The sequence below is a fragment of the Xenopus laevis genome, chromosome 8S, assembly GCF_017654675.1.
Source record: "Xenopus laevis strain J_2021 chromosome 8S, Xenopus_laevis_v10.1, whole genome shotgun sequence".
Classification (NCBI taxonomy): Eukaryota; Metazoa; Chordata; class Amphibia; order Anura; family Pipidae; genus Xenopus; species Xenopus laevis.
Genome location: NC_054386.1, coordinates 49298411 through 49359358, shown reverse-complemented (window position 1 = coordinate 49359358; position 60948 = coordinate 49298411). Strand labels below are relative to the sequence as shown.

The following is a 60948-nucleotide window of genomic DNA, read 5'->3' as shown; positions in this document are numbered from 1 at the left end:
AGATTTGATTTTTTGTGGTCACAGAATGTATATACACAGCTAATATTTGTCACAAAGCACTGCGTATCTTGACAGCGCTATATAAATAAATGATGATGATGATAAATGATGATGTAGGCAATTTGTCCAAAATGGCTGCAGGTACCAGTGTGTAACGGAAATAATGGACAAGTGTATCTGTGTCTCAGTAGCAGCTTATATAGAGAGGAGGGGAGGGATGTTGATGTCATTGGCAGACATTTTTGTACTCCAGTCAGGAGCTCCCAGGCACTTATTCTGAAGTGAAAAATCTCAGTGGAGATTTGATTTGCCTGTGGTCAGGCAATGTATAGAATGTATAGACTCTGCACATGCTGTGCACATAACGCATATCTGTGTCTCAGTAGCAGCTTATATAGGGAGGAGAGGAGGGATGTTAATGGCATTCACTTATTCTGAAGCATAAAATGGCAGCAGAGATTTGATTTTTCTGTGGTCACAGAATGTATATACTCTGGACATACTGGGCACATAACGTGGGGTAATTTGTACTGTAATTCAGGGAGAGCTGAAAACACCCATCTGCATGGCACATGGAACAGACAAAACTCCCCTGCAGGACAGTCCTGAATGTCATTAGAGAAGTCCAGGCTTTGCAGTTTAAATGTACCTCTTGGCTCCAACTTGCTGCCTGGCACTGCTTTGTAACTTGATAATCACTGCCGGACAAGGTTTTCTTCATTTGAAGGAGAGAGGGAAAATCAGATGGCCATATATTCCACTGTACGAAGAAAAGATTCACTGGCACACAGGCTTGATAAAGGGGTTGTCCCCAAAACCTTGCATGCCAAAATTTATGCATTTAACAAGTATTTAATGCCAATATTATTCATCGGACAACACTTGTATCCTCAACATGTTTCACTCACATGGAAGGAGGAGCTGTCACTTTCTAAATACTCATTTAGAGGGTAGTTAACTCTTTATAGGAGTTATTCACCTTTACCTATAGTGTGGTTTTCAATTGGTCTTTATTTATTTATTTTTTATAGTTTTTTAAATCATATTCCTTCTACTTCTGACTCTTTCCAGCTTTCAAATTGCGGTCACTGACCCCATCTAAAAACAAATACTCTGTAAAGCTACACATTTATTGTTACTACTACTTTTTATTACTATTGTGTCTTTCTATTCAGGCCCTCTCCTATTCATATTCCAGTCTTTTATTCAAATCAATGTAATTTGGACCCTAGCAATCAGATTGCTGAAATTACAAACTGCAGAGCCACTGAGTACAAAGCTAAATAACTCAAACACCACAAATACTAAAAAATGAAAGCCAGTTGCAAATTGTTTCAGAATATCACATTCTGCATCACAATAAAAATTAACTTAAAGGCGAACAACCCTTTTAAACACTATTACAAATTTATTATATTATTCATTATATTTGTTATAAAAAAATCCATTACATTTTAAGAAAATCAGTATTAAGTAAACACAATTGTACTCTGAAAACATTATTTAGAATTATTTTATAAACACTGCAAATTCTAAAGCCTCTTTAGATTAATACCTGTAAATCCAATACTGTTCCCTCTGTAAAATCTATGAAGTCCCATCTCTTTTTTGCACTGTTTCCCACTATCTCTATCCCTTAAATGCTATGGACTTCACATATAGGATCACATAGGATCACATGAATGCATATGCAGAAAATGGCATGGTAAATGGGTCAGAGTTACTGCTCCTGGGCAAACTTAGGGCCTTTAATTATATTTGGGGGATAGTGACATACAGCAAAACGTACATTGGGGGTTCCAAGGGTGTTGCGTTTAATACTGCCATCCATTTGCCTTCAAAACCACACACATACCTGCCCAAAAAAAACAAAAGGCAAAACATATACCTGGAGGGGTTCAAAGGTGTTGAGCTTTAGTCTGGCATCTTTCTCCAAAATCACACATCTGCCTAACTGAACAGTCAGTACTGTAGCACACATGGTGGCACTGGAGAAAAAAATCATTTATAGTTTTTTAATGGTTCTAAGATTTAATCTGTTTCCACCAAAACCACACGACTGACTATATGACCAATGAGATTGCACCATTCGAAAATACTGGAGACTTATGCCACAGGGTATTGTATCAAACCTGTATCAACAAATGTTTTGTAGTGCAGAGTACTTTTTTTTTTTTTTAATAAAAAAAACTAAAATTTTAGAAATGCACCATCAAATTTCCCAGGCAATGCTGAGTGTATACTCCCTGTATGAAGGTAACTACAGTAGCAAAAGCTGACAACTGATGTCTATTTGCAATTTCTTTTTTCCAGAAGGAGGAAACATCCAAAAAAGACCTTGCCTTGAAGAGAAAAGGCCCCTTCAACTAAGAGTCACTAGCTACAGTACCCATGCCGTGCTGGGTCAGGGCGGTTTTGGCACGGTAAGTGATTGCATTCCCAACAAGGTTATTTGTTTTTATCTGGAATTGAAATAACTCAAACACCACAAATACTAAAAAATGAAAGCCAGTTGCAAATTGTTTCAGAATATCACTTTCTGCATCACAATAAAAATTAACTTAAAGGCGAACAACCCTTTTAAACACTATTACAAATTTATTATATTATTCATTATATGTGTTATAAAAAAATCCATTACATTTTTATGAAAATCAGTTTTAAATAAACACAATTGTACTCTGAAAACATTATTTAGAATTATTTTATAAACACTGCAAATTCTAAAGCCTCTTTAGATTGACACCTGTAAATCCAATACTGTTCCCTCTGTAAAATCTATGAAGCACCATCTCTTTTTTGCACAGTGTTTCCCACTATCTCTATCCCTTAAATGCTATGGACTTCACATATAGGATCACATAGGATCACATGAATGCATATACAGAAAATGGCATGGTAAATGGGTCAGATTTACTGCTCCTGGGCAAACTTAGTGCCTTTAATTATATTTGGGGGATAGTGACATACAGCAAAACGTACATTGGGGGTTCCAAGGGTGTTGAGTTTAATACTGCCATCCATTTGCCTTCAAAACCACACACATACGTGCCTAAAAAAAACAAAAGGCAAAACATATACCTAGAGGAGGGGGGGTTCAAAGGTGTTGAGCTTTAGTCTGGCATCTTTCTCCAAAATCACACATCTGCCCAACTGAACAGTCAGTACTGTAGCACACATGGTGGCACTGGAGAAAAAAATAATTTACAGTTTTTTAATGGTTCTAAGATTTAATCTGTTTACACCATAACCACACGCCTGACTATATGACCAATGAGATTGCACCATTCGAAAATACTGGAGACTTATGCCACAGGGCATTGTATCAAACCTGTATCAACAAATGTTTTGTAGTGCAGAGTACTTTTGTTTTTTTAATAAAAAAAACTACAATTTTAGAAATGCACCATCAAATTTCCCAGGCAATGCTGAGTGTATACACCCTGTATACACCCTACAGTAGCAAAAGCTGACAACTGATGTCTATTTGCAATTTCTTTTTTCCAGAAGGAGGAAACATCCAAAAAGACCTTGCCTTGAAGAGAAAAGGCCCCTTCAACTGAGGATCACCCATGCCGTGCTGGGTCAGGGCGGTTTTGGCACGGTAAGTGATTGCATTCCCAACAAGGTAATCTGTTTTTATCTGGAATTGAACTTAGAGGTAAACGTGAGACGCAATGCATGATCCTATATTGATTTGTACAGGCTAAATGTAAAGGCTATAGACTCACATGTAAACCCAAGTGCAAAGTCATGTACTATTTTATGTGTCCTTTAACACTATTAGTAATAATACCTGCGCCTATACACACTCTTTAACATTGGCACATCAGTGCACTGGTTCAAGCTGCTACTCTCAGGCCTCTCTTGCAAAACTGCACTTTGTACTTGAGTCTTCATAACAGGACACTGTCAAAGATTTACTCTTATTTTTTCCTCACTAATTCTCAATTTATTTTTTTAAAGCATATATTTTATTGATTTCCAAAAAGAAAAAAAGGAAGGGGGGGAAGGGGGACAAAAGAAAGGGAAGGGGAGGGACGATCAATTACAACACAGAAAACATATACATTACAGTCTGTTGCACAAATCAGCATCATGTATCATACCGGAAAAATACTGCAGGTAACAAACAATAGCCTTGAAGGGGCATCCCGACACAGCTGCCTGTCCGTTTTAAGGATCATGTTCTGGGTGTGAGTCTAGCCAGGGGGACCATATCTTATCAAATTTGGAAGGACATCCTCTCGCCTCATACGTCAATTTAATGTTTACCAATGACTTTCCTACCAGCGAGAGCCATTGCTGTACAGTGGGAGATTGGGGGGCCATCCATTTCAGTACTAGGGCCTTTTTAGCATAAAATAGTGCAGTTTTGATAAGCATTCTGGTCCTGATGAGGGGGAGAAGGTCTTCAACGACCCCCAGTAGGCAAATTTCAGGCGTACAGGTACCGGGAAAGTCTAAATACCCAGTCAGGTGGTTCATTACATCCGCCCAGTACTTAGAGATGTGCGGGCATTCCCATATAAGGTGGGCAAAGGAGGCATTGGGGGATTTGCATTTGGGGCAGCGTGCTTCATTGGCCCTCCCAAACTTCTGAAGCTTAACAGGGGTGAGATAGAGCTGGTGTATGAGTTTAAATTGAATAAGGCGATCTTTAACAGATATTAAAAAACCATAGAGATTGTCTGTGGCCTCATCCCACATGTCTTGGTCCAGAGAAGGAATCACAGTGTGCCATTGCTGCTGAGCTTTAAGGAAAGGGGGCGGTAGACTAGCAAGTAGGGACTGATAGAGTCTAGACATCAGTTTCCCAGCTTGGGGGTCCCATAATATCCCTTCAAATTTCGGGCCATCATAAGAAATTTGGAGTGTAAGGAATTGAGCTCTGAAGGCCTCCCTGAATTGCAAGTATCGAAACCAGTGTAACGCTGGCTGAGCAGTTAACAGTCTAAGTTGGTCCATGGTGGGGAATGTGAGGTCTATCAGTAGGTCACCCATGGATCGAATATGGTTCTGGGGCCAGAAAGAGAAGTCCTGGAGACCTCGCAAGTGTGGCAAATTTGAGTTCCTCCATAGAGGTAAGTGGGGAGATCGTAGGGGGGTCTGCATCTTGAAAAGTTTGCACGCCATCCCCCACACTTTACAGGGGGTAGAGATGGTAGTAGGGAGTGAATCGTAATCGCTCACCCTTCTATAGGGGGCACTACGAAGTGCCTCCAGCGAGCCAACTAGGGTTCCCAGTAGTGAGCTGCTCGGGTTGTCTTCAGAGGGGTGGAACCATGCATGGATATGATATAACTGCCCCGCTAAGTAGTACAGTTGTAAGTGGGGGAGACCAAGGCCACCCTTAGTAGTGGGGGCTGTCAGAGCTTCCCATGAGATTCTGGGTGTCTTGTTAGCCCATAAGAACGGAAGCAATGCCGACCTAACCCTTTTAAAGAACGACAGTGGGACATACACCGGAGAGTTCAATAGGGCATATAAAAATTTAGGTAAGTATATCATTTTATACACATTAATCCGTCCCCACATAGTGACAGGCACTTTGGCCCATGTGGTGAGAGATTGCTTGAAACGGTTAAGTATGGGGTCAAGATTATTCCCAGCAAAGTCTGCAACGTTCCTAGTAACATGAATGCCCAGGTATTTGAAGCGGGTCACACACCTCAATCCCTTTATGGTGTCTGAATGAACTGGTATAGGGTCAAGAGGTAGTAGCACGGATTTCTCCCTATTTATAGCCAATCCGGAGTACCCCCGAAATTCTTCTAAAATGTGAAGGGCTGACTCTAGCGACTCGTCACTATCGCCCAGAAACAGCAACAGGTCATCGGCATAGAGAGCCAGCTTCTCCTCTCGGAGACCTAAGCGGAAGCCCCGAATGTTGGGAGATTGGCGAATTCTCATAGCTAGGGGTTCTATAGCCAAAGCAAAGAGGAGGGGCGACAGAGGACACCCTTGTCGTGTACCTCTAGATAAGGGAAAGGGTCTCGAGTTAAGGTTGTTGACTCTAACCTGGGCCGAGGGGGTTTTATACAGCATTCGAACCCACTTGATGAAGTTGGGGCCAAAGCCAAATTTAGACATCGTAGCCCACAAATATTGCCACTCCACTGAGTCAAATGCTTTGGCCGAATCGATTGATACCACCACCCTCGACCCTTTGTTGTCATGATCAATTTGAAGGTGTGTATGTAGCCGCCTTAGGTTTATCGCAGTGGATTTTTGGGGCATAAAGCCGGATTGGTCTGGGTGTATTATCGAGGTGATCACCTTAGCTAATCGCTTGGCCAGAATCTTTGCTATCACCTTCATGTCCGTATTAATGAGGGAAATAGGGCGATAGGAGTCCCATTTTCCGGGGTCCTTCCCTTCTTTAAGTATAAGCGTTATTAGGGCTGAGTAAAAGGATTGAGGTAGTGTGCCCGTCTCCATTGCATCAGCAAGTGTACTGCAGAGATTGTTGAGTAGTGTGTCACCTTGTGCCTTGTACCAAGCAGGGGGGAGTCCATCCGGACCTGGGGTCTTCCCAGAGGGGAGGCCCGCTATAGCTTCCTGCACCTCTTGTCTAGTGACTGGACTATCTAAGTAGGCGGCCTCTAGGGGCGATAGGGTGGGGAACTCCAGGGACGCTAGATAACGATGTATCTGCTGGGGGGTGGCATTGTTGCGGGAGGTATAGAGGTCAGAGTAGAAATCACCCATGGCATTGGCAATATCAGAGGGATCGGTTATGGGGTCGCCCCTGGGGCCCTGTAGTCTAGGGATTACCGTGGGTGAGCGGTGGGGATGGGAGAGATACGCCAGGAGCTTGCCGGCTCTATCGGCTTGTTCAAATACTCTCTGGTTAGAATACAGGAGTTTCTTCTGAGTTAGCTTAGTTTGGACTAATTCCAGGGATTGCTGGCTCTGCGTGAGCCCAACATAGTTGACATCAGTTGGGTCAGAGGCATACGCTGCTTCCGCTTGGGAAAATTTGGTAGATGCCTCCGCTACCTCTTGCTTAGCCCTGTTCCTAGCTGATGAAATGGCATTAATCAGGGTACCTCGGGCCACCGCCTTAGAGGCATCCCAGAGAGTATCTGTGGAGGCCGAACCATTGTTACTATCCCAGTAATTGGCATATTCTATCTGACTTTGCTCCAACACTTCTGGGTTCGAGAACCAAAGCGGACTAAGGCGCCAACATCTATGTGTTTTCCCCATGCCCTCACGTAGGGTGAGCGCAAGGGGGGAGTGGTCTGAAAAGGCTCTTTGTAAATACTCCACCTGTTGGACAAATTGAGGGAAATCAGGGGTGCACACCGCCATATCTATTCTGGAAAGTGTTTTGTGGGTGGCTGAGTGGCACGAGTATTGTAAAGTGTTGGGGTGTTTCCATCTCCATAACTCAAGGAGCCCCATGTTGTTTACCCAGTCATTCAGTAAAGGAGAGTGGGCAGAGGAGAGTCCTAGTCTGTCTTTATGGGCATCCAGGGTAGCATTGAAATCACCTAGCAGGCATGTAGGGACAGAGGGAAAATTGGCCAATACAGTAAATACATGCTCCAACAGAGTTAGAGAGAATGGGGGTGGTACATATAGGTTTACCAATATCAATTCTTGATAGAAAAAATTACAGTGCAAAACAACGTATCTACCATAATGATCCGTCCGAATGGACAATAGCTCAAACGGTATGTTCTTCCGTACCAATATAGACACACCTCTGGAGTAGCATGAGTACGTGGCGTGGTAGGCGTGGGCCACCCATCGTTTTTTGAGAGCTAGGATTTTCTGTCCCATTAAGTGTGTCTCCTGGAGAAGTAGAATTGAGGGGTTAAAGCGCTTGATATAGTCGAACAGTGCTGCACGCTTAAATTTAGAATTTAGGCCCCTAGTGTTCCAAGAAATAATTGTAGGGGAACTCATGTCGGAGGTGTGTCTATATAAGCATCAGGAGCAGGAGCAGTAAAAAGGAGCCACAGTAAAGGCTGCATACAGAAATTAGGCAACATAAATGTGACTGCAGTGCATTGCATAGGTTAGGTGTAACAACAGACCTGTAATTAGAACAGAATAACAAGCAGTCACCAGCTGAGGAGCCAGTGTCTGCACACCCTGTCTACCCCCCAAACTTGGGTAGACCTGTACCCGAAACATAGAAAGCAAACCGTTAAACTTTTAGCAGGAGGAGTAAGAAGTTCAGCGAAGTGGTGTAAGTCCTGAGCCGCCCAAAAGAGAGGGCTCCCCGCTGCTGTGTGAAGGCATCCAGATATAAACAAACGGGAGAGTAGGTCAGCCGAGTTCCCAACGGCTTCCTCGATAGAGCCAATCGGCCATTGGAATCTCAGGAGAAAGTACTGAAGTTTCAGAGAAGGAAAGCAGTTATAGGAGAAACCGCACTTCCAAACAGCAAAACAATTGTAATTCCAGCTGGGGCAACATAACTAGAACTGCATCGATTAAGCAGTGAGGCCCGTCCGCCTGAGAGTGGAACAACTGCAATACGCCTACAGACAAATCGCTGGGCTTGGGGGGGGATCACGGCCACCGCCCAGGTGTGGGTTACTGAGCATTCCCTTCGCCCGGATCGTTGGGGGGGGGCGCCCCGTCTGCCCCTGCCATCCAGCCACCTATCCGCGTCAGCAGAGGTGGTAAAGAAATGGGTGGCGTTGCCCGCCACTATGCGCAACTTCGCAGGGAACAGCATGGAGTACACCAGTCCTGCCGAACGGAGACGTCTCTTTACCCCCAGGAATGATGCCCGTTGTTTTTGTACCGCAATGGAATAGTCAGGATAGAGCGATACATTGGCACCGTCGTGTGTGATTTGCCCCTTTTTCCGCGCAGCAAGCAGTGCTGCGTCACGATCTTTATAGTTAAGGAAGCGCATTATTAGCGGTCTGGGTGGGGCCCCTGGGGGTAGCGGTCGAGTGGGCACTCGGTGGGCTCTTTCAATGGTTAGTAGTGGGGAGAAGGGGTCCAGGCCAAAGGTGGTTTTAAGCCAGCCCTCCATGAAGGCTTCTGGGGATCTCCCTTCCACCCCCTCCGGCAGCCCAACTAACCTCACATTGTTGCGTCGCAAACGATTCTCTAAGTCGTCAGTCTTGGACGCCATTTCAGCGAGCTGAGAGTGAATGCGGGCTATATCTGATGGCAGGGGTGCTGTGACGTCTTCCAGCCGGGAAACGCGCTGCTCAACTGCGGTAGTGCGTTCGCGTAGCTTCTGAAGGTCTTGGCGAATAAGGGAGACATCGATGGTAATAGCATCCAGCTGTGTCGTAGTATTCGCGTGTGCCAGCCTTATCGCCTCCAATATCTCTTTGTTGGATGGTTCCACATCCGTATCGTGGTCTGTGGCGGGATCTTGGGACGGGGCGGGTGCGGCCTGCTCAGGCTCCACTCCGGAGGTTTTGCCTTGCTGCGACGGTTGCAGGTAACGATCGAGCTTCGAGCTCGGCTGCCTGTTGCCGGATTTGCCCATAGTCGAGTCTCCCAATTGTCAGCGTGAAAATGCAGGTAGAGAAACCTGATTGCCTGAATCACAACGTGCAGAATAGGTAAAGTATGGGACTCGTAGCAGGGAGCTCCTCAAAACGCGTGCTCTCAGGTCGCCATCTTGGCTCCGCCCCCAATTCTCAATTTATTAATGACCTTTCAAGCCCTTCAGTTCTGACAGAATTATTTGGCTGCTATAAAAGACACCTTAATTCAATAATTTCCAAATTGTGTGGGCTAAAGACAGGAAGGGGAGAATTTTAAAGGGGGTTGGTCAATTTGTGTTTACTTTTAGTATAATGTAGAGAGAGATATATTGCAATAGGTTTCATTTTTTAATTACTTCAGTTTTTGAGTTATTTAGCTTTGAACTCACCATCTCTCCAGTTTGCAATTTTAACAATCTAGTTGCTAGGTTACACATCACCCTAGCAACCATGCACTGAATTGAATAAGTGATATAAATAGGAGAGGGCCTGAATAGAAAGATGAGTAATTAAAAGTAGCTATACCAAAACACTTGTAGCCTTACAGAGAATTTGTTTTTTAGATGGGGTCAGCTTGAAAGAAAAAGGCAAATAATGAAAAAACTATAAAAAATAAATAATGAAGTTGCTTAGAATTGGCCATTCTATAACATACTTAAAAGGTGAAGCACCCCTTTAAGGTTGAATGCTTATTTACTCCTTGGATATGTCTTGAGCAATAGAAAGGTTTTGTTTATCTGTAACAGGCCACTAGCAAATGTTGAACCAAAAAGTCTGTAAATCTTCACTCTAAACATTCAATCCAATATTCTCTCACCCAGCAGTTTCTTTAAATCGGCCCTAATAATATGGCCAATCCTAACAGACTTTATTTGCCATAATAGTAGTCAGGGGCAGGCCAAGTCAACCAGATGCCCTAGGCAACCTTGGCCGGCCACACTGGGGGTGTGGTGACAAGAGAAGAGCGTACCAGTGCCTTCCAGATTGGAATTTATATTGCCACAGAAGCAAACATATTAATCGTCCCAGAATCATTTAGTTGCTGTGTCCCTAGAAGGGACCCTCTAATCATTTATCTTTTCTTCTTCCTTTGCCAGGTAATGTTGGCAACTTGTTCCAACAAGAGCCAACCTGTAGCCATGAAGGTGATTAAATAAAGCAAAGAATAAAACATTGATTGCCAAGGAGGTGCGACTACTGAGGATGGCTTCTGGATGCCCATTCCTCTGTCACACGCATGCAGCTTTCCAAAAATGGTAAAAAATAGCGCCAAGAAAATTGTGCAAAAAAAAAAATAACCCCATGGTTTATACAAATGATCTGTGTTTCACTTTCTTCCTCTTTGTCTCCGTTACCAGCTGACTGTATGCATTGTGATGGAGTATGCCAGTGGAAACAGCTTGTAGAAATTCATTAAGCGCACAGGGAAACTGAAGACGGACGCTATAACGTAACTTACTATGGGGCAAATTCACTAAGTGCCGAAGTGCCGAACGCTAGCGTTACTTCGCTAGCGTTACTTCGCTAGCGTTACTTCGCTAGCGTTACTTCGCTAGCGTTACTTCGCTAGCGTTACTTCGCTAGCGTTTGGCATTTTCGTTACTGCGCAAATTCACTAACGAACGCTGGCGTAGTTTCGCTAGTGTTACTTCGCACCCTTACGCCTGGCGAATTTTTGCTAGGGACGTAACTACGCAAATTCACTAACGCGCGCAGTGTACTGAACGCTACCTTTTACGCTAGACTTCCTTCGCACCTCAGACCAGGCGAAGCGCAATAGAGTAGATAGGGATTGCTTCAAAAAAAGTCAAAAAATTTTCTAAGTCCCAAAAACACTGGCGTGTTTTCTACATTATGGGTGATAGGCTGAAGAAGATCGAAAAAATTTTTGGGGCTCCCCTCCTTCCCCCCTACATTTCCTGACTCATGGCAACTTACCTATACAGTGGGCACATGTGTAGGGCAAAATACAATTTTTATTTGATGTTTTGAAGGTTTTCTAGGCATTTGTAGTGGTGATACGTATTCCTCCATTGAAATTTGAATTTGGCGCCGTATGCAAATTAACCATCGCTAGCGTAACTTCGCTTCGCTTAGCGAATCAACGCTAGCGCAACTTCGCAACCTTACGCTACCCCTGAGCACAACTTCGGATTTCAGTGAATTTGCGAAGCGCTGGCGAAACTACGCCTGGCGAAGTGCGGCGAAGTGTGGCGAAGTTACGCCTGGCGCAACTACGAATCTTAGTGAATTTGCCTCTATATGTACAGGAATGTGGGGACAATGGTACCTGAGAGAGATTCCATAATTATCTATAGTTTCATACAGAAAGATTGAAATGGATCAGGATTCTATTTGCAAAAAAATATGTGCCAACATAGCAAAATACTTTTCCTTTCTCCTGTGGTTCCTTCTTATAAATTGATCTAAGACCATAAATGTAGATTATAGTCATTTATTGCACTTTGCACTGCATAGGGCATTGAAAATGACCCCTAATAAATTGCATTAGGACCCTAACTAGCAAAACACATTTTTGGGGTTTTATGCTTGGAAGGAGCATGTGAGGCCTTGCTGGGTAATCCACAAGCTAGCACACCTGAACCTTTCCCTCAAGTCACACTTTTATGATTATATTTTATAATGAGTCTGACCAATAGAAGCTCACATGGGGCTATTCTTGGTCAGTGCTGCTACTGAGACCCACTGGTCAGTAACTAGTGTACTGGATGTTATAGTACAGTGTAAGCACACTTATGGTGGTGAAGAAAGAATTTTACAAAGAAATCAGGAAATGTATTTATTCAGCATGAGAATGCCAACTGGCTGACTTTTTGTTTGATTTTTTTTTATTTGCAAAGATTCTACGCAGAAGAGATCATATGCGGCCTGCAGTTCCTCCACGCCAACAGGATTGTCCATCGGTAAGTAAAATTTATCCAATACTCTGCTATTATTTTTCTGTAACATTTATTTCTTCTTCTACATGTTCAGCTTTGAGGACTTTATAGACTGGCAGTAAAGACACAATTAGGGAAAAAATCAGTCAGTGTTGTATTCATTTTAGAATGAAAGGGCCAAGAAGATTAAACCTAGATATAATTAATCATGAGTGATACTATTATTATTATTATATATATTCACAGCATAGTCACAACACTGTAGCATAGAAATACAAATATTGACCAATAAAAGAGGTAATGAAGATTCTGCTGTTAGAGTTTACAATCTGTATCTGGGAATATATTAACCTATCCACTGGGCATCAGCAATATTTCTTGTTAACATTCAATATATATATGCATATCCATCTCTTCTATCCACTCCTCTCTACCAATAAAAGGGAATTTGTATCCTGCTTCCTCTGCTCTATAATTTTTGGATTTTTAGCATTCATGGAAGCGGTGTTATAATGAGGGTAACTGATTTTTTATAGTCAGGAGTTAATAGGCTTCAAGGATGGGGATCAATTTCTACCACCTGTGTTTGTTCCCTAAAACCCCATTAGCATTTCCTAAAACTTAATCTCTTCCTTGCAGGGACATCAAAATGGATAACATCCTGTTGACCGGCGAGGGACACATAAAGATCGCTGACTTTGGTTTGGCTGTAGAGGGAATGTTTGGCCAGAGGAAAGTTGGAGGCAAGGCTGGAACAGTGCAATACAGAGGTGAGTTGCTCTGAATAAAATTATATAGCTCAGAGGAATTAGAGACTCTGATCTCTTTGCTATTTTACATTGATTTTATCATCGCTTCAGCTGCTTAGTATTTAGAGTTTGTAGCATGTTCTTTACTTTTAGGGTCAGGCCACACACGGCGTTTTGGGGAGATTTGGTCGCCTGGCGACTAATCGCCTAGTTTTTGCGGCGGGTAAAATGAAAAAACGCCGGCGCTAATCACACGTGGCAGTTTGTTTTCAGAAAACTTCAGCGGCTTTGGAAAACGAATCACTGCGTGTGATTAGCACCAGCGTTTTTTCATTTTGGCCGGCGCAGAGTCAGGGAAGGCGTTTGGGGAGATTGGTCCCAAAAACGAGGCGATTAGTCGCCAGGCGACCAAATCTCCCCAAAACACCCTGTGTGGACTTACCAGTACAAATGGTCATGTAATAAGTGACAGAATAATTGTATAAAGGTTTAGTTAAATACCCATTAAGGTTTTAGCAGTAATAATCCAGAACATTCTTAAGAGTGGTGAAAAATAATCTGCTTTGTCTTCCCAAGGTTTTACAACTGAGAGACTATGATGCCGGAGCAGATTGGTGGTCACTAGGAATTGTCATCTGTAAAATGGCCACCGGCATGACACCTTTCTTTGAAGACGGCAACAATGAAACGTTCACTTCATCAGTTATCCATGATGAGCCCCTTTTCCCGAAATGTCTACGTGCTGAAATAAAAGATCTTCTGCACAAGGTGACATGAGTATGTCCCTAGTGTTGCTATAATAAATCTATTTCCAGGTACATAATGGCGCTCCTATTGTTCTAGTAGCAGTTCTAATCCTGACATTCATGGCTGTGGGATACCCTGCAGTCTGACTGGCTCATTACGATGAGGGGATACTACTGGCAGGGCCATATTGATATTTAAGCATCCGTGGGCCTGTGCCCAAAACAGAAGCTTTAAGGGTGGACCCTTGGGTGCATATATGGTAAAAGAAGACATTTGTAAACAGTTTTCCCGCTGCCATGAGGCTTGCTTACTAAGTCTGGTAGCAAAGGAGGGGGGAACCTAGAGGGCTGCAGAGTCCATGCATTGTGGAAAGTGACATAACGTGCATGCATAAGACATCACTTCCTTCCACGTACACTATGTCAAACTTACTGCGCATGTGCATTGGGGCCAGTGGGTGCGATGAGGTCCTGTGCACTGGACAAAAATATCTCACTGAGTAATAGCAAGTACAGAGCTTCACTTTAGTAGAAATGAGTGAATATTTAAATATTCTTTTTCTTCAGCTCCTAGAGAAGGACCCAGAGGAGCGTCTTGGCTTTATTGGAAACATTCGAGCACACCCAGTTTTTTATTCCATCAACTGGGAGCAGATAGAACGCCAGGAAGTACCACCACCTCTCTGTCCTGCAGAAGTAAGTACCTGGCTGCATATGCAAAGACAATGCATGTACTGTGTAAAAGTAATCTTGGGTAAAGTATCAATATATTTTGCTGTGAATCTTTTTTCAGAAAATAATGAAACATTTTTGGAGATATAAATAAGAATATAATTCCCCTAAGTAATTTGCTCCAAATATTTGTCAAAACTGGGCTCAATAAATTGAAGATTGGTAGCAAGAGATAAACACCAACAACTCCCCAATTTGTATTAAATATATATGTGTGTTTGCCAGGTACAGACTGTGTTCCTCCCGGCATATAAAGTGAAGAATAAACTGGACTACAATATTACTGGTTCCCCAAAACGTTTCAAAACCAAAAATATATAGTAATGGAATTACAACTAATAAAATAATATCTATATATGATATTTGAGTGTTTAATACTCAGCAATATGAAATCATGTGAATTGAATCTAATGTGATAAAATCTTTAAACTGATCTTTAATATAAAAATGTGCATTCAATAATAACAGATAAATGTATGTTTTCTTTACTACAGTTAACAACACAAGACAAGAAATATTTCAAGCCGCCGAGGATGCTCATGGAAGAGGCGGGCAGTGATTCTTCATATGAGAAAAGCATGGAATTATCATATCTGAATGACAGTTGGAAGAGCTGAGCCACTTTAAGAAAGTCAGGTTTCTTTACCTATATTTACCAACCATTAACATTATTTAACCCTGTCATTTTATTCTATCCAGTCTCCATTGAAGAACAGTGAAGATGAAAACATCTCTGAGCATTTGAAAAATCCGGCACTGAGGACCACCTGTCACGGCTTCGTATGGGTACATTTCCACAGACAGCCATTTTTACCTCTTAGAGCCAGCCACCATCATTGCCTCTACCTCTGGCCCTTGCCCATCATCTTTTGGCCTCCATTTCATGTCCATAACATCAGTCCCTATGATTGCCCCATCTCTGGTTTTCTTCATCTGCACCAATCTTTGGCCCTGTCTATTAGACCTAGATCTGGTCCTTATCACCACGCCTCCATCTTTGGCCCTTGTCCATCTCTGACTCTTACCAACAGTCTCCATTTTTTGACCTATTTTTGAGCCCAGAGTTCAATTGAGATCAGTTTCTTAAGTTCTTAAACCCCCCTTCCCCTGCTCTTTGTGCACTGCATCTGTTTACTCCTCCTGCTGCAACTCTCCACTTGCTGGCAATCCTGAGTGCTCTCAGCAGATAATCAGCTCCTCCACTATATATATAATATATAAGATAGGGCAAGTCATGAGTGCTAAAGATGGATCTTTAGCACTCATGACTTGCCCTATCTTATATATTATATATATATTTTTGGCCTAAAACATTGGCCCTTATCTGTTGCCTCTCAGTGTGCACCACTGCTGCTCACTTTCACCTGCTACAACTCTTACCACTTGTTGGCAGTTCTCTCTGCAAGTAATCTGCTCCCTCTTTAGTCTCACATCCAACTGTTGCACCTGAGGCACTTGCTTCTGCCTACCCCTAGATCCAGTGTGGCCCTCACCTTCAGCCACACATCTCATACATCCCACTGTCACAATTAAGAAGAACCAAACCATTGCTAATAAAAACCCTACCCCCTACCCTACATAGACCCCTCTCTCTGCTCCCCCAGCCTAGATGTTACCTTCTGTAAATGCCCCTCACTCTTTACTTACCCCTAGGTGCAGATTTAGGGCATGAGCGTTCACAGGTACCATATTCTTCTCTTCAGTAATATTTGGATCTTATTCTGGCGCTACGGTAAATTCCATGACTTTTGGCGTTTGCGCAGTTGTCGCGAAACAGCAGATTGCGCCAACTGCGCATGCGCCGTTATGACGCTCTATTCCCATAGATTACCGAAGAGAAAAAATGACGCCTGTGAACTCTGATGCCCTGAATCTGCACCGAGGGGTAAGTAAAGAGTTAGGGGCATTTACCAAAGGTGCCACCTAGGCATGTAGGGTAAGGGGATAGGGGTTTTTATTAGCTTGGATTTGGTTCTCCTTCAATATGAATATTTTAGGACACAACTTTGAACAACCCCTGCTTTCTTTTAGTCCATAACAGGTTCTACATCTCTCTCTACCTCTCCTTGGATCCAACTCAATTTCCTTCGGGTACATCTAATATGTTTGGCCAAGGAATATAACTAAAGGGCTCTCACTTAATAACATGAATACAATCAGATTATAATTGTAAAGGATGGTTGCAGGCAATATCAACAGACACTGACACATAAAACAGATGACAAGGGGATATGGTGCCAGACTGAAAATAGGTTTTCTACATTTTTTTATCTATGGGCAATACCAGTTGCCATATTGGAGCCAGGAAGGATTTTTCCCCATCTGAGCCATAATGGAGGTAGATGGCTTTTGCCTTCCTCTGTTTATAATACTTGTATGAGGGAAGGGTTGAACTTAATCAACCTTAACATCTGTGGTAATAAATCAAAATGGGAGGAAAGATTTATAAACTGAAAAAGATGGCAGGATGTAGGAGGCATAAAAGCACAAGTCACGTCAATATAATAACAACAGAGGTACTAAAGTGATAAAATGTAAGGGAAGTATAGGAGAAACAGCATAAAACAAGTATAGACAGACAGACGGAAGGATGGACAGAGAGACAGACTGACAGACGGGTGGACAGACACATAGACAGATAAATAGGATAGATAGAGAGTATTAAACCTGGGACTATCCTGTGAGGATTAGTCCCTGAGTGAGGAAGGATTTTTTTTCCCAGTCTGATCCATGTTGGACATGCCTTCCTCTAATATTTAATTAAGTTAAATAGAATATTATCTAATAATTAGGATAGAGTAGGTTAGGGTCCTGCTCAGAGAGTCTACCTTGACTTGGTGGCAGGCTTGATATCTTTTGGCCAAACATACTGTATATATATATATATATAGAAATTGCACGTGGTGCCGGCACTCACAGGGTTTGCATGAAAAACTCAAACGTTCGAGATATTGAAATAAGGGAAAAAGGTTTATTAAATCCGACGTTTCGGTTCCCCACAGGAACCTTTCTCAAGGACAAACAGTGTTGAACAGGAAGTGACAGTTTAAATACCCAAAAAGGCGCCAAAACAGTTGCTAGGCAACCCCTGACTCCACCCCACCCCCATTAGTGGTAGAATCCAAGTGTAACAAGTCCATATAAACTAAAGAAAGTGTATAGGTGTATATACATATACAGGAATAAAGAGAACATGAGCAGAACAAATAGAAAACAAAAAACATGCACACTGATCATAACAACGGGCCTCATGGTATGCGACCTTAAAAAGTCAATTTGGTGAGCGCACTCTTACCGGATTTCTTGAGTAGTTGGTGCGTTGGTCAAGTTTTTGCATACACAATTGTAAATGGACCCGCACTCCAATATTTTCGTGAAGAAAAGTAATGTGCTTTATTCACAGATGCATATTCAACGTTTCGGTCCACACTGGGACCTTTTTCAAGGATAAATGGCAAGTGCACAGACAAGTGTTTAAATCCCTTTTGAAATTGGCGCCAAGTATGATGTCATAGATAGGAAAAACCCCATGTTAAACATTCTAAACATTCGTATAGGGGGAAATACAAAAAATGTAATACATATATATATATATATATATATATATATATATATATATATATATATATATATATATATATATATATTTATATATATATATATATATATTTATATATATATATATATATATATTTATATATATATATATATATATATTGTCACTACATTAACAGAATAAATATGCAAAGCCATTCAGATTGTACACGATCTCTGATTTTTTTTTTGTGATTAATACAATAGGCATAAAGTATGTTCAGCACAAGCCTAATTCACTAAAGAAGAAGGTATTCTGTTCCTTTAAATAAATGTTGATTGCTCCTGCTTTGTTATATGGGATACTGACTATTAGTCTGAATGTGAAATTCCTGCCATTAAGCAAGTTCAATTATGGGTCAGAAGAGATATGAAAATATATGAGAACCTTGAAATGGATTTCTTTGTGTGTAATGATTTAGTACACATGCTGTCCAGTCTGCCTCATTTCTGGTGTTTGGCATAATAATAACGCATGCAACTAGTTATTTAGGTGCAAGATCACTGCTGCAATTGACACAGGCCACTGTGGGAACCATGGAGATACCTCCCCTTCATCAATAGCACTCAATTCCGAACTGAAGTCAGGAGGGACTGAGCGTGGCCGAGCAGTATACACAAGTGCTAGGAGTGACTTTTACAGCAAATATCTTTCATGGTACAATGACTGAGGGAAAATTTGCAAAGCCACAACTGGAAACAACAGAAATTTCAACAACCAGACTTCAGCACAATTGCATCTAGTTTGCATGAAATTTCAGGCATTGGCCCCAGTTGTGCCAGTGCATCACTCCTTGCAACGATTACATTGAAATTATGGGTGAAAATTGCATTGTGGGTAAAACAACATACAAGTTGTGTCTGAAAGAGCACTTGCAGGTTGTAAATGACCATTAAGTTAAAGGAACAGCAACATGAATTTTTTTTTATAAAAAAATTAGTTTGCCCTTAACGAAAAAAAACTACTACTACTAATTTAAACCCCAGGTGGTGTTTGAAGCTTCACAGAAAAATATTGTGCTATTTTTGGGCTACTTTTGAAGTGCCTCTTGGCTAGTTTTGGGCTGGTTTTGTAGCTGACTTTGAAAATTAGACCTGGCAACCCTTTCCATGAGGCACTTCCTCTTCCCAGATGCCCCTGTTGTACTTATAATACAGTGTGTGCAGCCAGCACCACAATTGACAGCCACACAGCATACTAATTCTGTAGGCATTCGGTATTCATATAAATATCTGTTCCCCTTTTTCTAAATAGTAAATGACTGCGCCTATTTTGCTCTGCCTTTTGGTGGTTAGGGAGTTAACTGGAACCTGTCCCCTTTCCGTCCCGGCTTCCCCTGTCCCTTAGGGGGAGAGAGAAGGAAAACCTCACACGCACGCTTTACAGGAAACACTATCTGGCTGTGGACTGGCAGTCATGGCGTAGGCGTGGCTATCACAAGTAGGAGGGACGGCTGGGCGACTCCCATTGCCACAAACCTGTAGTACAAGGAGATGGGATGCCGGCGGCTGCTGCCTGAGAAAGAGCGAGAGCAAAGTATCCCCAGAGGCCAGCCGGCCAGGGAATGGGCTGAGCTGTGTGAGCCATGCAGCTGACCAGTCTGAGCAATGTCAATAATACGTAGATAATATACTTGAGAGCAAATAGCTGTGCAGTGACTGGCTCCCATTATCTCCCCGGTGCACATGCATGTGCCCAGCTCTATAGTTAACTCACTGACACATCCCTCAAACAATGTGCTGCCGCTGGCCGGAACTATTTGACCGTGGGACATTTAAAGAGGAAGAGCTGCCTCCACTTGTGTCTCCAAACTTGTGTCCCAGCTGCTGTCACAGGAGGTACTTGTCACAAGAGGTACTGTTCCATTCCCCCCCTCACAGCTCCAGCAACTTCCATTAAAGACAATCCTTGCTCCTGCACAGCAATAGACTGACTCCGGGGGGCTTCATAATATGTTTGGCTGTGTGTCCTGCTCTCCTCTGTGCCATGTAAAGAGGGACATATCCCATAACAACACCAATCAGCATGGAGGCCACCAACCCCTTTGTGACAGTGCAAGCACCCAGTGAATCTGGAGTTGGTAGTAGGGAGCAGGTAGGCTCAGCTGAACTCCCAGATGGGGCTTTCCCCACTTGCCCTGTTTCGGAACCCTCTGAGGGGGCCGTATGTGAAGGCACCCAGTGGTTGAGCAAGCAGAGGTCCCTGCGTGTGGTCTGTGTACTCAACGACAGCCCAAAGTCAGTGATGGGGTGCAGCCCAGAGTCTGGGGCACTGTACTGCCTGCATCGAGCCTGTGAGGGAGAAGGGGCACATCTTAGTATTGTCAACACTGGGGAGCTGGACTTTGGGGAGACTGCTGTTCTGGACACCTTCTATGATGCAGGTGAGTGAAGTACTGCATTACCCTAGTAGTTCAACTGTCAGGGAGTGCTAGGGATTATAATTCCTGATGTGCAGAAAACATGTTTACTGGGAAGATCAGCACAGACATGCCACTACAAGCATTTGAGTTTTGAACCAGTACAAAGCACAGGCACAGAAAGGATCAAGTTGATCCCTGTGGCACATAGCGGCATATTTGAATCATTACAAGTACTGCCACCGCTCCATGTGCTTTGGCTGTGTGGTGCCGTACATGGAGTTTATTGTGTGGTGGACATGATTCACAGCAGAGTTTACAGTGGCAGAGATTTTTAATCAGTCAATGTAGTTACAGAGATTTTATATCCCTGTGTGATTTGATGGCAGTACCTGGTGGGTATTTATTAACCTTAAAGGACCAGTAACATCAAAAAATTAAATTGTTTTAAAGTAATAAAAATATAATGCGGTGTTGCCCTGCACTAGTAAAACTGCTGTGTTTGCTTCAGAAACATTACTATTGTTTATATAAATAAGATGCTGTGTAGCCATGGGGGCCTCCATTCAAAGAAGAAAAGGCTCCAGTTACACAGCAGATAGCAGATATGCTCTGTAGAACATAATGGTGTTATCTGTTATCCATTAGTTATCCTGTGCCATATAGCCGGTTTTTCAATTTCCGCCATTGCTACTCAGCAGCTTGTTTATATGAACTATAGTAGTGTTTCTGAAGCAAACACATCAGTTTTACCAGTGCAGGGCAACACTACATGATATTTTCATTACTTTAAAACACTTTCAGTTTTTGGTGTTACTGTTCCTTTAAAGGAGAAGGAAAGGCTTTGTGCACTTGGGGGTGCCAAATGTTAGGCACCTCCAAGTGATTATATTAATTTACCTGAAACCCCTGGGCCAGTGCTCCTATCAGCAGAAAACTGCACCGGCCCGGGGTTATACCAGTGAGCACCACGGAGTGATCATCTTCCATCTTCCTCTTTCTTTGCGAGGCTGTGCAGTAGAACGAAAAGCCGAACTTTAACTAAAAAGTCGGCTATTTTGTTCAACTGCATATGTGTTTGACCCGGGAAATTTGAAGAAAGAAGAGGATCGCTCCGTGGTGCTCACTGGTATAACCCCAGGCTGGTGTCGTATTCTGCTGATAGGAGCACCGGCCCAGGGTTTCAGGTAAGTCAATACAATCACTTGGGAGTGCCTAAAATTTGTCACCCCCAAGTGCACAAAGCCTCTTCTTCTCCTTTAAGGGCAGAGACACACACTGCTATTTCTGGAAAATGTAAATCTCCAGCTGGATGGCACTCGGAACGCTTCGGCTTTCTGAAGTCGCTCGAAGTTTCCTCGTGTAATAAAGATGAATTATATCTTAGTGTGTGACTCAAGTTCAAGGTACAGGTATGTGACCTGCTATCTGGAACGCTCGAGACCTGGGGTTTTCAGGATAACTGCTCTTTCCGTAATTTGGATCTTCTACCTTAAGTCTACTGGATTGTAGATGTAGATCTAAGTTGCAAATCGATTTTCTGTTAGAAGCAACTGAATTTATACTGTCCCATAATATTATGTCGTTCAATGGCCAAACTTATGGCCAAATTACAGGCAAGGCAATGGGACAAAATTGTCCCCCTCATATTCCGGCCTGTAAAGGAAAGATAGTGAAATTGTTGGGGAGCACCTCCCATCAATAATTGAGAACAATAGATGGTGTGCATGGTCAAGTAAACAATTATATATACAAGGAAAAGAGAAAGAACTGACCCATCTTGCTGCACCCACCCATCTGTTTCATCCAAAGTCTAATATAGAATGGTAATTAAAACATAACCTTTAATCAACAAATTAATACAAATTTTTGTCCAGAAATCAGCAATTAAAAACAAGTTTAACCACGAGGAGACGTTTTGACCAGAGGCAATAGGTTGGTCATAAGCGTGGACGGTTACGACTTACCTGGGGGAATTGTATAACCTGCCTGATGCAGTAAATTAAATAGCAGTCACATGCATATCGCCGTGATGGTTGATTGGTTTACACAATCAAATCCTTAGCCTCTTCAGGTGCAAAACCACCACCAACCCCTTCACCCGCATGAGATCCCCTCCCAGATTGAAAAAAAGTAGATTGACACGTAGTGTCTATTTAATCTCTTGCTCTATTAGGAAGACCTAATAGTTTTCTTGAATTATGTCAATGACAATTTTTATGACATCAAGTTTTTGATGTAACATCACGCGGAATGTATAGATATTTTAGATTTGACTTTTTATGTGCAGAATAATAGGATAATGTCCTGGACAGGAAGGAAATAGCTGGAAATACAATTCTAAGAAAAGATTCCCTCCATCATTTCCATACTGTGCTCAGTTAATGAGACTATTTCATAATTGCACAGATAAGCAAGTTTTTCAAGAACTGGCCCAAGAAGAATGTGGAAGATTAAAATCTAGAGGATATAACAACTGGGACGTTGAAGAAGCATTGAAGAAAGTAGAGAAATTAACCCTTTCACTGCCGGCCAAGTTGGAACTTCTATTGCCAGACCGTTTTTGAACATTTTTTGCTCTTTCACTTTAGGGGACTTTCCTGGGGGGGTCTTTTAGTTTACCCATGAAAACAAGATATTGTTTTTTTCAGGACAACCTAAGCTTTCAAAATATGCTAGAATTTAGTTGTCATTCCAGTCCTATAAAAAGATATGGGCTTCTAAGTGTATAAAAAAAACAAATAAAAACAGTTTCACATGATACAAACGCATATATCAGAAGCATAATTTATTTTATGCATGAGAACATGGCAGATTTGGAAAGTTCTGTGTCTCCCGAATGAACCAATACCAAATATATATAATTTTATGGAGATTTCTCACTTCGATAGTTGAAAACTCCGAAGCAGTAAACTACCAAATTTCCAAAGCACCGCTCCACAAAACAGCATACATCTGATTTCAAGGCCAAACATATCACTAACAGTAGGTTTACCCTAAAAAACTACCCCTTATTGGAAAGAACAGATTCTAACGAGTTCAAAATGGGTAAATATATATTTGTACTCCAAACTACCAAGTTGCAATTCTTTCCTAAAGTTAGCAGTTTTTATAAAAATGTGTTACATTTTTGAAAAATTACCTCAAAGTGTCCAGTCTACAGCATTGTATCTCCCACTTATCATTATATACCAAGATACAACACCCCAAATATGAAAGCCCAGGGTCCGCTGAACAGTTTGATGCCCAATATGTGCGGTTCCCTATCAGCAAACCACTAGTGGTTAAATTAAAAATTGGATAGCAATCAGAATTAATATGATTGAAAATGAGGATTTGGATGTTTTGGATTCGAGCTTGTTGCAAGAAGAGAATGCACGTTTAAAGAGGTTGCAAGATGCGTTTGATGGAAAAGTATGCTCTGATTTACCCAAGCCGGTAGCAGCCTTATCCTCGAGTTTAGAGAAACTTTTATTTAAAGAAATCCGCACATGGTGGGACGTAGCCACATTAGAAAAATATATTCAACTTAAAATGGTCCCACGTGGTTTACGGATTAAAAAGTTTCCTACTTTCGTCACCGAAGATAATGAGTTTACTGTTAGATGGAATGCTGTTCTTTCGGAGTGTTCTCAAAATTTAATACACCTGTTAATTAACTATAAAAGAGAGCATTTGAACAAAGTAAGAAATGAAATTGAACAGGTCCGGAAAGATTTAGATAATGTGGAAAAGAAAGAATACATAAATGCTTTAAATTCTAGTTTATCTATCAAGATTAAGAAAGAAGAAGATCAGATTGTTGTACGTAAAGTTAATAAGTTTAATAGAGATAAGAAAGATTACGAAGAAGGAAATGTATATGTAAGAAATTCGCAACAATATCGTGGATACTAATCGCATGGCTTTGTATCAAGGCGTTTGTCTCGTTCTAAAAATGTAAACTCTTTAAACAATAATGCTCCATGCCCTTTCGATGAAGATACTGCCGGTGTCTCTTCTGTTTCTTTATCCCTACAGAATAAGCGTACAAAAGAGGTTATGGATGCTTTCATGGACATTAGGAAAGAAGACACGGATGTCAGTAATAGAGGAAAAAACGATATGGGCAACGAATACAGGCAACCTCAGCGGAAGAAAGAGCAACAGTTGCATCAGAAGGGATCCAAAAAGAAAAGAGTAGAATCAGACGGAGAGGGCGAGGGGGTAGAGCCGTTTCAAGAACCCCCCATGAAGGGTCAAGGAAACTCCAGGAGGACACAGTTTTAAATTTGTCACAAAGGCATTTAACGTCAGATGAACTGCAACTTCTGTCTAAGGGTCTATCCTTTACCCCAACAGCTGACTTTAATCTTTTTAACACCATTATTGATGTCAATCAGTTTGTTAGAAAGTTGGTTCTAAAAAAGTTTTTCTTAACTAAAGAGCATAATGAAAGAGAAGTTGTTGAAGGAGTTGATCCCCCTAATAGTAATATCCGTCAATCTGAAGCGAGAGTTTCGAATAGTGACGGTGGGGGGTCAACTCCTTCAGCTGTGTTAACTAATTCTCATATTTCTTTGTATCCTTGTAAGTTTGATTTTAAGGATGAGGTTGCCCTTCGAAATTTACATTTACTCTCGGCAGAAACTGATATATCCTTGCAGCGAACACATGGTATTTGACGTTGTGAAATTGATAATTTGCAAGTAAAATCAGATTTTTATCCGGTTCATTTCAGGGGGCTGCATATTGATGCATTTCAGGATCTAGTTGAAAGAGATTTAAAGCAGTTGAAGCTTGATGACTTGGAGAAACGGGATTATAGAGCCAATTTAACTGCAGGTGAGAAGTTAGCTATTGATACATTAAAAAATGATTTTGACATCGTAGTAAGGAAAGCTGATAAAGGGGGTAAAGTTGTAGTTTTGGATAGAACGACTTATATAAGTGAAGTAGAAAGACAATTAAATGACAGAAGTACATATCAAGTTCTAAGTACAAATCCCCAAAGCTCTTTTAAGCGTATGCTGACGGATTTGGTAAATATTGGGTTTTGTAATGGCATTTACAATGAAAAGATAAAAGAATATTTGTTACCCATTAATCCTAAAATCCCCATATTTCATGTTTTGCCGAAGGTACATAAGAAACAGCGTCCCCCTGAGGGTAGACCTATTGTTTCTAGTATAGGTTCGCTTAATGAGCATTTGGCTGAGCTGATTGATATGCTATTGCAACCATTAGTAAAGCGGCTTGATTCATATTTAAGGGACACAAAACATGTGCTGCCGATTTTGAAAGATTTTGTTTGGATTGATGGTCTTTATAGCTGGGCTACAGTTGATGTAGTAAGCTTATATTCCTGCATCCCACATGACAAGGGGATTGAAGCAGTACGGTATCATTTGGATCACTATAGTAATTATGAAGAAAATATTAAATTTTTCATTTTGAATGCACTCGAATTTTTACTTACACATAATTTTTTCAAATTTGATCACGTTTTTTATCTTCAAAGATGTGGCACCTCAATGGGTGCGAAATTCACTCCCACGTATGCCAACCTCTATATGGGGTGGTGGGAGGAGGTGCACATCTTTGATGGATTGGTGCACGGAGTGGAACATATTAAACTTTACAAAAGATATGTGGATGACCTTTTATATATATGGCAGGGCACTGAAATTGATTTTATGGATTTTGTAAAAACACTAAATAATAATAATTGGAATCTGAGATTTACTTGCACTTTTCACAGAGTCTCTATAGATTTCCTAGATTTAAAACTCACTGGAGGGAATCACGAAATTAATAGCACAGTTTTTCGAAAGCCAATAGCAGGAAATTCACTTTTGAGGGCTGATTCCTGCCACCCAGGTCATGTTTTTAAGGCTGTACCTATAGGTCAATTTCAGCGTTTAAGGAGAAATTGCAGCACAGATAAAGAATTTATATTGCAATCTATCAAGCTGCGAAATCGTTTTCTTGAAAGAGGATATCGCTTGGAACATTTAATAGAGGCTTTCGGTAGAGCGTTTAAAACAGAGAGATCTGAGCTCTTATGTGACCATAAGAGTAGTAACAATCAGAAGAGAAAAATGAAGGAGGATATGCCGATGTTTATTACAACTTTTAGCAAGCAATACTATAAAGTTAAACAAATAGTTAAGAAATATCTCCCTGTTTTAAATGGAGATGGAAATTTAAGAAAAGTCTTGGAGAAAGGTTGTAAATTTGTGACGCGGAAGGCCAAGTCAGTGGGTAACATTTTATCCCCAAGTGAAGTTAATAGAAATGCAATGAGAACGTCCTGGTTGAATACCACTGGAACATTTAAATGTGGTGCAATGCGATGCATAACTTGTGCTTTTATGTTTAAATCGAAGGAGTTCATCAGCCGAAGTACTCAAAAGATGTTTAAGATCAAAGATTTCATTAATTGCAATTCGACCCATATTGTCAAGCTTACCAGTATAATCCAGTCGTAGAAGGAGCTCGAGCCGTAGATAGTGAACCCACAAGCGCCTCACACAACCGCTACCCACCTGGAGTGGAACAGGGAGCAGGGTTGTGGAGAGTAGCCAATGAGACGATTAGCAAGGTACAAGAGGATTAGGCAGAGTCGTAGTCAGGAGGTCCGAGGTCAAAGGCAGGCAGCAAGATTCGTAAACGGAGGGACAGGCCGAAGGGTCGAGACAGGCAGCAGAAATCGTAATCCGGGAACAGGCGAAGGTCAACAACAGGAAATCACAAAAGAAGAGATGCTAGGGTTTCAGTTAGATAACCTAATAACCAGGCAATGCATCTCTATCAGAACCAGGTTTAAATAATGTCCATTTGGCGCCAACTGGCGTCATTCCGCCGGCGTCGCCGTGCTGACGTCGCCGTGCTGACGTCACGTCCGTCTCAGGCGCTCGCGTCCGCGTCTTTGCGTCGGCGACCGTCGCCGGCGCCTCCGCGCCCGCGACCGTCGCCAGCGCCCGGCGTCACGCGCGCTAACGCGCCCGCGCCGGCAAGAACGCAGACCCGAATCCTCACATTGCCCCCCATCAAGGAGCGGCCTCAGGACGCGACCACCAGAAGGTTTACCAGGATAGGTTCCATGGAATTTTTCCAACAAATCAGAGGCGTGAATGTTAGACACTGGTTCCCACGAATTCTCTTCTGGACCAAAGCCTTTCCACTTAACTAGATACTGAAGACGTTTACCTCTCAACCTGGAATCCAGGATCTCTTCAACCTCGAACTCTTCCTGACCATCCACCACGACAGGAAGCGGAGGAGGAGCCGTACGTCCAGGAAATCGAAACGTTGAGGCCGGTTTCAAAAGTGCTGTATGAAATACTGGATGAATGTGCCAGGATGCCGGAAGTTTAAGCTGGAATGCCACGGCATTGATTTGACGAATGATGGGAAAAGGGCCCAAGAACCGTTGACCCAACTTCCTACTGGGACAGGAAAGCTTGAGGTTAACAGTTGACAACCACACCAGGTCACCCACCTTGAATTTTGGATCCCCTCTTCGTCCTCGATCAGCATAAACTTTGAAACCTTGTTGAGCCCGCTTCATGTTCTCTTGAAGTTTCTGAAAATTATTGGATAAGAAAGTTAATCGGTCTTTAACTGCTGGAACCAAAATATCAGAAATAATGGCAGAGGGAAAGGTGACTGGATGAAGACCATAGTTTGCGAAGAAAGGGGATTGTCGGATGGAAGAATGATGAGCATTGTTGTAAGCGAACTCCGCAAGGGGAAGCAAATTAACCCAGTCATCTTGGAGGTACGAGGAATAACATCTTAAATACTGCTCCAGGGTCTGGTTGGTTCGCTCGGTCTGGCCATTGGATTGGGGATGAAAAGCGGAAGACAGGGACACCGAAATCTTGAGTGCGCCACACAAGGATTTCCAAAACTGCGATGTGAACTGTGGACCACGATCGGACACCACCTCATCAGGAAGACCATGGAGCCTTACTACTTCCTTAATAAAGGTGTCAGCAGTCTCAGAGGCAGAAGGAAGTCTCGGTAAAGCCTTAAAATGAGCCATCTTGGTTAGACGGTCAACAAAAACAGCAATGGTGGAACAATCACATGATAATGGTAACTCTGAAATAAAGTCCAAAGAAACTGACCCCCACGGACGAGAAGGCACTGGTAAAGGTTGAAGAAGGCCAATAGGTCTAGAATGAGAGTCTTTGGATCTGGTGCAAACCTCACATGACGAGACAAACTTGAAACAGTCTTTAGCCATCCCAGGCCACCAAAACAATCTCTTGGCCAGAATGATAGTCTTTTTGACACCTGGATGACCCGCCAGCTTGGAGTCATGAATGTTCTTAAGGACCTCTAGGCGCATTTGTTCAGGAACAAAAATCTTGCCTTGATGAAGAAGAAACCCATCCTTGGGAACAAGTGACGATTCAGAAACGGTTAAAGATGCATCTTTGATTCCATCTACCAAAGTAGACTGCAACAAGAGGAAATTATCAGAGCTTAAAATCGTCTCAGGAACCAGAGGAACCTCATCTTCAGGAGAGAACATTCGGGATAAGGCATCTGCCTTAACATTCTTTGACCCAGGTCGATAAGTAAGATGAAAATTAAATCGCATGAAGAACAAAGCCCACCTTGCTTGTCTAGGTCTCAACCTTTTAGCAGAGCGTAGATACTCCAGATTTCTATGATCTGTAAAAATAAGAATTGGATGTTTAGATCCTTCAAGAAGATACCTCCACTCTTCCAGCGCTAGCTTAATAGCAAGTAATTCACGGTCAGCTACATCATAGTTACACTCGCTTTTGGCCAATTTACGGGAAAAAAAAGCAACAGGATGAAGATCATCTTGAACCCCAGTTCTCTGAGACAGGACAGCACCTACTGCGAGTTCCGAGGCGTCTACTTCCAAGGTGAAAGGAAGAGAAACATCTGGATGGTGAAGAATAGGACCAGAAGTGAAAAGTTTCTTCAGTTCCTCAAAAGCCCCCTGAGCCTGAGATGACCAACGAAACTTTTGATTACTACGAGTCAGCTCAGTGATTGGAAGAATGACTTGAGAAAAGTTCTTAATAAATTTCCTGTAAAAATTTGCAAAACCGATGAAACGTTGGACAGCTTTTTTAGATGATGGAATCGGCCAATCAAGAATTGCAGAAATCTTCCTGGAGTCCATCTGAATCCCCTGAGGAGAAACGAAAAAACCCAAAAAATCTACAGAGGTTTGTTCAAACACACATTTTTCGATTTTGGCATAAAGCTGATGAGTGCGTAGGCGAGTCAGGACCTTCTTCAAATGTACCCTGTGCTCTTCCAAAGAATTAGAAAAAATGAGAATGTCGTCTAGATAAATAATGACGAAAATATCAAGAAAGTCCCTGAAGACATCATTGACGAAGTGCTGAAAAGTTGCAGGGGCGTTACAAAGACCAAAGGGCATGACCAAATATTCAAAATGTCCGTAACGAGTGCGAAAGGCCGTCTTCCATTCATCCCCTTCCCTTATTCTGACTAGATTATATGCACCCCGAAGATCCAATTTGGAAAAGATTTTAGCCTCAGCCAGGCGTTGGAAAAGTTCTGGAATGAGAGGAAGTGGGTACCGATTCTTGACTGTAATTTTGTTCAGATCCCGGTAGTCAATACACGGCCTTAAGGAATGATCCTTCTTTTCAACAAAGAAAATTCCAGCTCCTGCTGGAGAAGAAGACTGCCTAATGAATCCTTTAGCCAAATTTTCATCCAAATAAGAACGAAGCTCCGAAAGTTCAGACTCAGATAATGGGTACACTCGTCCGAAAGGAATTTGAGCCCCTGGAAGAAGGTTAATAGGACAGTCATAAATACGATGAGGAGGTAACCTGTCGGCCCCTTTTTTATTGAAGACGTCCAGAAATTCCCAATATGCCTGAGGAAGAAGATTTTGGGTCTCGGATACAGGAGATAAAGAGCACACACCATTAGAAGGGAGGAGGCATTGGGAACGACAAAAGTTAGAAAGAAAGGTTACTTCACCGGTAGCCCAGTTGATAGACGGATTGTGTTTCTGCAGCCACGGTAATCCCAGGATGATAGGAAACAAAGGAGAAGAAACCACATCGAAATTCATGAATTCAGCATGCCCTTTATTTAGCAAAACAAAAAGTGAGATAGTCTCTTGCACCACAGGGCCAGAAGTAATCAGAGAACCATCTGCCACACGAAGAGCTATAGGGTTCTTCTTAGACTGGAGCGGAATCTGGAATTGTAACGCCACTCTATTGTCCAAGAAACAACCGCTTGCCCCAGAATCAAGGATTGCTTGGAGTTCGACCCTCTTGTCTCCCCACTGTAAAGACAAAGAGATAGTCAGGAGAGGCACAGGAACATGACCCCCAGAAAAGTCTTTTTCAAAAATCCTCTTACCCGTTGGACGGGTCGGGCAACCACGAAGCAGATGACCAGCTTGTCCGCAATAGAGGCAGAGGTTAAGTCTGCGACGTCTAATGCGCTCCTCAGGTGTTAATGCAGACCTGATAGCACCAATCTGCATGGGCTCTGGAACCACGTTGAAGGTGGACGAAGAAGGAACTGGAGAATTTATAAAGGGCATTCGGACAGGAGGAGGAGCGGATGGTAACAACCAAGTCTGAGGAAGAAGACCTGCTTTCTCGGCTTTTTCTTCTTCCCGGCGTTCCCTGAGCCTTCGATCTAGTTGTATGGAGGTGAGAATGAGATCTTCCAAGCTATCAGGGATGCCCGTACGAGCTAACTCATTCTTTAGCTCAGAAGAAAGTCCAAAACGGAACTGATTTTTTAGAGCAGCTGGGTTCCACTCCGTATCATCCGCCCATTGCCGGAATTCCAGCGTATAATCTTCCGCAGGACGGTCCCCTTGCTTCAGAGCGCGCAGGGCAGCCTCAGCAGTGGTGGCTCTGTGAGGATCGTCGAAGATAACCGCCATTGCATCAAAAAAGGAATCCACCGAGGTTAGCACAGGACTTTGACGATCCATGAGGCGGAATGCCCAGGTCTGTGGTTCACCCGTGAGGAAAGAAATGATGACCCCAACCCGGACTTGCTCAGTGGGATACGTGTGGGGTTTTAGAGAAAATAATAACTTACAGTTGCTCCTGAAGTTCCGGAACACCTTCCGATCCCCAGCGAACTTTTCCGGAAAGGCAACTTTAGGTTCGGAGATTTCCGAGGTGATCACCTGAACCTCTGTAGGAGCTGGAGGAGGAGCGGCCGTGGAAGGAAGGACAGCTGGTGGATGAGCTCTGATATGCTCCTGCAACTGTGAATAGCCACTTTGCAACTCCCGAACTGCTTGCGTAAGGGAGGACAGCTGCTGGGTCAAAACGGCAAATGGAGATGCTCCCTCAGCTGGATCCATCTTGGCCTGGTTATACTGTCAAGCTTACCAGTATAATCCAGTCGTAGAAGGAGCTCGAGCCGTAGATAGTGAACCCACAAGCGCCTCACACAACCGCTACCCCACCTGGAGTGGAACAGGGAGCAGGGTTGTGGAGAGTAGCCAATGAGACGATTAGCAAGGTACAAGAGGATTAGGCAGAGTCGTAGTCAGGAGGTCCGAGGTCAAAGGCAGGCAGCAAGATTCGTAAACGGAGGGACAGGCCGAAGGGTCGAGACAGGCAGCAGAAATCGTAATCCGGGAACAGGCGAAGGTCAACAACAGGAAATCACAAAAGAAGAGATGCTAGGGTTTCAGTTAGATAACCTAATAACCAGGCAATGCATCTCTATCAGAACCAGGTTTAAATAATGTCCATTTGGCGCCAACTGGCGTCATTCCGCCGGCGTCGCCGTGCTGACGTCGCCGTGCTGACGTCACGTCCGTCTCAGGCGCTCGCGTCCGCGTCTTTGCGTCGGCGACCGTCGCCAGCGCCCGGCGTCACGCGCTGACGCGCGCTAACGCGCCCGCGCCTGCGCCGGCAAGAACGCAGACCCGAATCCTCACACATATTGTCTATTTACTCACTTGTACAAAATGTGATATTCAATACGTAGGTTGTACCTCTAGAAAGCTTAAGTGTCGGATGCGAGAACATATCAACCAGATAGTCTCACGTAGTTCTTCTACAGTGGTTTCGAGACACTTCCTTGACTGCAGTAATGGGGATTGTTCTCACTTAAGGATTCAAGGGATAGAGAAAATTACCCCAACCACAAGAGGTGGAGACCTGATGCAGAGACTGTTTTACAGGGAAGCATATTGGATTTTTACATTAGAAACTAGACAGTCATTAGGTCTGAATTTGCGGTTTGACATCTCTTGTCATGTTTAATATCTTGCATAAAATGAAAATGGTTTTTGTTACATAGTTACATAGTTACATAGTTAAATTGGGTTGAAAAAAGACAAAGTCCATCAAGTTCAACCCCTCCAAATGAAAACCCAGCATCCATACACACACCCCTCCCTACTTTTAATTAAAATTCTATATACCCATACCTATATTAACTATAGAGTTTAGTATCACAATAGCCTTTAATATTATGTCTGTCCAAAAAATCATCCAAGCCATTCTTAAAGGCATTAACTGAATCAGCCATCACAACATCACCCGGCAGTGCATTCCACAACCTCACTGTCCTGACTGTGAAGAACCCTCTACGTTGCTTCAAATGAAAGTTCTTTTCTTCTAGTCTAAAGGGGTGGCCTCTGGTACGGTGATCCACTTTATGGGTAATTACCCCAACCACAAGAGGTGGAGACCTGATGCAGAGACTGTTTTACAGGGAAGCATATTGGATTTTTACATTAGAAACTAGACAGTCATTAGGTCTGAATTTGCAGTTTGACATCTCTTGTCATGTTTAATATCTTGCATAAAATGAAAATGGTTTTTGTTCATTGATCGATTGTAGATTGGTTTGAATCTGTGGTTAATATTTTAGATTTCGGATGTAATCGATACGTTAGATAGATATGAAGTACTATGAATTCATGAGATAAGATTTAGCACGACATATGATTTATGTGGTTATAAAGTAGGTTGTTTTGAGCAAGTTTATATAATGAATTAGTAATTTGATATAGGCATATGGGAAATTAATCACTTTGGAGAATTAGAAATTTAATAATTTAAAAATTAGAAAATTAATTAACACATGAAGTTTATTTATAATACACTTTAATGAAATGATATGAAATTCGATAGATTGACACATGAGCACTTATTGTGTTATTATTTTGGACACATGTTATGAGTATAATTGAATTTTAGACTAAATGAATAAAATGGAATACGTTATTTCATTTAAAAAGAACGTAATTGCACTTTATATATATGAAATTCTATTCACTAAGGTTATTGATATCATTATGACTCAATTTATTATTAGCACTTTAGTATTTATGCATATAAGAATAGATTCGTCTATTTATTTATTTATTTATTGAAATTAAATTTTTCGTAAAAATACACTAAGTTTTGGGGAACTTGTTTCATGATTATAGTAATTTAATTTGATATAGTACTTCGATTTAAAGCATAACGAAGTTGGTAATGTATCAGATTTTAATACTTCAATCCAACCGGTAGACATCAGGATATTAATGACGCTTGTGTAATCGCTATTTTCTGAGCCTTATTGTGGTAATTTAACTTGAATTACATCCCCGTTCTTCTTCTTTTCTTAAATTTAATGTTTTATAACGATATGAATACAGTGTCATACGAGTCCATGTCTATTCAATATGAGTTCCACGACGCAAACGAATATTCTTGAATCAGATGCCGAGTTTGAAGCGGTTAAAATTTATGTAATCTATGATTTATTTATTTATTATTTTTAGTATTTTCAGCATTCTGTCTTGTTATATATAATAGAGGGTCTTATAAAGAATATTTCAAGAAAAATTGTCTCAATAATGGTTTTATAAACTAATTTAGAACTATGTGTAATGATTTAACTTGATCTAAAGAAAATGTATAAGAGTCGAAGTTTAATTTCAGCTGAAACAATTAAAATTTTAGGGTTAAAATTTAGGATCACTGATTTGTACGTCATATCCTTTTTATTTGTTTAAATGTCAGTTCACGGCTGTTTTCAATTATGCCTATGACTAAGTATCTTCGGATACGAAACGCGTAAGGTTTATTGTTTTAGCTGTTCCAATAAAGATCTTTTATTATATCCATTGGTCCATGGAGTGCGTGCTTCTTCGCTATCTACAATATGCATAGGTGCACCTAAGTATGTGGCATATAGGGGCCCCAGAACGAAGACACCCCATATGAGTTATCAGTTCTGGAATTCCAAATACTGCAAAATCCGCACATTTACATCATTTTTCAAGGGGCAAAAGTACAAAAATGTATGTTCACCCCAGAAAACCATATACTTTTGGAAAGTACACATTCCAACAAATCTAATATGGGTATGCACATCTTTCTACTCCAAAGTACCAAGCCGTAAAGCTTTCCTACATTTCGCAGTTTTTATGACATTACCGAAAATCAACTCGATATTGCAAATCTGAAGCATCGTATCTCCCACATATCATTACATACCAAGATAAAACACCCTAAATATGAAAGCCCAGGGTCCGCTGAACAGTTTGATGCCCAATATGCATAGGTGCACCTAAGTATGTGGAGTATAGGGGCCCCAGAACGAAGACACCGCATACGAGTTATCAGTTCTGGAATTCCAAATACTGCAAAATCACCACATTTACAGCATTTTTCAAGGGGCAAAAGTACAAAAATGTATGTTCACCCCAGAAAACCATATGTTTTTGAAAAGTACACATTCCGACGAATCTAATATGGGTATGCACATCTTTCTACTCCAAAGTACCAAGCCGTAAAGCTTTCCTAAATTTGGCAATTTTTATGACATTACAGAAAATCACCTCAATATTGCAACTCTGAAGCATCGTATCTCCCACATATCATTATATACCAAGATAAAATACCCTAAATATGAAAGCCCAGGGTCCGCTGAACAGTTTGATGCCCAATATGCATAGGTGCACCTAAGTATGTGGCGTATAGGGGCCCCAGAACGAAGACACCCCATACGAGTTATCAGTTCTGGAATTCCAAATACTGCAAAATCACCACATTTACAGCATTTTTCAAGGGGCAAAAGTACAAAAATGTATGTTCACCCCAGAAAACCATATGTTTTTGGAAAGTACACATTCTGACGAATCTAATATGGGTATGCACGTCTTTCTACTCCAAAGTACCAATCCACAAAGCTTTCCTACATTTGGCAATTTTTATGACATTACAGAAAATCACCTCAATATTGCAACTCTGAAGCATCGTATCTCCCACATATCATTATATACCAAGAAAAAGCACCCTAAATATGAAAGCCAAGGGTCTGCTGAACAATTTGATGCCCAATATGCATAGGTACACATAAGTATATGGCGTATAGGGGCCATAGAACGAAGACAGTTCTGTAATTCCAAATACTGCAAAATCAGCACATTTACAGCATTTTCAAGGGGCAAAAGTACAAAAATTTATGTTCACCCCAGAAAACCATATGTTTTTTGGAAAGTACACATTCTGACGAATCTAAAATGGGTATGCACGATTTTCTACTCCAAAGTACCAAGCCGCAAAGCTTTCCTACATTTCGCAATTTTTATGACATATACAAAAATCTCCTCAATACTCCAACTCTAAAGCATTGTATCTCCTACATATCAATATATAGCAATATAAAACTCCCTAAACATGAAAGTCTGGGGTACGCTGAACAGTTTGATACCCAATATGCATAGGTACCCCTAAGTATGTAGCGTATAGGGGCCCCAGAAAGAAGACACCCCATACGAGTTCTGTAATTCCAGATACTGCATAATCAGCACATATACAGCATTTTGCAACAGGCAAAGGTACAAAAAACTAGGTTCACCCCAGAAAACCATATATTTTTGGAAAGTACACCTTCTGCCGAATAAAAATGTGCTAAAACTGTCTTTCTACTCCAAACGTACATACTGCAAAGCAACACTAAAGGCAGTGGTTTTTATGATATTTCTGAAAATCTCCTAAAAATATTGCAGTTGGTCGCATTTATCTCACCCAATTTCTTACATACAATTGGAAAACACCCTAAATATTGACGCCAAGGGTCTACTGAACAGTTTGATGCCCAATATGCATAAATATACCAAAGCAGGTGGGCATGTGCGGACCCCAAATGAAAACAGTGCATAAGAATTTTCTCAGCTGTCAATTCGCCTTCTGTGAACATAGCGCCCTGACTGCATATAATGTGCCATAAGACCCCCTAACAGTACAAAGACCCCCCAAAACCATATATTTTTGGAAAGTATACATTCTGCTGAATAAAAATTTGCTACAACTGTCTTTCTACTCCAAACGTACATACTGCAAAGCAACGCCAAAGGCAGCGGTTTTTATGATATTTCTGAAAATCGCCTAAAAATATTGCAGTTGGTCGCATTTATCTCACCCTATTTCTTATATACAATTAGAAAACACCATAAATATTGACGCTAAGGGTCTACTGAACAGTTTGATGCCCAATATGCATAGATAAACCAAAGCAGGTGGGCACGTGCGGACCCCAAATGAAAATAGTGCTTAAGAATTTTCTCGGCTGTCAATTCGCCTTCTGTGAAGATAGCACTCTGACTCCATATAATGTGCCGTAAGAGCCCCTAACAGTACGAAGACCCCCCCCCAAAACCATATCTTTTTGGAAAGTACACATTCTGCTGAATAAAAATTTGCTATAACTGTCTTTCTACTCCAAACTTACATACTGCAATACTATGCTAAAGTCAGCGGTTTTTATGACATTTCTGAAAATCGCCTAAAAATATTGCAGTTGGTCGCATTTATCTCACCCAATTTCTTACATACAATTAGAAAACACCATAAATATTGACACTAAGGGTCTACTGAACAGTTTGATGCCCAATATGCATAGGCAAACCAAAGCAGATGGGCACGTGCGGAACCCAAATAAAAACAGTGCATAAAAAGAGTCATTGCTTCATTAGACAATGAGAAAGCTTTCGACTCGGTTGAGTGGACATATCTATGGTCTATCATGTCATATCTCAAATTCCCTGTTAACTTCCTGAAATGGACGAAAGCCATAAGGCTGCGCCTACAGCATGTGTTAAAACTAATCACAATGTCTCCTCAAAATTTGCCCTCACAAGGGGCACGAGGCAGGGATGTCCGTTGTCCCCCTTGCTTTTTGCCATTGCAATGGAACCATTGGCCTGCCTAATTAGAAAGGCCCCTGAAATTGTTGGACTTAAATTGGGCCCGCAAACAGAAAAATTGTCCTTGTTTGCGGATGATGCACTCCTATATCTGGCCAACCCTACCTCAGACTTAGAAGCGGCTCTGTCTATTATCAATAAACACACAACCTATTCCAGCTTAAAAATTAATTGGGCAAAATCTACCTTGTTCTTTATTGACACCCCTAATTCTCCAACATCGTCTGATCTGAAAGGGCTGCAGCTGACCCCATCCTTTAAATACCTTGGGATTACTGTCCATACAGATCTTAAACAGTTTATGGATCTTAATCTCCAACCTTTGATGCTCATTCTGGAAAACAAAATCAAAGCCTGGGATCAACTGCCTTTATCTCTAGTGGGACGTATTAATTTATTTAAAATGGTTATGTTACCAAAATTCTTGTATATCTTCCGGCAAACCCCTATTAGTATCCCGTCACAATTCTTCCAGAAGCTTAAGTCGCTCCTGACGCATCTATTTTGGGGGGCTACCCAACCCAGAGTAAAAGCAACGAAGCTGCAACTCCCCGCAGACAAAGGTGGACTAGCAGCACCCAACATGTTTTTATATTATCTAGCAGCCAGGTTAACGACAGCATGGTGGTGGGCCTCTCCAACAAGGGAAAACCCATCTACTACTTTGGAGGCTCGGGTGATAGGATCATACGACGGACTAAAAAACTTGTTATATAGAGGCATTACCAGTTCACGCAACATTACAGTACCAATGAAAGCGGTGGTGCAGGCCTGGCGTACAGCTCTTCAGCTATTCCCGAGACCTCCCAACCACATGTCACCCTATGCCCCCCTTTGGTGTAACCCAAACCTATCACAGGTACAAACAGTGCCAGACCCCCAACTGTGGGCCAGTTTCAATATTAGGGGGCTGATTCACTAAGCTCGAGTGAAGGATTCGAATGAAAAATACTTCGAATTTCGAAGTATTTTTTGGGTACTTCGACCATCGAATTGGTTAAATTCGTTCGAATTCGAACGAAATCGAACGAATCGAACGAAAAATCGTTCGACTATTCGACCATTCGATAGTCGAAGTACTTCCCCTTTAAAAAAAACTTCGACCCCCTACTTCGGCAGCTAAAAGCTACCGAAGTCAATGTTAGCCTATGGGGAAGGTCCCCATAGGCTTGCCTGTGATTTTTTGATCGAAGGATTTTCCTTCGATCGTTGGATTAAAATCCTTCGAATCGTTCGATTCGAAGGATTTAATCGTTCGATCGAACGGAAAATCCTTCGATCGATCGATCGCAGGATTAGCGCTAAATCCTTCGACTTCGATATTCGAAGTCGAAGGATTTCAATCCGAGGGTCGAATTTCGAAGTATTTTTAACTTCGAAATTCGACCCTTAGTGAATCGGCCCCTAAGTATGTTAAAGATGTTTGTGTAAATGATGCTATATGTGATTTCCAGTATTTGAAAGACAAGTTCCAAGTCCCGAACTATATGTTATTTAGGTTTTTCCAGTTGAGGCATGCCTTATCCGCTCAAGTCAAGGGCCACACCGTAGACACATCCTCGAGACGCATAGAAGATGGGGTGCACAACCCTCAACTCACTAAACCACTGTCTACGTTTTATGCCCAATTAATTTTATCGTACTCAATCTCAGACCTTACTCCTCTTCGTCACTGGTCGCAGGACATTCCTAGTATAACTGAGGAGGTCTGGCTAGATATTCTGGACTCACACCACGAGTATCTGGTTGCAGCTAGAGACAAATGACTACAATTTAAGGTTCTGCATAGGACCTATCTCACTCCCTCCAGATTACATAAAATCGCAATGCAATACTCGGAGGAATGCCCAAAATGCCACCAGACCCCGGCAAATTTTATGCACATGTTTTGGTCATGTGACAAAATCCAACAATTCTGGAACTCTGTTTCTGATTACACATCCGAGGTCATAAGTATCCCAATTAAACCTGACCCATTGATTATGTTACTTAACCAAGTGGAGGAATTGGTCCCAACAAGGGCAACAAGAACTCTCTTAGCAATCTTATATACTACGGCCAAAAAATGTATAGCTATGAAGTGGAAGGCCCAAGACCCTCCATCACTTGGCATGTGGCAGAAGCAAGTTAACTCAGTAATCCCTCTCTACAAGCTGATATATATTAGAAGGGGATGCCCCGAAAAGTTTAAAAGGACATGGGACATGTGGCTAGAGGCTCAACCAACTCTCACAGTATAGGGCAAAATATGCGATTACATGAAGAATATACAGGGATCTAGTTATTCCTAATTTTAGATAACCCCTTTGTAATCTACTAGAAGGTCCACCCCAACTGGTACAGTGAAGCAATGAATCACATAAAGTGCCAAAGATTCTCACATATTCTTTAGTTATCCTAAGCAGGTGTTAAAAATCCCTCCCTGTTAGTTAAGGTATAAGTATGAGTCCTTGTGGCAAGTGGGTGTGTAACTCGGTCGCATATACAAACTCCTATACCACCTAACAACCCATTTACCCAATATACAAGGTAGATACAGCAAGGTGTTAGTTTAGCTGAGGCTTATAACCTGTATGTTATACATGCTATCATCGAGTGTACCGTTGCAATATGACTTTGTGATACCTACCTGTGTCATACTGATGTTATTCTGATATACTTAATAAACTTGAATTGTTAAAAAAAAAAACAGTGCATAAGAATTTTCTCGGCTGTCAATTCGACTCATGTGAACATAGCACTCTGACTGCATATAATGTGCCGTAAGACCCCCTAACCGTACAAAGACCCCCCAAAACCATATATTTTTGGAAAGTACACATTGTGCCGAATAAATATTTGCTAAAACTGTCTTTCTGCTCCAAATGTACATACTGCAAAGCAACGCTAAAGGCAGTGGTTTTTATGATATTTCTGAAAATCGCCTAAAAATATTGCAGTTGGTCGCATTTATCTCACCCAATTTCTTACATACAATTAGAAAACACCCTAAATATTGACGCCAAGGGTCTACTGAACAGTTTGATGCCCAATATGCATAAATATACCAAAGCAGGTGGGCACGTACGGACCCCAAATAAAAACAGTGCATAAGAATTTTCTCAGCTGTCAATTCGCCTTCTGTGAACATAGCACTCTGACTGCATATAATGTGCCGTAAGACCCCCTAACAGTACAAAGACCCCCCAAAACCATATATTTTTGGAAAGTACACATTCTGACGAACACAGAGTTGCTAAAAATATGTTTCTATCCTAAATTATCAAAGTGTAAATGAGGCTAAAAAATTACATAAGGAAAAACAATGCAAGCATAAAACTGCAATAAAAATCACAAAAAAGCAAATACAATTAGGAAAATCAACAAAATAACAAAATAACTGATCCGACAGCGTGGTTAGAGGTCAGAATGCTTGATCCAGTAGTCATGCTGTGAAATCTAAAGTTATTAGGGAAATAACATAAGGGAAACTTAGAAAATGAACTAAAAAAAAAAAAAAAACCCTATAAGTGTGTGTTTGTGTATGCATGGATGTACAGCTCTAAAAAGTGTATAAATATTTGCATATATGTATTTGAGTATGTAAATATGTGCAAAAGTTTGAAAAATCAAAAAAATCAGAAAATCAAAAAAAAAAAAACGACTTTTACTAGTATGTGTACTGTGTATATGTAAATGCCTGTAAATGCCTGTAAATACCTGTAAATACCTGTAAATACCTGTAAATAAGTAAAAAAAGGGGCACTTACCACATCTAGATGAAGAGGAGTCCTTTTCAGTGCTTTTCAGTTGAGACACGCTGAGTCACTGCACCAGGAAGTGCGTGGGCGGAGCAGGAGCATGTGCTGTGCTGGTGCTTGCGACATGGAAGCTGCTGAATCTGTTGCTGCTGTTGCTGCGTCTCTCTGCGACCCTGGAGTGGAGGATTGCCGGTCTTTTTCAGGTAAGCTCGTTGCCTAGGGGGTTCTGCTGCTAGCTGCTCCTCTCTGCACGCTGATTTTGCAGTGTGTGCAGAGAGAGAGCTGTTTTAGTAAAGAACGTAGCTCCTACGTTCTTGGCACTTAAAGCCTTTTTTCAAAAGAACGTAGGAGCTACGTTCTTGGCAGTTAAAGGGTTAAAGGTTCAAAAAAGTGATTAAAGAGATAAAAATGAAAACGAATAAGATAGGCAGAATTAGAGGTGAAGAAGTGAGATGCATTTTAGAATACGGGGCGCAATAAAAAAAAAAGAGTATTTTACAATATTGGAATGTTCCAAATGTAGATCCAGCTATACGTGATTTGGAGTTAACCCCAATGGTCATCAGTAAAAAAGCCAAATCTATTGCAAGTCAAGTGGTACCGAATAGGTTAAATATGGAGTACAAGAAAAAGAATAAAACTTGGCTAGGAGGCTGTAAGGGATTTTTTCCATGTAAATGCTGTATGGTTTGTAAAAGTAACAACAGAAAAAGTGGAATTATATTTTGTAACAAAGAAAACAATCAAGAATATATGATAAAAAAAAGTCATAACCTGCTCCACAAAATTTGTAATATATGCCATACAATGCCAATGCGGTGCCCTGTACATAGGCCGCACTATTAGACAGCTGAAGGTGAGACTAGGAGAACATTTACCGGTAAAAGGAAGAAGGAACCAGATAATCCAGTCTTTAAACACTTTGAGACTGTGCATGAAGGAACGGTCTAAAGTTTCAGGATGTTTGGGATAGACAGTATAGATGAAAAAAGTGGAGGTAATCTGACCACTAGACTATTGAGACTAGAATCAAATTGGATTTTTAAATTGAGAATGATAATACCCGAGGGGATGAATAGTCTTAAATTTAAACCATTTCTTACATAACTATGGAATTAACTAAAATGATTTTATAACTATAATCTATATAATTACTGAAAGTCAGTTGAGAATATGTTTTTTAATATTGCACTTTAGCACTTGGTTAAATTTCATGTTTTTAGGGGGTCTGTTTAAGTATTTTAATATTTGCACTTCAGTACTTTGCTAAACTGTTGAATAAAGGTAATAAATAAAATAAGTAATATTTTGAATAGAGACAGTTAAATGTGCACTGATTCAAAATATTGTAAGCCCATATTCACAAATAATATAAATTTTATAGTTGGGAAAACAAGGTTATATGAATTTTAGTAAATATTTTTTTATACCTATTATATTGTTCTATGCAGGTTCCAGAAAGAAGGGTTAAAAAATGTAGAAAAGACCAGGAGATATGGCATGATTGTTAAACCCAATGTCGTGTTTGGTGTATAACTAAATCCTGAAGGTGTATGGAATAATCAATCAGGTATTTAAGGAATGGGCTGCACAACAGCCACACCTCCTCTGATGAAGCGCCCAATGGCGTGAGTGGCGAACATGAGGAATGCAGATGGGGGGGGAGACACTGCCATGCGGTTTATTATGCATGAATATTTGTATACTGATATAATTGTTTTCTGAGATATTATGGTGAATTTGCACAATTAAAATGTCTGATGTGAGGTTCTGTGCATGTATTTTTCTTTTTTGAGTGCATAAACACGTGGACCCATGCACAGTGCTCACCAATTGATAGCAATAACCCATCAAACAATTGATCAATATTTCAATTCAACCTTCTGTATGGTACTGCATGAAAAGCTTTAGTAAAGTCCAAGTCGATTACAGCCACTGCTATTGCAGAGTCGAGGTTCCTGCTCACCTCCTCATAAAAGGAAATTAAATTAGTCTGGCAAGATTTATGACACATAAAACAATGCTGACAAGTATTATGACTTGCAATGAAGTCAAGTATCTTATCCCTTAATACTTCTTCAAATAGCTTTCCTTCCACTGACAGGCCAATAATATTGAGGCTGAGAAAGGGATCACTATGAGCTATCTTCCATAAACCCTGTATTCCCTCACTTGCTAAAAAGTCATCCAACCCCTTCTTAAAGCCATCTAATGTATCAGCCAGTACAACTGATTCAGGGAGAGAAGTTTATCATCTACAAGGACTCCAAGGTCCTTTTCCATAATGGATTTGCCTAGTACAGTCCTATTAAGGGTATAAGTGGCTTGAGTATTTTTACATCCCAGGTGCATAATTTTACATTTATCAACATTGAACCTCATTTGCCACTTAGCTGCCCAGATTGCCAGTTTGTCAAGATCCTGTTGCAAGGATGCCACATCCTGGATGGAATTTATTGGGCTGGATAGTTTTGTGTCATCTGCAAAAACGTATACATTACTAACAATACCCTCCCCTAAGTCATTAATACATTAAACAAGTTAAATAAAAGTGGACCCAATATCGAACCCTGAGGGACCCCACTAAGAACCTTACTCCAAGTAGATATTATACCTGTCACGGTTGGCACCCTAAATCTAGAATCGATGCCAAGCACCCTGGTCTCAGCTCGTGCTTCTGCCTGTAGCAGCCGCCTTTGGCCTTGGGAGGAGCCCTCAGCTACTCAGATGCCACCAGGTCTTATAACGAGAGGTGCAAGGCGAGGGGTTCTGGACAAACAGAGGGGCACAACTGAAATGCAGAGTCTTCGGGCAGAAGGTCATGGTACAAGGCATTAGGCAAAAAAGTAGTCAGATCAGGCCTGGTCGAGGCTGGCAGAGAATAAACGTAGTCAGGCAGGCAAGGGTCAAACCAGTAAGTCAATCAGAAGGGTTAAGCAGAATCAAAGTCGGTTATCAGGCAAGGGGCAGGTTTCAGAAGGTAGAATCGTCAAAAGCCAGGCAGGGGTCAAAACAGGAATCAGAATAACAGATAGCTCAAAGCTCAAAACACCACCAGGATAAACCTATAACGGGCAATGATCACAAGCCCAATTGCGCCTTAAATAGTGTTTGAATTTCGCGCTAATCTGCGCTGGCATCATTATGGGGACCAGCGCTTGCGGCCTAACAGCGTAGCGGGCAGAACGACGCGGCGGGCGTCCCCCCACTAGACCACCATTTAATGTGGTTACATTACCCCCCTCCAGGGGGGCCACTGGACCCCCAGGTCTCTCAGGAAACTATAAATGGAATTGCTTCCTGAGACGATCAACCCTAATGTCACCAACTGGAACCCAAGAATTCTCCTTAGGACCGTAGCCCTTCCATTTAACCAGATATTGTAACTTACCCCGTACTAGGCGAGAGTCAAGGAGTTCTTGGACTAAGAATTCGGGCTGACCTACTAATACTGGGGGAGGAAATTATTGTGGACGAACCCGTGAGGCTGGTTTCAAAAGGGAAACATGAAAAGAATTAGATATTTTAAAATTATCAGGTAATTGAAGACGAACAGAAGAAGGGTTAATTATTTCAATGATGGGATATGGACCAATAAACCTGGGCCCCAACTTAAAAGAGGGGAACTTAAGTTTGATGTTTTTTGTAGATAACCATACAGAGTCTCCTTTGGGTGCTTCTCTATGAGACCTATCAGCTGCCTTCTTGGCCATAGCTGCAGAAAGAGAGTCGTGCATCCCAGACCAAATTTTAGCAAACTGTTTAACAGAAGAATTGACAGAGGGTACAGGGGACAATGAACCAGAAAAAGCTTTGAGATGTAAACCATTAACAATAATAATTCTACCAGAGGAAGAATGAGTTGCATTATTTTAAGTAAATTCTGCCCAGGGTAATAGTTCAGCCCATGAGGACTGGTTATCAGACACATAACACCTTAGAAATTGTTCAAGGTATTGATTAACCCTTTCAGTTTGACCATTTGTTTGAGGATGATATGCGGTAGAAAATGACAATTCGATTCCAACCAAAGAGCAGAATATTTTAAACAATCTGTACCCCTCTGTCAGAAACAATATTGACCGGAAAACCATGTAACTTAAAAATATTAGAAATTAATAATTCAGCCAAGTTTTTGGCAGAAGGGAGGTGTGGGAGGGAAATTAAATGGCTCATTTTGCTGATCTACCACCACCAAAATCATAGTTTTTTTCCCCTGAGAAGGGGGAAGATCAAAAATGGGACCATGGGACCATGGTTTGTCAGGAATAGGTAGTGGCCTTAACAATCCCAGCGACAAATTCCTAGAGGATTTTGACCTCTGACAGATAGGGCAAGAATTAACAAAATGTTTAGCATCTTGCTTAAAGGAAGGCCACCATACATTGCAAGATAAAAGGGACACAGTCTTAGAGATGCCAGGATGTCCAGCCATTTTAGAATTGTGGGCTTCACCCAGAACCTGTTCCCTAAACTCCTCAAGTACAAATAACCTCCCTGGGGGAGTTTCTACAGGGGCAGAAGATTGAACTGAGGATAATAGCGTGGCAAGGTCTGATTCCAGAGCTGCCACAATTTATTCACTTGGAATGATGGGAATGCTCACTGGATTCAGAAGAGTTGGATTCAAAAACTTCTAGAGGGTGCATCCGCCTTAGTGTTTTTGGAACTAGGACTAAATGTAAGAGAAAAATTAAACCGGGTAAAAAACAAAGCCAATCTGAAGAATGCACAAGGGTGCACCTTGTTGGATATTGGATGCCTTTGGGAAAGGACTGCCCCAAACTCTGAGGCATCTCAACAATGAAAGGAAGAGTGGTGTCAGGGTGACGAAGAATGGGGGCAGACACAAATTCTGTTTGAGGAAATCAATTGCTTGAATAGCCTCTGGGGGCCACATGCTCGGATCTGTAACTTTTTTGTTAGATCAGTGATTGGAGCCACTATCAGGGAGAAGTTCTTAATGAATTGACAATAATAGTTGGCAAACCCTAAGAACCTTTGGGTTGCACGCTAAGAAAGAGGTTGGGCCCAGTCCAGTAAAGCTTTAACTTTCCCAGGATCCATTTCTAGACCCTTACTGGAGATGTTGAACCCCAAAAATTGAACAGAAGAAACCTCAAAGACTTCTCAAGTTTCTCAAAAAGGTTATTTTTTCTTAACCCGAGTAATACTTCCCGAACAAGTTTTTGATGGTCACTCAGGTTAGAGGAAAAAATTAAAATATTGTCAAGATACACCTCTAAGATCAAGCTTGGAATAAATATTGGCATTTTTAACCTGATCAAATAATTCGGAAATCAGAGGAAGGGGGTAATGTTTTTTTATGGTGATCTTATTAAGACCTGTGTAGTCTATACAAGAACGAAGACCACCAACCTTTTTTTCCAACAAAAAAGAAACCCGCACCGGCAGGGGAATTAGAGGTTCTGATGAAACCTCTTTCAAGGTTTTCCTTGATATATTCTCTCATTGTCTGGGCTTCAGGCAAGGAGAGAGGGTAAGTTCTTCCACGAGGGGGAGTAGACCCAGGGATGAGGTCGATTGGACAGTCATACTGCCTGGGGGTAAGGTCTCTGTGGCTTTTTTGGAAAAACCGGCGGCATATTCTGCATATGCCGCAGGTAAAACCTCTAGTGAGGTTATCCTGGCTCCAAACTCATAACCCACATATTGACTGGGTAACGGGGGAAATTCTTCAATGGGGTTTAAAATGTGAGGGTTCTTGTATTCCTCAGGTGGTGGCTCTTGAAAATAGCCACCACCTGAGGAATACAAGAACCCTCACTTCTATCAACTTGGATGGCAAGAGACATGAGATCATCCAAGTTAGTAGATAGAGGATAGTTTACTAGACTGTCTTTGACAGAATCTGAGAGCCCTATCCGGAACTGGCGATGAAGAGCCATGTCGTTCCAACCAGTTTTTACTGCCCACCGCCGCATCCCATTTTCCCTGGTGTAATTTACAAATCGCGGAATCGGCAGATGATGCACGATCCGGGTCATCGTAGAGTATCACCATGGTGTTAAACAAGGTTTCTAGGGAAAGCGGGCAGGATCAGTGGAGGGTAATCTTAGGACCCATATTTGGGGGTCACTCTGTAACAGGGTCATTACAAACTTCACTTTTTCCTCACCAGTAGCGAAAGATTGAGGGAAAAAACTGAGGTATAATTTGCATGCCTCCTGGATTATAAAAAATTTGGTTCTATCCCCACTAAATTTTTCGGGGAAAGAGATTTTGGGTTCATGAGGTTTGTGTACATTACCCATCATGGCAGAAGAACCCACAGGAGCAGCCACAGGAAGAGCGACTAATGGACTCGGTGACTGTAGTGAAGTGTCCAGTCGGCGAGTCAGATTATGGAAGCCTTGCATCAAGTAATATTGCTTCCTCTTCCAAGCCCTGTAGCAGAGTGGTAAGAAGCGCATCAGTAGTGGAAGGAGCAGCAGCAGCGGCGTGACCTTCTTCGTCCATCTTGCCCCGTTATAATGTCACTGTTGGTACCCTAAATCTAAAACCGATGCCAAGCACCCTGGTCTCGGCCTTTGGGCAGAAGGTCATGGTACAAGGCATTAAGCAAAAGAGTAGGCCGGGTCGAGGCAGGCAGAGAATAAACGTAGTCATGCAGGCAAGGGTCAAACCAGGAAGTCAATCAGAAGGATTAAGCAGAATCGAAGTTGGTTATCATGCAAGGGTCAGGTTTCAGAAGGTAGAATTGTCAAAAGCCAGGCAGGGGTCAAAACAGGAATCAGAATAACAGATAGCTCAAAACACCTAAACGGGCCTATAATGGGCAATGATCACAAGCCCAATTGCGCCATAATAGTGTTTGAATTTCGCTCCTATAATCTTCACAGAGGCGCGCCGCGCGTGCCCTAGGGGACAGGCGTTTGCGGCCTAACAGTGGAGTGGGCAGAACGACGCGGCGGGTGTCCCTGCCGAGGGGGCGGTAGGCGTCCCTGCTGTCCCCCCATTAGACCACCAGGTAAGGTTGTTACAGTACATGTACATGTACAGCATCACTAACAATTTCTTGCATAAGTCCCTGAACATTCATTGTAATGTACAACTCCCAGAACAGGCTGCCATTCTGATTCTAACAGATTAAAATCCCCACCTGCCATTCTAACTGATAATAAATCAGCCCCCCCAGCCTCATCAACAATCTCTTGCACAACCGACCCCACCCCAAAACCATCACAACTCTGGCATTTTGATACTAACATGTTTAGAAGGACCCTCTGCCCAAACAAAATTGATATATGCTCCCCAGCATAACTAATAATTGCATGCACCACTCCCTGAAAACTTCACCCTATTGTAAAATTCTCATGTATTCTATTCTAAGTCTCATCTATTTTCACAGAATGCTTCACCCTCCTTCTCTTACGCAGCACCATCAAATTTACCTTTATGCAGAACAATAAACTGCTTGAAAAAGAAAACTGTATATAAATCACTCTATGCATGCCTCACACTACTATCATCATCATCATCATTTATTTATATAGCGCTGTCAAGATACGCAGTGCTTTACTGCAGTTATAGCAAACGGGATAAATGGTGGATAACAGACAAGGATTACAGAGTACAATAGGGTTTACAAACTTAAAGGTTAGGGTACAATTGAGACATTAGGATTGTATAAACACTTTGTCATTTTTGATACAGCAATGATTAGTTAAGGTACATCGAATAGGCCTCTTTAAACAGATGGGTCTTTAAGGAGCGCTTGAAAGTTTGGAAAGAAGGAGAAAGTCTGACAGCTTGTGGCAGAGAGTTCCAGAGAAAAGCAGACGCCCGAGAGAAGTCTTGTAGACGAGAATGGGCAGAAGTGACCAGAGGAAAGGTGAGGCGAAGATCAGAAGCAGATCGTAGGTTTCGTGAAGGAGTGTATTTGGAGATTAGAGATGAAATATAGGGAGGGGTTTCATTATTAAGGGCCTTGAATGTGAGTGTAAGTAATTTGAATTTGATTCTAGAAGAGATTGGGAGCCAGTGAAGGGACATACATATGGGAGCAGCTGATGTTGAGCGGCGAGCTAGATGAATGAGTCTAGCGGCCGCGATTAGAATAGATTGGAGTTGTGAAAGGTGACTTGTTGGAATACCTGTGAGGAGTAAGTTGCAGTAATCAAGGCGGGAGATGATGAGAGACTGAATCAGTGTTTTAGTTGATTCTGAACTGAGATATGGTCGTATTCGAGCAATGTTGCGCAGTTGAATACGGCAAGATTTTGCAAGTGTTTGAATGTGTGGTGAAAAAGACAGATGAGAGTCTAAGATGACTCCTAGGCAGCGTGTCTGTGTGGTGGAATGAAAGGTGGTGTTGTTTACGGTGAGTGATATCTGAGGGACAGGGGAAGATCTTGGAGGAAATATGATGAGTTCTGTTTTAGAAAGGTTCAGTTTCAGGTGGCGCTGTGACATCCAGGAGGAGACAGCAGAGAGACAGTCTGTGACTTGGGAAAGGACAGAATTAGAAAGATCAGGAGTAGACAAGTAGAGTTGGGTGTCATCAGCATAAAGGTGATACTGAAGTCCAAATGACTGAATGAGTTTTCCTAGTGAAGTTGTATAGAGCGAGAACAGCAGGGGGCCAAGAACAGAGCCTTAAGGAACTCCAACAGAGAGTGGGAAAGTAGTAGAAGTAGAGTTAGAGAAGGAAACTTTAAAGGAACGGTCAGACAGATAAGATGTAAACCATGAAAGAGCAGTGTCCCGAATGCCAGCTGAGTGTAGAATGTCAAGGAGGAGTGTGTGGTCAACTGTGTCAAAGGCTGCAGAGAGATCTAGAAGGATTAGAATGGAATAATGACCTTTAGACTTTGCCAATAGAAGATCATTGGTTACTTTGGTGAGTGCAGTTTCAGTCGAGTGTGATGGGCGGAAGCCAGATTGCAATGGGTCGAGAAGGGTGTTGTGAGTGAGATGCTGGATCAGGCGTTTGTAAACAAGCCTTTCTAGTAATTTGGATGCGAATGGAAGAAGGGAGACCGGTCGATAGTTAGTGGGAGAGCTGGGATCAAGGGAAGGTTTTTTGAGGATAGGAGTGATTAGTGCTTGTTTGTATAATGATGGAAAGGTACCAGTAGAGAGTGAAAGATTGAATAGGTGGGTAAGTGCAGGAGAGAGTGTATCAGAGATTGGGTGGAGAAGGCGAGAGGGTATGGGGTCAAGGGAGCAGGTGGTGGGTTTTGAGCTGGCTAGAAGTTTGCTAACTTCATCTAGAGTTGCAGGGGTGAAGGAGTGCAAAGTAGATGTGAGTGGACTGCACGTTGGTCTGAGATTGTTGTCGGACGGTATGTTCAGCCTAATGAGATTGATTTTTTCATTAAAGAAATGAGCAAGGTCTTGGGCTGTAACATTAATAGGTGGAGGAGGTGGAGGGGGGCATAGGAGTGAGTTAAATGTGGCAAACAGCTGCTGTGGTTTGGAGGACATAGTAGATATTAGATAAGAGAAGTATTGTTCTTTGGCTAATGATAGAGCTCGGTTATAGCAGGAGAGCATGAATTTGAAGTGGATGAAGTCAGGATCAGTTCGTGACTTTCTCCACCGTCGCTCAGCTGATCTACTACATCTTCTGAGGTACCGTGCTATAACAATTACACAAACATTCACACAAAGTAAACTCTGAATGAGCTACTTACACTCTTCTAGTTAATCTATGTCAGTATGCATAAATGGAAAAACAAAAAATCAAATAGCTTTGCGCATAAATTGATCAGTAAATAAGACAAAGGGACACATGAATGAGTTAATCAAACTCAGTAAACAGTTAAACACAATTTATTCTTTACATAACTAGAGGGCAGATCAGGCATAACAATCAATAGAATTTTTAAATATATTATAAATTGAGAAAGGGCTGTTAATTTACCTACAGTGCTTAGCAGTATCAGAGAAGTCTTCTTCAGTGCTGCTGTGATCTGGAATGAACCAGAATGAGCAGGGAGTGCATGTGAGGAGAAGAAAAAAAAAAAGCTGCTTGTGCACACACTGGCTCTGCCTTCCTCCTGACACAGCATGCAAATGATCTCTCGGACTAGTCAGAAAGATAAGGAGAGCTCAGTAAGCTAAGGGGTGGGGCTTCACTCTGCACCAGGAAGAAGGGGAAAGAAGGCAGACTGGAGTCCAAAACTGCACTGCTTACTCCAGATGAGGCCTATTAATAATGTCCTTTTTTATGACCGATCAAGCACACAAGCCGATTGTGCGCACGAGCAGGGGCAGAAGAGTGCGCGTCTAGGAAGGGTGGTGCGTCTGTGTGTGCCTAGGAAGACATCGATTGCTGCTCCAGGTGGGGAAAGAAGCGGCCAAACTAGGGGCAATGCGCAGAAAAGGTACGGTGCCTGGCACCCCTCCACATTTGCGCCCTAGGCAAGTGCCTCTTCTGCCTACCCCTAGCCCTGCTGCCCAGAATTAGACAACTTGTTATCCACAAAAAACCCTAGATCCTTCTCATTTAAGGAAACTCTCAATACACTACCATTTAGTGTATAACTTGCATTTATATTATTTTTGCCAAAGTGCATAACCTTGCATTAATCAACATTGAACCTCATTTTCCAGTTTGCTGCCCAGTTTTCCAACTTAGACAAATCACTCTGCAAAGTGGCAGCATCCTGCATGGTACCTATAGTTCTGCACAATTTAGTATCATCTGCAAAAATAGAAACAGTACTTTCAATGCCCACCTCCAGGTCATTAATAAACAAGTTGAAAATCAAGGGACCCAGTACAGAGCCCTGCGGTACTCCACTAACAACACTAGTCCAATTAGAAAATCTTCCATTTATCACCACTCTTTGTAGTGTATCTTTTAGCCAGTTCTCTATCCAGGTACAAATACTATGTTCCAGGCCAACATTCCTTAATTTAACCAGAAACCTTTTGTGTGGCACTGTATCAAATGCTTTAGCAAAGTCTAAGTAAATACCATCACTGCCATCCCAGAATCGAGGTCCCTGCTTACCTTCTCATATGAAATTAAGTCTGGCAAGATCTATTACGCATAAAACCATGCTGGCATACATTCATAGTATTCCAGTATCTTATCCTTTAATAAACCTTCAAAAAAGCTTTCCTACTACTGACATCAGACTAACTGGCCTATAATCTTGAGGCTGAGAACGGGATCCTTTTTTGAATAGAGGCACAACATTAGCAATTCACCAGTCTCTTGGTACTATGCCAGACTTAAATGAATCCTAAAAAATTAAGTAAAGAGGTTTGGCAATCACAGAGCTAAGCTCGCTAAGTACCCTGGGATGAATACTATCTGGCCCAGGACCTTTGTTTATCTTAACATGTTCTCTTTTAAATTTCCTCATGTGTGAACCATGCATCATTAGTTGTATTACTAGAATTGGGACCATTAAGAAAGAAACCTTCAATAACTGGTTCCTCATTTGTGTAGACAGACGAAAAATATGAATTCAGAATCTGCGCTTTTAATTTGTTTTCATCAACCAGCTGACCCCCCTCTGAAACTAAAGGTCCCACTACTTCCTGCTTCATATTTTTACTATTAACATATTTAAAAAATAATTTTGGATTCTTTTTACTGCTTGCTGCAATATAATTTTCCATATCAATTTTAGTTTGCTTTATAGCTTATTTGCATGATTTATTATCATAAAACATTCTGGATTTGATAAATTCACCATGCAAGATTTTTTTTTCTTTTCCTTGGTTTATATTTATATAGTTGTTATATATATAGTCATGTGTTGTCAGCTGCATTTAATTACTCTTTCAAGCTTAATATGATCTGCTACATTGTATATCTTGTATTCTTTGTAAAACCCAATAAAGATGTTGAAGTAAAAAAAAATTTCAATCTCCTTCCAAAATGTTTTAAGAGAGGAACAATCCCAAATTAGATGAAAGAAATTGGGTTTCTGTATATCACATTTAGGGCATTTGTTTAGTAGGCATTTGTTTCTTGAAACAAAATTAAAAACTTTATAAGCCAAATAGACCAATCTATAATTTTGCTCTCTTCAAATTCCTGTAAAAATGCCTTTATAATATTATAAGGATTCATATGGACAGTGGCGTAACTAGTCACCGGCAGGCCCTGGTACAGGATAATCATTTGGGCCCCCCTGTCGGGCCCTCCCCCCTATGAATCACATGCCAAAGTGCTGCTGATGTGCGCATTGTAAAATTGCCCTCTGCCCAGCCACCCGCGATAACTCCAACGTTTCGCCCCTCCCGTACCACTCTATTTCCGCCCTCTTTGATTATTTAGCCTATTCACCCCCCAACCCCTACTTTCTTAGTTATTCCCCCCTGTGCCCCAGCACCCACTGCTGCAGAACATCTTGGAATTTGAACTACGCCCTGGTTGTTATGGTCAGTGGCCATAGCAACATATGATGTACTGTATATACATGTTGCATCAGGAAGTTGCTGTTGCCTAGGTTACTGTTTTTATGATAGTACTACTTAATACACAGCACTATACCGCACAGCCGAGATGAGAAGGCGACACGGTGCTACTTGACTGCACATGACGCGGTTACAGGCTCATGGAGTCTCACGCAATAACCACTGACGAGGCTCCGGCGGGCCCCAAGGGGATGCAGGCCCCGGGTGCAGTCACACCCACTGCACCCCTGGTAGTTACGCCACTGCATATGGAAGCTTTGCTAATAATCTCAAAGCAACAAATAAAAATTTTTGCTGAACCATGGACTTCACTATATCATAAAAAATTAGGTCAGAGGAACATACATGCTCCTTAGCAGAGAATGGGCAACTTTTTGAATGAAATATTGTTTACATACCAGTGGACTTGCCTTAGTGAGGTCCCACAAAGCATAATATACCCAGGTTTCCCTTACAGGCACCAGTAGATAAGCCAATAAGTAGCCAAGAATCCACTTGAAGTCTTTATTCAATGGTCTCACCACAATTACATTTTATTGGGTAGTGCTACATTACATTTGATTAAGGTTTGGGGTACCATAACAACTGTTCCCCTCAGTAACTATGTGGTTACCAAGCCATTCTTTTTCAGAAAAGTGAAAGCTTATCTTCTCTAGTTATATGTGAATCTTGATGATGATGACCCCAAATGAAGCACGTAGGAAAAATTGTAGGCTTCTCTGGCAGCATTAGAGATGTCAAAAATGATTGTCTGACCTCAATGGTTATCTACTTTGCATGTCACCATCTAGTGAGATCACTGAAGTCATTTGCTCCATCCTCTGTGATTGCATAGTGTGGTATTTAAAATATTTCTTTATGTTCCTAAAGTTTCCATAGGTTTTCTCTTTGGATATTGCGGCACCTGGATATTCCTAGTGAAGGCAGAATAGCTAGCTGCTTGGTTTTTTTTTAGCTGTTACACCAGCCCAGTTCTGTTGTCCTTTTATCATTTAAGCCACCATTGTGTGACTACTTTTGTACTAGGGGGTCGGATATATGACTGAAGAAACCTGAGATTGATTAGAGCTATAAGAGCATAGAGAAGAAATAATTCCTCTACAGACTGAAGCAGTCAGTCGCAATAAGAACAGGAGCGGTAAACACCTTGTGAAATCTCCAGGGAAGCAGTGAACAATCTTGCAGGAGGCATACAGGCTTCATCTTTATATGTGATTTTTTTTTTTGTGGCCACATCCCCTAATTACCATGTTCATTTTACAAAATTTGGCAGGTTATGAAAGTTTGAACACATTTCTGTGGTTTTTTATTAGTTATTTGCTAATGAACATGAATTGCCCTTTAAGCTGTGAGTCTAACTTTTCCCAGGGAACCTGTTATCTTATATTGTTACAATTTCTTATTTGCTTACCTTGAAATTGTTACAAAAGTATCTTATCTCCTGCTGTGGCTGTTTTCTGGCTGTTACGTGCAGAGAAAAATGGGATTTTCCAGTATAAATGAGGGACTGCGGGTTGAGCTGTCAAAAGAGGGACTGGACTGTCCCTCTAAAAACGTTGGGAGGTATTGACAGGTATATTTATGTTTATTTATAATTGCCTCCTCTTATATGCAATCTCATTTTGTCAGAGTTATAGTTTTGTTACAGGCTGTGAGTGTGCCAAACAACATAAGATAGAAATTGAAGGTTATTGAAGTTGAATGCTCATTAGTTGTGTATTTGGTCAGAAGCCTCTAATGCATGGAACTAAGTATCAGTCTCTCATTTGAATATACTAACCGGAGAGTGAGGTACAGCACTATCCTCTCTTCATGCTTGTGGGGGTGGATCATTGTGCATCTGATGGTTAGGCGACATTGCTGTTCACATTGCAATGCCTCGTGCCTGTCAGGGCTCTAAACATACATGGCATTAAAGGGGATGCTCATCTTCTAACACTTTTTTCAGTTCAATTGTTTTCACCAGAAGTCTTTTTTAAAGGGATACGGTCATGGGAAATGTTTTTTTTTTTTTTTTTAAATGAATCAGTTAATAGTGCTGCTCCAGCAGAATTCTACACAGAAATCAATTTCTCAAAAGAGCAAACAGATTTTTTTATATTCAATTTTGAAATCTGACATGGGGCTAGACATATTGTCAATTTCTCATCTGCCCCTTTGAGACAATTTGCAAATGTTTTTCATTTTTTGGGGTTTTGAGTTTTTAGCTTCTTATCCAGCAGCTCTCCAGTTTGCAGCAATCTGGTTGCTAGGGTGAAAAATACCCTAGCAACCATGCACTGGTTAAGAGACTGGAATATAAATAGGACAAGGCCTGAAATGAATAGAAAGACAAGTAATAAAAAGTAGAAATAAAACATGTGTAGCCTTACAGATCATTTTTTTTTTTTCAGATGGGGTCAGTGACCCTCATTTGAAGGCTGGAAAGACTCAGAAAAACAAAACAAATCAAAAACTATAAAAAAATAAATGAAGACCAATTGAAAAGCTCCTTAGAATTTAAGGTTTAAATGAAGACTACAATATGTCCTGTTTTTTATGATACCTATACCATATGCTAATGTTATTTCCTCTTCCTTTCAGATAACAAGCAATATTTGATTACCCTTCAGGGACAGGTAAACCTTCCTCAGTACCTTCCCTTAATATGTAGGGTAATAATGTTTTTAAGAAATTGCTATTTTTGATGTAATTTAGTATGTGATATGACTATGAAGACCCTTCAAGGAGAAGGAAAGGTTAAAACTAAGTAAGCCTTATCAGAAAGGTCCATATAAATATACCAGTAAACCCCCAAAGTAATGTTGCTCTGAGTCCCCTGTCAAAAGAAACACAGCATTTCTTTCCTTCTATTGTGTACTCATGGGCTTCTGTATCAGACTTCCTGCCTTCAGCTTAAACCTCATTGCCCTGGGCAAGAGCATGCTCAGTTTGCTCCTCTCCCCCCACCCCTCCCTTCTCTACTGTAATCTGAGCCAAGAGCAGGGAGAGACTCAGGCAGGAAGTGATGTCACACCACATTAATACTGCAGCTCCTATTCTAAACAAACAGAGAGTTTCTAGAACTTTTTACTCAGGTATGGTAAAACATTCTACAGAATAAATATAGCATTCTAGCTTGCACTATTGCAGCTAATCTATTGGCAATAAAATGCCTCCTTAGCTTTCCTTCTCCTTTCAGGGACAGGTAAACCTTCCTCAGTACCTTCCCTTAATATGTAGGGTAATAATGTTTTTAAGAAATTGCTATTTTTGATGTAATTTAGTATGTGATATGACTATGAAGATTTTCATTCATCCAGGTCATAGTATATCTAGTATAGGTCAATGTAAAAACAACTGGACTTACATTGACCTATACTAGATATTTAGTATGTGATACTTATGTTGCCAATTGGGTTTTGGTACATATTTTGTTTCCTTTTTTTTAGGTTTTTTACAATTTTTTCACTAAACCTTTTTGACCACAAGGAATAGACTTTGGTCGTATCTGATTTAGTCCTGCGTTCGGCACTTGTAGGCGCCGAACGCAATAAAAATGCAGCATGTTGCCTCTCAACCTGCGTTTGGCGCCTACACGCGCCTGTGTGAGTACAGCCCCATTGAAAAGAACTTAATGCATCTATTCCTGCGCTCCCCTGCGGCTGAACGCAGAAAAACGGAACGCAGGGGAGCGCAGCTTCAACCGCTCGTCAGTAAGAGCCCTATAGCACTCATTGGATTGAACTGGTTTCACGTTCTGTTAATTATATGTTAATTGTTAGTGTCCTTGAAACGTTGCACCATGCATTGAATAAAAATTCCCTGTTGAACGTAATTCTTGCCAGTGACATTCTTCATACATAGTCTCCCATAGACACCATTATACTTTTTAAAAATTATTTCTTTATTTCTCTGTAGTAAAGAAATGGTACCTTGTACTTGATCCCAACTAAGATATAATGAATCTTAATTGGATGAAAAACAATCTTATTGGGTTTAATTAGTATTTAAATTATTTTTTAGTAGACTTAAGGTATGGACATCCAAATTACAGAAAGATCCCGAGCATTCTGGATAACAGGTCCCATACCTGTACAATTAAAATACTAGAAAGTAGGTACTTATTTACTACTCATGTAAAGAGGCGCTACCATAACAAAATAACCACTGTACTAAAGAAATATGTTATTGTTCCTTTAAGGCTCCTGTAGATTACTCTGCATGGTTGCCCAGTGTATACACAGTACCATGTCCTTATCTTCCCGGGGGGCTGTCACAGATATGGTGCAGCTGCCACCATGCCTCCCATGAACAGGTGTCGTCTGTTCTGCAACTTGGAGCGGTTAAGTTTAAGAAGTTAAGAAACGGGCAAGAATTCGAAGCATCTTACTGCAGAGTGACAAGTTACCGATTCCTACGTAAAAGTAAATAAAGCAGCAATAGGGAATGGAAAAAATGAGTATTTGAAGCAGAAAAACACTACTACTTGACCCATGTGTTTCACTGCAAGCACCAGGCTTGTTCTTCTGTTCTGTAACCACCTTGGATAAAAATATTTCCTTAAAAGAAGTTTTTTGGCCAGTGAGGGGAAAAAATGCACCAGCCAACAAAAAAAAGTGGCACAGGGCTTCACCCACTGGAGCGCCAATGCTTTCACTGAAGTGAAAGCAGTATGCCTTCCAGTGGGAACAAATACAGTTGTAACATAGTAAAATAGTAAGTAAGGTTGAAAAAAGACACACGTCCATCAAGTTCAACCTTTTAGTTTTTTTTTTTCTGCCTAACTGCTAGTTGATCCAGAGGAAGGCAAAAAAAACACGTGAAGCCTCTCCAATTTGCCTCAGATAGGGAAAAATTCCTTCCTGACTCCAAAATGGCAATCGGACTAGTCCCTGGATCAACTTGCACTTTGAGCTATCTCCCATAACCCTGTATTTCCTCACTTGCTAAAAAGCAATCCAACCCCTTCTTAAAGCTATCTAATGTATCAGTCTGTACAACCGATTCAGGGAGAGAATTCCACATCTTCACAGCTCTCACTGTAAAAAAACCCCTTCCAAATATTTAGGCAGAACCTCTTTTCTTCTAATCAGAATGGGTGACCTCGTGTCAGCTGGAAAGATCTACTGGTAAATAAAGCATGAGAGAGATTATACGATCCCCTTATATATTTATACATAGTTATCATATCACCCCTTAAGCACCTCTTCTCCAGCATGATCATCCCTAATTTGGCCAGTCTTTCCTCATAGCTAAGATTTTCCATACCTTTTACCAGCTTAGTTGCCTTTCTCTGTACCCTCTCTAATACAATTATGTCCTGTTTGAGTTATGGAGACCAAAACTGTGCGGCATATTCTAGATGGGGTCTTACAAGTGCTCTATACAGTGGAAGAATGACCCCCTCCTCCCGTGGCTGTATGCACCTTTTAATACAGCTGAAGACCTTATTTGCCCTTGATGCTGCTGACTGGCATTGCTTGTACAGCCAAGTTTATCATCTACAAGGACTCCAAGGTCCATTTCCATAATGGATTTGCCTAGTGCAGTCCCATTAAGGGTATAAGCGGCTTGGATATTCTTACATCCCAGGTGCATGACTTTACATTTATCAACATTGAATCTGAGAAAATCTGAAATAGGGGCTTGGTCTAAAACTGAACTAAGCTCGCTTAGAACCCAGGGGGTGTATGCCATTAGGCCCCGGAGCCTTGTTACATACATTTTTATTAAAGCTTTATGAATCATATCCTGAGTCAGCCACTGACTAGATTGAGCTGAGCCATTAGTGCAGCTATAAAGTGAGCCTGGGAACTTAGACTCCTCTATTGTATACACTGATGAAAAGAACTGATTTAGCACATTTGCCTTTTCTGTATCTGTTACAACCATATTGGTACCGTTATTTAATGGAGCAACACTCTCAACCTGCATCTTTTTTCTATTAATATATTTAAAAAACTTTTTAGGGTTAGTTTTCACCTCCACCGCAATTAAGTCTTCATTTCTTTTCTTTGCCTTCCGGATTGCTAATTTACAACATTTATTAAAGTGTTTATATTCATTAAATGCAGCTTCTGTCCCAACAGATTTGTAGTTTTTAAATGCCTTTCTCTTCTTTCCTATTAACTTCTTAATTTCTGCATTAAGCCACATAGGATGATTCTTAGAGCTTCTACATTTACTCCTTAAGGGAATACATTGAGAACAGTAATGATTTAATATCATTTTAAATTACTACATTTCTGTTCTGTGTTTTTAGCTGAAAACTTTAGGCCCCAATCCATGCACTGCAGGGCAGCCCTCAAAATTCATGGTTTTTGTTGTCCCAGTATATATTTGTTTTTTGCACCAGACATTAAATGATATAACATTATGGTCACTATTATCCAGGGGTTCAATGACTTGCACATTTGCTATAAGTTCTGGGTCATTTGAGATCACTAGATCCAGAATAGCATTTTTTCTGGTAGGCTACTCAATAACCTATGCCATAAAATTGCCATGCAACAAGTTTATAAAACGTGTTCCCATTAACTGATCTGGCAGTACTGTTGCTCCAGCCAATATCTGGGTAATTAAAATCCCCCCTTATCATTACTTTACCCAAACTAGCAGCCTTTTCTATTTGCATCAGCTTAGCCTCCTCCTTGTCACTTACATTAGGGGGTCTATAGCATACACCTACAATTAATTTGCGATACTCTTTACAATTGGTGAAGAACTCTACCCATAAGACTTCTGTCCCCTTATATCTAACATAACCACCTCCTTTATATAAGCTTTTAAATCCTGCCTGACAAACAGACATATCCCTCCTCCTTTTCGATTGCCTCTGTCCCTCCGAAACAAAGTATAGCCACTGATATTAACTGCCCAGTCATGTGACTCATTCAGCCATGTTTCAGCCACACCAATCACATCATATTTTCCCACCAGCACCTCCAGCTCTCCCATTTTACCAGTCAGACTCCTTGCATTTGCAAACATACATTTAATACTGGTACCATATTGAACATATGACATGTGGTCCCCCCCCTATCCTTAACAGTACCCCC

General features: G+C 41.3%; 1 protein-coding gene across 1 annotated transcript; it reads left to right on the top strand.

The window, feature by feature from the left end:
* Window positions 1-19493: 19493 nt before the first annotated feature.
* On the top strand, window positions 19494-24622 carry LOC121397717 (mitogen-activated protein kinase kinase kinase 15-like). The gene is made up of 2 exons (XM_041574973.1): window positions 19494-20578; window positions 24575-24622. Exons 1-2 carry the CDS (start codon window positions 20221-20223, stop codon window positions 24577-24579), a joined length of 363 nt encoding a protein of 120 aa, XP_041430907.1. The 5' UTR covers window positions 19494-20220; the 3' UTR covers window positions 24580-24622.
* Window positions 24623-60948: the final 36326 nt, after the last annotated feature.

Excerpts from the sequence above, each read along its gene's own strand:
- LOC121397717 (XM_041574973.1), top strand. The coding sequence starts at position 20,221 with ATGGAGGCCACCAACCCCTTTGTGACAGTGCAAGCACCCAGTGAATCT.